The sequence below is a fragment of the Siniperca chuatsi genome, linkage group LG3 (assembly GCF_020085105.1).
Source record: "Siniperca chuatsi isolate FFG_IHB_CAS linkage group LG3, ASM2008510v1, whole genome shotgun sequence".
In the NCBI taxonomy this organism is placed as follows: domain Eukaryota; kingdom Metazoa; phylum Chordata; class Actinopteri; order Centrarchiformes; family Sinipercidae; genus Siniperca; species Siniperca chuatsi.
Genome location: NC_058044.1, coordinates 505432 through 576597, shown reverse-complemented (window position 1 = coordinate 576597; position 71166 = coordinate 505432). Strand labels below are relative to the sequence as shown.

The window sequence follows — 71166 nt, the reverse complement described above, 5'->3', positions numbered from 1 at the left end:
CATGTCAGCCTGCTCTGGTACAACCCCACAATAAAATGATCAACCTGAAAATGAGCATCATGTGAGCACTTGGATCAAAAATCTAGTTTTTGAAATTGCACAACTTGAAAGATGAAAATTCAAACCACATAAAGTCCGAGATGGTTGACAAATATAAACAATTTAAGCGTGATCCCAGTCAGTTTCACACTGTGACGTTTACGGAGTTTAATTAAAGGTATCAGATCATTCGGTCACACGTGGTTTTGACCTTTGACCTTTGTGTGGCAGGTGAGGCAGCTGCAGGACGACGCGTGCGCCTCCAGTCGGCGTACGCCGGAGATAAAGCCGACGACATCCAGCGGAGGGAGAGCGAGGTGCTGGAGGCCTGGAGGAGTCTGCTGGAGGCCTGCGACGGGCGCAGGGTCCGCCTCCTGGACACCGGAGACAAGTTCAGGTTCTTCAGCATGGTCCGAGACCTGATGCTGTGGATGGACGACGTGATCCGGCTCATCGAGGCCCAGGAGAACCCCAGGTACGCAGAGTCTGCTGCCGTCTGCTGGACTACAGCATTTCACCTGATCATAGCTGTGATAAATGTGCGTTTCCGTGTGCGTTCAGAGACGTGTCATCAGTGGAGCTGCTGATGAACAACCATCAGGGCATCAAGGCGGAGATCGACGCCCGTAACGACAGCTTCACAGCCTGCATCGAGCTGGGGAAGGCCCTGCTGGCCAGAAAACACTACGCTTCAGAGGAGGTGAGGAGGACAAAGACTCTGTAACGGTGGTTCGTACACGACGAACTGCGACACGTGTTGGAGACGTTACCACAGAGGAAGAAACACCTGAGATTGAAGAGTGAAGTCAGAATATTTTGAGAGAAAGTCACAAAATAACGAGAATGTTTTTTAAATTTGAGAAAAAGTTGGACGTGACTGATGTGACACAGGTAGAACAGGTGTGTCTGCAGGACGACAGACATCATGTGACACAGGTAGAACAGGTGTGTCTGCAGGACGACAGACATCATGTGACACACAGGTAGAACAGGTGTGTCTGCAGGACGACAGACATCATGTGACACACAGGTAGAACAGGTGTGTCTGCAGGACGACAGACATCATGTGACACACAGGTAGAACAGGTGTGTCTGCAGGACGACAGACATCATGTGACACAGGTAGAACAGGTGTGTCTGCAGGACGACAGACATGTGACACACAGGTAGAATAGGTGTGTCTGCAGGACGACAGACATCATGTGACACACAGGTAGAACAGGTGTGTCTGCAGGACGACAGACATCATGTGACACACAGGTAGAACAGGTGTGTCTGCAGGACGACAGACATCATGTGACACACAGGTAGAACAGGTGTGTCTGCAGGACGACAGACATCATGTGACACACAGGTAGAACAGGTGTGTCTGCAGGACGACAGACATCATGTGACACACAGGTAGAACAGGTGTGTCTGCAGGACGACAGACATCATGAGACACACAGGTAGAACAGGTGTGTCTGCAGGACGACAGACATCATGACACACAGGTAGAACAGGTGTGTCTGCAGGACGACAGACATGTGACACAGGTAGAACAGGTGTGTCTGCAGGACGACAGACATCATGACACACAGGTAGAACAGGTGTGTCTGCAGGACGACAGACAGCATGAGACACACAGGTAGAACAGGTGTGTCTGCAGGACGACAGACATCATGTGACACAGGTAGAACAGGTGTGTCTGCAGGACGACAGACAGCATGAGACACACAGGTAGAACAGGTGTGTCTGCAGGACGACAGACAGCATGAGACACACAGGTAGAACAGGTGTGTCTGCAGGACGACAGACATCATGTGACACACAGGTAGAACAGGTGTGTCTGCAGGACGACAGACATCATGAGACACAGGTAGAACAGGTGTGTCTGCAGGACGACAGACATGTGACACACAGGTAGAACAGGTGTGTCTGCAGGACGACAGACATCATGTGACACACAGGTAGAACAGGTGTGTCTGCAGGACGACAGACATCATGAGACACAGGTAGAACAGGTGTGTCTGCAGGACGACAGACATCATGAGACACAGGTAGAACAGGTGTGTCTGCAGGACGACAGACATGTGACACACAGGTAGAACAGGTGTGTCTGCAGGACGACAGACATCATGACACACAGGTAGAACAGGTGTGTCTGCAGGACGACAGACATCATGAGACACACAGGTAGAACAGGTGTGTCTGCAGGACGACAGACATCATGTGACACAGGTAGAACAGGTGTGTCTGCAGGACAACAGACATCATGACACACAGGTAGAACAGGTGTGTCTGCAGGACGACAGACATCATGTGACACAGGTAGAACAGGTGTGTCTGCAGGACGACAGACATCATGTGACACAGGTAGAACAGGTGTGTCTGCAGGACGACAGACAGCATGAGACACACAGGTAGAACAGGTGTGTCTGCAGGACGACAGACAGCATGAGACACACAGGTAGAACAGGTGTGTCTGCAGGACGACAGACATCATGTGACACACAGGTAGAACAGGTGTGTCTGCAGGACGACAGACATCATGAGACACAGGTAGAACAGGTGTGTCTGCAGGACGACAGACATGTGACACACAGGTAGAACAGGTGTGTCTGCAGGGACGACAGACATCATGTGACACACAGGTAGAACAGGTGTGTCTGCAGGACGACAGACATCATGAGACACAGGTAGAACAGGTGTGTCTGCAGGACGACAGACATCATGAGACACAGGTAGAACAGGTGTGTCTGCAGGACGACAGACATGTGACACACAGGTAGAACAGGTGTGTCTGCAGGACGACAGACATCATGACACACAGGTAGAACAGGTGTGTCTGCAGGACGACAGACATCATGAGACACACAGGTAGAACAGGTGTGTCTGCAGGACGACAGACATCATGTGACACAGGTAGAACAGGTGTGTCTGCAGGACAACAGACATCATGACACACAGGTAGAACAGGTGTGTCTGCAGGACGACAGACATCATGTGACACACAGGTAGAACAGGTGTGTCTGCAGGACGACAGACATCATGTGACACAGGTAGAACAGGTGTGTCTGCAGGACGACAGACATCATGTGACACAGGTAGAACAGGTGTGTCTGCAGGACGACAGACATCATGACACACAGGTAGAACAGGTGTGTCTGCAGGACGACAGACATCATGTGACACAGGTAGAACAGGTGTGTCTGCAGGACGACAGACATCATGACACACAGGTAGAACAGGTGTGTCTGCAGGGACGACAGACATCATGTGACACACAGGTAGAACAGGTGTGTCTGCAGGGCGACAGACATCATGTGACACAGGTAGAACAGGTGTGTCTGCAGGACGACAGACATCATGTGACACAGGTAGAACAGGTGTGTCTGCAGGACAACAGACATGTGACACAGGTAGAACAGGTGTGTCTGCAGGACGACAGACATCATGTGACACACAGGTAGAACAGGTGTGTCTGCAGGACGACAGACATCATGTGACACAGGTAGAACAGGTGTGTCTGCAGGACGACAGACATCATGAGACACAGGTAGAACAGGTGTGTCTGCAGGACGACAGACATCATGTGACACACAGGTAGAACAGGTGTGTCTGCAGGACGACAGACATCATGTGACACACAGGTAGAACAGGTGTGTCTGCAGGACGACAGACATCATGTGACACAGGTAGAACAGGTGTGTCTGCAGGACGACAGACATCATGAGACACACAGGTAGAACAGGTGTGTCTGCAGGACGACAGACATCATGACACACAGGTAGAACAGGTGTGTCTGCAGGACGACAGACATCATGTGACACACAGGTAGAACAGGTGTGTCTGCAGGACGACAGACATCATGTGACACACAGGTAGAACAGGTGTGTCTGCAGGACGACAGACATCATGAGACACACAGGTAGAACAGGTGTGTCTGCAGGACGACAGACATCATGTGACACAGGTAGAACAGGTGTGTCTGCAGGACGACAGACATCATGTGACACACAGGTAGAACAGGTGTGTCTGCAGGACGACAGACATCATGTGACACAGGTAGAACAGGTGTGTCTGCAGGACGACAGACATCATGTGACACACAGGTAGAACAGGTGTGTCTGCAGGACGACAGACATCATGAGACACACAGGTAGAACAGGTGTGTCTGCAGGACGACAGACATGTGACACACAGGTAAGAACAGGTGTGTCTGCAGGACGACAGACATGTGACACAGGTAGAACAGGTGTGTCTGCAGGACGACAGACATCATGAGACACACAGGTAGAATAGGTGTGTCTGCAGGACGACGACATCATGTGACACAGGTAGAACAGGTGTGTCTGCAGGACGACAGACATGTGACACACAGGTAGAATAGGTGTGTCTGCAGGACGACAGACATGTGACACAGGTAGAACAGGTGTGTCTGCAGGACGACAGACATCATGAGACACACAGGTAGAATAGGTGTGTCTGCAGGACGACAGACATGTGACACAGGTAGAACAGGTGTGTCTGCAGGACGTTTCGACGCTGACTGTTGTGTTTGTGTTCAGATTAAAGAGAAGTTACTGCAGCTGACGGACAAGAGGAAAGAGATGATTGACAAGTGGGAGGATCGATGGGAGTGGCTACGACTCGGTAAGATTCACTTCCTGTTTTCATCGTTCTGTATGAAACATGAACCCAGGCCTCAGACGGGGCGGAGGTCAGAGGTCACAGCAGCCATCAGGCGGATAGATGACTGGAGGTCGCAGCTGATTGGACGCTGCAGTGACGACTCAGCGCTGATGAAGACTCCTCAGGCTCTCGCTGTCCTTTGACGAAGCTGAGCGAGCTTCTTCTCAGCCGCCCGTCAAACCGCCGGCCCCGACCAATCGGGAAACGCCGCCGGTGGTTCAGTCGAGTCATCGACGCCGCTGTGCTCTCTCTGCCCTCAGTTCAGTCTGCAGGCCGATGCTCCGTAATGAACCCGTTAAATCAGCTCCAGCAGCCTGAGCAACAAAACCAAGGAAGTGCAGGGCCGGCGTCGCTGCCCTCAGCTGTTTGTTCTTGGTCCTGTTTCATTTGGTTCAGTCAAAACAAAGTGACGTCTTCAAACAGCAAAGAGATTCAGTTTGATAGAAAATGATAAAGAAAAAAGATTTAAAGGGTTAATTGATTATATTATTATTTATATTAATAGTTGGTGATTAATATTCTGTCCATCGATTAATCACTTCATTGACTTTCAGCTCTAAGCTGAATGATGCCAAACACCACCAGCGCTCGGCGTCCGAGCGGGTCGGCGCTCCGTGACGTGGCGTTTGTACGGTTTCTCTCGTCAGCGCCGCTGGCTGCTCTCAGGCGGACGTTTAGCTTTCAGCTGCATTTGGTTCAAATAAAAAGCAGCGCTGTCGAACAACGAGACTCATTTATGGTAATATTGGATTTTTATGACTCAGCCAATGTGATGTCGAGCCTTTTGTTAAGAACCGTTTCCTGTCCTGCGAGCGTCCTGATAACCGAAGTCCACACATCCGCGGTTCGATTCCAGCCGGCGACCGTCGTCGTCTGATCTGCCTACTTGTCAGTTTTATTTGCTTATTTTTAATTCAAATTCTTCTAGAATTTGAGGGAAAGCACCTGAGATGCGCCATCTTGTTTCAAAAGGGTAAACGAATAAGAATCAAACAACAACAGAAATGCACTCGAGCAAACGGACGTCCAGTACACGCACCATCTGCACAAACCAACAGGACGTCAACTGTCCGTTTCAAAGTAAAAGTCTCTAATAATAATGGTGGGCACTCGAACAAAGAGAGGCCTGGAAGTATCACAATGTCTTTGCTGTTTGATGGTGAAACGTAACTGTCAATCAAACTCAACACTTCCTGCAGACCTTTCACATTAAAAGCCTTCAGGAAAAGGGGATAATTATTCCCTTTGAGATGGCGGGAAGCTTTTATTTTGACACATCGGTGCAGGAAGTGTTTAGTAGCTTGACAGCAAACATAAAAACGACAAAGTGGAATAAAACCAGTATTGTTGTTAGTAAGCAGAGTGGTGAGTAGGACGTGATTCTGCTGTTGAACTGATGGAGGTCTGACTCTGCCCCCCCAGTCCTGGAGGTGCACCAGTTCTCCCGGGACGCGGGCGTGGCCGAGGCCTGGCTGCTGGGTCAGGAGCCCTACCTGTCCAGCAGGGAGATGGGTCAGAGCGTGGACGAGGTGGAGAAGCTCATCAAACGCCACGAGGCCTTCGAGAAGTCCGCCGCCACCTGGGAGGAGCGCTTCTCTGCTCTGGAGCGGCTGACTACGGTGAGCGGGGGGGGACAAAACACCACACGTTTATTTCTCATTGACAGGCAACAAAACACATCTGGTCTCAGTCCAGCGAGGGCTTCTGCTCGTCATGTGACAGACTGAAATGTTTGATTGTTCGGTGATCGATCACTAGTCTTTCCTTTCAGGATGAAATCGGTTGCAGGACTCGTGTTGTGGACAGACGGCTGCTTTTTGTCTTGTTTGCTGTTCTGATGCTGCTGCTGAAATGTAGTGAAGCGAGGTGAAAGTCCAGGCTCACGTCAGGCGGTTTGGATGACGAGCGTCTGTCCTGCCAATCACAGCTGTCCGTGTGTCTGTCTGTTTCCAGCTGGAGCTGCTGGAGGTGAGGAGGCTGCAGGAGGAAGAGGAGAGGATGAGGAAGCCGCCGTCTCCGGAGCCGGTGATTCAGCAGGAGGAGCCTCAGCAGGAGAGGTGAAAGCTCCGGAAACAGCACGAACATCAGTTTGATCACAGCAGCATCTAGTGGACGTCAGAGGAGCTGCAGCTCCGACTGATGCAAACTATAAAACCTTTGTTTGTCTCTCTCTCTGCAGCGGAGTCATCAGTCAGAACGGACTCCCGTCCGACCAGGACTCTCCTCGGGTCAGTGCCCTCTTTAATGACTCTGCCACTGACCGACATTTAAGCCTGAATCTCAAACAGCTGACGCGTTTATTAATCGTACGCCGCGTTTTAACGATCGTACGCCGCGTTTTAACGATCGGCCGAGCGTGAACACCGAGCCGCAGATCCAGTAAAACGCTCCTGCAGTAATGTTCAAACCAGCTGACGGCAGTTTAGACCGGATCTGATCTCAGAGCAGCTCAAACTGCAGACGCTCGACCGAACTTTCCGAGCTGCCAGAAATCCAACCGATCGTCCGATCGATAATCTAATCGATCGACGGATCCGACGGATTCTAAAGTCCGGATCTGCGTTTCTTAAGAATTGACTCTTTATTCGTGAGGCCGTGAACTGCTCACGGAAACGTAACGTGTTGTCTTGGAAAAAAGAAACGACGGCGTTTTGATGATTAGAATAACTCCCCTGCACCTGGAGCTTCTGAGCGGCAGATGTTTTTACCCACGGGTCCGTCTGGTGTGTTGTCGCGCCGAGAGCGCCACACAGAAACCGTGGACGTAAACTACGCAGAAGATTTCAAACTCATCGACTTCGCAAACGTTTCATGAGGATTTCTGCTGTTTTCTGTTTCTTAGAGTTCAGACTGACCAAACACAATCGGCCACGTAGGAATCGTCTTTAAACTCTTAACTCGTTCAGATCAAAGCTTTAAGATTACGTGATAGTCTTGTTGTGTTGCGTCTCTTATCCTTTAACTTCCTCGTGCTCAGGACGGCGTGGACGGTGGAGACCTGGTGAACGGCGTGGCCGAGCGGAGCTCCAAGGAGCCGAGCCCCGGCCCCTCCCCGACCCCCGGCAGGAAGAGTAAAACCAGCCAGTCGTCCACGCTGCCCTCCAAGAACCAGGACTCGTCCTCGCTGCTGGAGGGACTCCTGCACCGCAAACATGAGTGGGAGGGACCCAACAAGAAGGCCTCCAACAGGTAACGACAAAGATCCTCTGCTGCAGCAGATGTCTCGCTCCTCAGGAAAGTCACTGTTCATCACGTGACCCTGCCGCTCTGTGATTGGCAGGTCGTGGCACAACGTGTACTGTGTCATCAACAACCAGGAGATGGCTTTCTATAAAGACAGCAAGGCGGTGGCTCAGGGAGTCCCGTACCACAACGAGTTACCCATCAGCCTGAAGGAGGCGGCGTGTGACGTGGCTTCAGACTACAAGAAGAAGAAACACGTCTTCAAGCTCAGGTAAGAAGGCCGTCATTTTCGAATTCAGTCGTTTGACTGTGGGGAAATATTAAATCTCAGCTCAGACTGAACTGTGAACTGTTTCCACAGCGTATGTTAGGAAACGCTACGAAGGTTTCTTTTGAATTAATGCCAACAAATGTGAACTAACACGTAATTTGTGATCCGCACACACCTGAGGGCCTTGGAGATCATATCGACTTTGTGGCTCCCCTCAGTTTGGAAACATTAGTTGTTGGATAGAAAGTAAATGAAAGTGATCGTCGAAGCCTTCGGCTGCTTTCGCACCTGAGCTGTTCAGGTCTGACTTTCAGCTCGTCTTCCTCTCTTTGTTTCAGAGTCACTGATGGAAACGAGTATCTGTTCCAAGCCAAAGATGAAGTGAGTTTCATTCTCTTCCTTTCAGTGACATTTCTTGCGTCTCCCTTGTTAATTTCATATTTTGCCCTTGGACAGTTGTGAGCTCCACACTGTTGTAATCCAAGCCGTCAGTTATCAGGAGGTGTGAGTTTTTCGGCTCTCTGACCTGTGTCGCCCCCTGCAGGAGGAGATGAGCACCTGGATCCAGGCCATCCTGAACGCCAGCGCCGACCACTCCGACGTGCAGGGCAGCAACCCCAGCACGCCGGTGTCTGGGCGCGCTCAGACGCTGCCGGCCACCGTCACGCTCACCACCGAGTCGAGTCCCGGCAAGAGAGAGAAGGACAAAGAAAAGGACAAGGAGAAACGCTTCAGTCTGTTCAGCAAGAAGAAACAGTAGAACATAAAACACGAGGCGCTTTGGTGAAACTGATTCAGTGGAATCCCGACGCACGCTCCGATGTAGGAAACGTCATATTTAGCTTCTTTAAAAATGTATAATTTCTCATTAGCTGCCTTCAGCTGGAAAGTGAAAGAACTGGAATCTGCTTCAGAGCGCGAGTCCAGATTTTAGCTGCTTTTAACTTCATGAAGGTCTTTTCCAGAGAAACGAAGCTGCTGAATCTGCACATTAAAGCAGCATCATTACCAAACCTCTCCGAACAGGTGAAGGCATCGCTCAGCTCGCTCTGAGAAGACCTTCGTAAAGTTTTCAGAATGCTAACTTTACCAGCCATTAACCTTCTGACATTTCTTGTTCCTACAAACCAGTCTTCAGTGCTAAAAGTGTTCAATTATTCCCAACTCCTTGAAGACTGTCAGAGGACGTCATTTACATCGGACTAAACTGTGAAAACGCCAAATCCATTTATCCACAAATTGTGACAATTTTTGCTCAGATGAATTGAATTTGTTGTGAAACATCGCAGCCATTAATGTCTGATTTCTAAATCTTGAATTTTTTCAGTGATTTTAAAAAGACTTCTGTGAGCGCCGTAAAGGGCGTTGTGCTTTTAGAGGATTTGCTTTTAAATTTAGTGATTCCTCTAAACAGGAAACAAACAAACCTGACATCACTACTGATGTCACTACTTCACAGCCAATGACGGAGGTTGAAGTCTGAGAAAGCTCAAGCGAGGAGCAGAAAACTGTAAAAGTTTCACCAAAGTGCGACGTTGTTGTTTTTGTGTTTATTCTCAGTGCAGTTTTGTTTTTCTCTTTCCTGTTTTTTATGTTTCTGGTTTGATTTTCTTCCTGTGGTCGGCTGCTCGGGTGGCGAAGCGACACTCGAGACAAACGCAAACACTGTGCCTGAGAGCGAGAGTGGCGATTTTGGTTCACACATTGTGATGTAACAGCGGTTCATCATCGACGAACCAACAGACAAAAGAGCGAGAGTGACTCTGTGATTCTCTGACGCTGGTAAATCACAACGTCTTAACCGGAACTGTCGTCACTCTCGCTCCGTGGTTTGTCGATTCGTTGGTTTGATGGTTCGTCGACGATGAACCGCTGTTTCGTCACAACGTCTGAACGTCTCTCGCTCTTTCTTGGTAACGTCAGCAGGGACCATACACTTGGTTTTCTTTGTTTTTTGTTGTTTAATTTTTATTTGTCTTAAATTTTTGTTATTTTTCTACTTCTGAGTTTTTTTTTAAACAGGTCTGAGTTATTTCCTCAATTTTGTGAGGGTGTCTTCAGAGACAGCCTACATTCTTCCTCTGCCGTTGAGAAATTGGACCAATAGTGCATTTTGTTTTATTATTATTTTGACTTATTTTTGTCATCTGCCGCTCCGAAACCAATTTCTGTTTGTCTTAAAAACAGCCAGTCGCCTTCGAGGAGGTTTATGATGTAGAAATGTCCACTTGCATGCTTCGTCAGGCTCAGAGCGTCGCCTGCAACACTCACCTGAAACTAAAAATCTCTTCATTTTTTATCTTTTTCTTTGGTTCTAATATGTTTCGGATCCTTCTAGTACAGGTAATGAAGATCAATATGTATAATAAACACTTTAAAGCGTCAGTGTTAAATGGTAAACGTACACCACGTACTGCAGACAGTAGGTGACGTACAGCTGTGGAGAAATAAAGGTTGCTTGCTTATCGTCGGCTCTTCGCGCTGCGTTCAGATTTTCTGCTCTTTGATACTCGTGTTGCTCTCCGTCGCTGTATATCTATTGTACTGAACATGTATGGAAGTTAACGCCATCTTACTGCACAATCAGAACTACATCTATAGGAATGAAGAAGCTGTTTGAGGCCGAATATTTAAACAGAAGTTAGAACATAAAGGCTTTTCTCATGTATGAAACTGCACCTGTAGACTTTAACGCTCTCTCTCTCTCTCTCTCTCTGTCAAATATGTGCGATGTCATTAAAGCTTTTAAACTTTACACACTTTGTCATGTTGTCTCTTTACAGATGTGACTCATTTTTCTTATTTACTAACCTCTAGAAACTAATGATCACTTTAATTATTAATTGATTTACTGATTATTTTCTCGAAAAATGTACTGGTCTTTAAAACGTCAGAAAATAGTGAAACGCGTCACATCGTTAAGGTGAAACATTCATACGGAGTCTGTTTTTGTTCGACCACCGAACAAAACCTAAAGATATTTAGTTTTAAAGCATTGAAGACGAAAGAAAACCAGCAAATATTCACATTTGAGAAACTGGAACCAGAGAAGAACAGTAATAACCGGAACAGGGCAGACGGTCGAGTGCAGATCTCCGCCAGGTGTGTCCGGGTCAGGTGGGTGGGGAGCAGGAAGTGCAGCTTGTGTCAGCGTCTCTGCGTGAGAGCGTGGAAGGAAGGGCAGGAAGTGTTTTGCTTTTAATAAAGTGTTTTTGTGTCTTTAAGATGCACGGAACAGTGTAACGGTATTATAACCGAGCGTCCGTCTGTAAATTTAAACATTGTTATTTATTTACAACATTTTGTTGTAACGCAGCACACAAAATCAACCAAACAGAAGCGCTGAATCTCACTCAGCTGTCCCTGCCGGCTCCCTTACGGTCAAGATGGCGGCGAAGATAACATAAACGGGGATTTATTGATCTCGTGTCGAACTTTAGCGGATCAGAACGTGTCGGTACGAAATTAATCTGCAGACGCTCCGGTTCGAGATGAAAACTTTTCTTTGGATGTCGGAGTTTGAGCCACGACAAAGGCCAAAATGTGCCTCGTTTTCAGCCCTTTGCTGTGTCGTAACGCAGATCGTAAAATGGCGAATACGGCTGAAAAGACGAAAGTCTGAGCTTTAGGAAAGACTCCTCGAGCGTTCAGCCAGCACGGGAAACATTAGGCCGATGGGTCCAGTAGCATCAGCTGGGCTGGCGGAGATAGCAACGCGAAACTCAGACGATGAATTCGTTCACAGAACTGTTGTTTTTCTTGACTGATCAATAAATTGTAGAGCTGAAACAAAAAGTCAGATGATTCCAACTTACGGAAGATGCTTGGTGCCATGTCTAAACAATAACAAACAAACAAAAAAGACAGATTAAATTATGTTTTATTCTTTAGATTTAAGCCCGTCGCCCGTTCCCCGGGACCCAGACGACTCGGCGGCTCTGGTCTGCCGGACTGTGGGGCGAGTACGGGTCAGTCTTTGGGTCGGTGTGGTCACATGGTGCTGCAGTACCAACTGTGACCACTACACCTGACGGCCCTGAGCTGCAGCCCGCCCTCCTCGGAGCCCCGGGCCTGTGAGCCAATGGGAAGAGAGCAGGGTCCCAGGAGGGAGGCGTGTCCTGGAGTTACTGCCACAACCGAATAAAGGAAGTCCGCAGAAGCGTTCGACCGGAGTGAAAAACAGCGTAAACATCTGAGAAAGCCACACAGGAAGTGGAACGTTAACACTCAGTAGCATTTTAACGTCAGCAAAGAGTGAAGTGAGCAGGATCCAACTTAATGCTAACATTAGCCCGGGTCACGTGCTGTAAAGATTAGCTTAGCGCTAGCTCGTATAAATAGCGCTGGTACTGATAGTATTATAGTAACAGATGTCCAGAAAGCAGCATGAGGTAATAAAGTGTTCGGAGAAATAAAACAACGTTTGTGTCGCGTGAAGTCAGAGAAGAATCTGCTTTTAGCAGAGTTTCAGGGTTTTGAATCAGAGTGTGGCCTCTGTGGCAGAGAGGATCTCTGCTGCGGCCTGTAACTCTGGGTCCGGGTTCAGAGCTGATCTGAAGTCAGCCGGTCGGTCAGCTAATCTGCAGCAGATGGGACTCCAGGTGAGGAATCCTCCTGCTAGCTGCGTGTTAAACTACTACACCTCCCACAATGCACCGCGGGCCCCTGGGCGCAGAGTGACGTGTGTGTGGCGATCCGGCGGACCGCCGCTAACGCCGCACCTGACGTGACGCGCTGCCGGAGGCGGGAAGCTCGCGGAGGTTAGCGCGGAGAGACCGGAACCCGGGGCATTGGGCTTCAAAATAAAACCGAGCAGATCGTCATTTTAGAAAAGAAATTAATCAAAGTCAGATGAATTGCATCACATATGAATAATTAAAAAACTACAATACTAATACTGTTAGATATCATTTTATTATCGATCCAAGCGATCAGACTGGACACTGAAAGAGTGAAACATTTCTCACGCTGTAAAATTTAAAATTTGATTTAATTTACTTAAAAAGGCAGATATATTTACAGATACTTCTATTAAATTCAAAAGTAAAATAAGTAAGTGTTATTTTGTTTGTGTCACTACTAAAAGCAGGTAAGGAAACACGCTGCCAGTAAGTGCTTTATTTTGAAAGTCCCAACAGGAAGCGGTGTTTATTCTTTCCGCTTTGACGCCGTCAGTGATCCCTGGGATCCCGAAGATCCCGACTTTCCTTCAGCATTTTGCGTTCTTCCGGGCTGTTTCTGAGCCGGGTGCTGCTGCGGGTCTGAGCCGGGTCTGAGCGCCTCTCCGCCGGCCTGCAGGAGCAGGTGCAGTCGGTGTCGGACGGCGTGGATGTTGGTTTCCTGCGGGCTTCGGATGCGGACCGACGGTGATAAATCGGCGCTGTAATCTCCGGATTTCAACTGGAAGCAGCGAACAGACGGCGGCGGGATTTTCTGTGATTTCAGCTCAGATTTAAACCAAGTGACGGTGATTTTGTGACCAACGGTCAGAATAACGGACATTATGGCGACAGGGTGATGCTGCTGCAGCAGCCTGCTGACACGGGACATGTGGTCACATTATATTGTTTGTTATAGTGACCTTCCCATCATGCCCCGTGTCTGGTCATCTGAACCTTCAGACTAAATCCTGGGAAAGTTCCGGGTTGGGTCGGTATTAGTTGGAAAAACGTTCCCAGAACGTTTCTGTTATTTAAAAGGTTCCTGTTGGTTCCTGTCGGTTCCTGTAGGTTCCTGTACGTTTGTCGGTTCTTGTTGGTTCCTGTAGGTTCTTGTTGGTTCCTGTTGGTTCCTGTAGGTTCTTGTTGGTTCCTGTAGGTTTGTTGGTTCCTGTACGTTTGTCGGTTCTTGTTGGTTCCTGTAGGTTCTTGTTGATTCCTGTTGGTTCCTGTAGGTTCTTGTTGGTTCCTGTTGGTTCCTGTAGGTTTGTTGGTTCCTGTTGGTTCCTGTACGTTTGTCGGTTCCTGTAGGTTCCTGTCGGTTCCTGTAGATTCCTGTACGTTTGTCGGTTCCTGTCGGTTCCTGTAGGTTCTTGTTGGTTCCTGTAGGTTCCTGTTGGTTCCTGTAGGTTTGTAGGTTCCTGTAGGTTCCTGTAGATTCTTGTACGTTTGTTGGTTCCTGTCGGTTCCTGTTGGTTCCTGTAGGTTTGTTGGTTCCTGTTGGTTCCTGTACGTTTGTCGGTTCCTGTAGGTTCCTGTCGGTTCTTGTTGGTTCCTGTAGGTTCCTGTCGGTTCCTGTAGATTCTTGTACGTTTGTCGGTTCCTGTCGGTTCCTGTAGGTTCTTGTTGGTTCCTGTAGGTTCCTGTTGGTTCCTGTTGGTTCTTGTTGGTTCCTGTTGGTTCCTGTAGGTTCTTGTACGTTTGTCGGTTCCTGTCGGTTCCTGTAGGTTCTTGTTGGTTCCTGTAGGTTCCTGTCGGTTCCTGTAGATTCTTGTACGTTTGTCGGTTCCTGTCGGTTCCTGTAGGTTCTTGTTGGTTCCTGTAGGTTCCTGTTGGTTCCTGTTGGTTCTTGTTGGTTCCTGTTGGTTCCTGTTTGTTCCTGTAGGTTCCTGTTGGTTCTTGTTGGTTCCTGTATGTTTGTTGGTTCCTGTTGGTTCCTGTCGGTTCCTGTAGATTCTTGTACGTTTGTCGGTTCCTGTCGGTTCCTGTAGATTCTTGTACGTTTGTCGGTTCCTGTCGGTTCCTGTAGGTTCTTGTTGGTTCCTGTAGGTTCCTGTCGGTTCCTGTAGATTCTTGTACGTTTGTCGGTTCCTGTCGGTTCCTGTAGGTTCTTGTTGGTTCCTGTAGGTTCCTGTTGGTTCCTGTTGGTTCTTGTTGGTTCCTGTTGGTTCCTGTTTGTTCCTGTAGGTTCCTGTTGGTTCTTGTTGGTTCCTGTATGTTTGTTGGTTCCTGTTGGTTCCTGTTGGTTCTTGTTGGTTCCTGTATGTTTGTTGGTTCCTGTTGGTTCCTGTAGGTTCCTGTTGGTTCTTGTACGTTTGTTAGTTCCTGTAGTTTCCTGTACGTTTGTCGGTTCCTGTAGGTTCCTGTTGGTTCTTGTTGGTTCCTGTATGTTTGTTGGTTCCTGTTGGTTCTTGTTGGTTCCTGTTGGTTCCTGTAGGTTCCTGTTGGTTCTTGTACGTTTGTTAGTTCCTGTAGTTTCCTGTACGTTTGTCGGTTCCTGTAGGTTCCTGTAAGTTCCTGTACGTTTGTTGGTTCCTGTAGGTTCCTGTTGGTTCCTGTTCCAGCTGGTGGTTCTGCTCACTGTTCAGTGGCCTCCAAGGAACCACGTGTTTGGGAACCCTGGAGAGAAATAAAATAACTTATTAAAACAGAGCAGAAACAATTTCACAACCTTTCAGAACATCGTTTTGTCTTTTTGACAATAAATAAATAAATAAAATAATAAATGAATACAATTTTGCGGTAGTTCATAAAATGTAGGTAATAAAAAATTCCCTGAAATTATACAGAAATGTTCGTGAACAGCAACAATCTCGTAACCTTCCAGAAGTATTCTGAGAACGTTTCTGCAACCAAACATTTTGTTTTTGGTCATTTATGAGTCGTTTTAAAGTGATGCGCTGGAACGAAGTCTTTGTTCAGCTCGTACTGTAGCCGGACAACATTTAGCAAAACCAGTCTTTTATTCAATAACAACTAAAACAGAAACGTGTTCCTGTAACTGGACCACGTCTTTCACTGGGAACGCTGGAGATTTTAAACGTGTTCGTGAACCTGCGCAGGAACATTAGCAACAACCTCGCTGAAGTTTCTGTCAACACATGATTTACTGGATCATTGCAGTAGTCTGAGGTTTCACATAAAGAGGTGAAAAAATAGCTTTTATTTTTGTAAAAGTACAAATATTCTGCAGTGTGATATTAGTGTACGAGCTCTCACGTGTTTGTTTAAAAAAATCGGACTGATTCCTGATCAGCTGACTCAACAGCTGCCATGTTATGTTTTAACATTTAGTTCGTTACAGCCCGACGACCTCAACGTATCCTCGCCGCCTTAACGCGTTTCCTCGAGAAATCTACAAGGAGCTCTTAGTTTTAGTGAAAGTAGCTACGGCAAAAGTACGTCTGGAAAGTTAACGGCTGAAATATTAACATTTAGTTAAAGAGCAGCCCCCCCCCCCGACTGAGTTTACGTTTCGTTTGTGCACTGAGAACTAAACTAGATGCATTTCCCCTGAAATGATCCCGCTGTCGTCTCTAAACAATCTCCATCCTCCTCAGAGGTAAAACGCAGAGTTAAAGGGACAGTCCGCACCTGAAACCTTAAAGACTGAAGCTGATTTTAGCGCTCGGCGGGGACATCCAGACATTTATACTTCAGCTTCAACATGTTCAGTTTATCATCTAACTGAAAAACAAACAACAAAGCGACTGAAAGTAAAAACTGAAACTTTTTCATCAGTTGTTTTGTCGATGACTCCCTGCTGCGTCATCAGTCTGAAACACAAACTTCTGCTGAGTTTGTGCGACTTGGCTAACATTAGTTAGCAGCAGCGAGGCTGCAGGTTGGAATTATGGGAAGTGTAGTTGGATGCACTGTTAAAGAGACTACAATGTTGGACTGCAGCTGCCGTCGGCGTTAGGACCAACAGCGGATTTGGATGGACACGACTGTTTTTGTGTTGGCACAGGAGAGATCTTTCGTAGCAGATGCTACATCACCGTCACACAGGACGAACCTGCTCAGAACTCATCAGACTTCCTGGTTTAAACCAAGAAGACGTTCATTTTTTCTAGTTTCCAGTTTTAAGCCGACATGTCGGATAAGACGGCGCCGCGCTGCCAGCTGAGGCTGGAGTGGATCCACGGGTACAGAGGTCACCAGTGTCGTAACAACCTGTACTACACCGCAGGAAAAGAGGTGGTGTACTTCGTGGCCGGGGTGGGTGTGGTCTACAACACCCGAGAACACACCCAGAAGTTCTACCTGGGACACAACGACGACATCATCAGGTGAGGAGGTGGAGCAGTTTTGTGTCAGAATCAGTTCTAATGAACAGCTGATCGCGCTGTCAGCTCATAAAAGGTAGAATGTACCAGCACGGTTTGTATGCTAGTCATGCTAACGTAGCATCAACCAAGAAGACACGAGTCTGCTGCACTAGACTGGTTTCAGAGATCCGAGTCACCGTCAACACCCGGGTGAATCATCAGAACAAAAGATGAACAGCTGTGTTAGAAAATATCTGCTTCTTTGATAAAAAGTCAAAGCTACAAGAAGCCTGAGGACATAAAAACTGAGGGACTACGACTCCCAGGGTGCATTTCACTAACAAACTGCCAATCACAGCTTCACCTTCTGCTGTTTACACTTTAGAAACCTGATCGAACGTTGACGTTCTGGATTCTTCTCCCCAGCAACAGCAGCTGAGGCTCATGGGTATTGTAGTATTTAGAGACAGCAACAGATACACAGTAAATAAATACAGTATGTATATGTTGAGATTCAGGTAGGACAGGTTTGGTTATTATCAGATATATTAAAAATATATTTATGAATATTAATAAAATTATTAATATTATCAAAATTATTAATATAGATTAATAATTACGGGGCACCACCCTGAGATCAGGGACCAATAACCAAACAGGAAAAACAGTCTCAAAGGTGGCCGTCCACCCAGAAACGTTGATAATTAAAATACTATCTTACGTTAATAATGGTGGACAGTTGTTATCAGAACAAGTTCACACAGTGACCACAGGCAGCTGCTCTGTAAAGATACAGCGTTCATGTAACCTCAGCACTGATCAACAATCAATAACTTCAGCCAACAACCACTAACGTCTAGTCTAAACACAATAAGCATACAACAATCAGCAGGCATGTAAGATGTGTGTGTGTGTGTGTGTGTGTGGGTGTGGGTGGGGGGTGCGAGGAAGGTGGCGGCCACATGGGTCTTCGTCACGCACAGAGCCACAATGGCGGGCAGACCTGCGAATCTCAAACAAAGGGGCGGAGCTAAAACGGGAGGACGAGCTCTATTTGTCCTCACGACAGCTTAGCTAGCTGAGCTGCACGTTACCTGGGCTGAGGTGTGTGGGCGTGTAAATGTTCGTGTAAAGGTGAGTTAGTGGAGAGAGAGGAGAGGAACTTTCATCCAGCGGCCGTGTTGCTGGACTTCAGTCTGATAAAGCACCGTTATTAGCTCCCTCGGTGGCTAAAGCTAACGCAGTTAAACGGCCCAACAGCGCGGTACCGATACACGAGGGAACGTGCTAACAAAGAAGAGCAGAAATGGCGAAACTGTTGCTTTCGGGGCAGCAAAGGAAAACAGCGGCCGATGGCTCAGCGGCGGTCTTCGGTCAGTCCGAGTCTCCTCCGGCTGCAGGTCCGGGAGCGTTATGGGGAGTTAACGATCCGGATCCAAAAGTGTTCAGCAAACACAAAGCAGTCTGTTCTCATGCAGCGAGTTCAGACTCTTCCTCGGGAAACTACAGCTCACGTGAAAAGCGTCTTCTCGTGGTAACGGCAGTTACCGTGGAGAGAGACGTGATGCGCCTCCCGTCCAATGGGAACCCAGTGTTTGGATTCAACTGAGATCTCGCTTCTCGTCTCAGTTTTACATCCAGGTGTGAATTAACGGCTGAGTCGGCGCGGCGCCTTCCTGCCGTCTGTGCTTTGTTTCTCAGTCTCTTAGTGAAGGCGCCGGTCTGTGTCCCTCACACCCGGCCCGACGTATATACGCAGTAAGTGTACGCAGTAAGAGTACGCAGTAAGTGTACGCAGTAAGAGTACGCAGTAAGTGTACGCACGCAGTAAGAGTACGCAGTAAGAGTACGCATAAAGTACGCAGTAAGAGCACGCAGTAAGTACGCGCTGTAAGAGTACGCAGTAAGTGTACGTAAGTAAGTACGCAGTAAGTGTACGCAGTAAGTGTACGCAGTAAGAGCACGCAGTAAGAGCACGCAGTAAGAGTACGCAGTAAGAGTACGCAGTAAGAGTACGCAGTAAGAGTACGCACGCAGTAGTGCACGCAGTAAGTGTACGCAGTAAGAGTACGCAGTAAGAGCACGCAGTAAGAGTACGCAGGTAAAGTGTGCGCACGTAAAGTGCACGCAGTAAGAGCACGCAGTAAGTAAGTGCACGCAGTAAGAGCACGCAGTAAAGCAGTACGCAGTAAGTGTACGCTGTAAGTGTACGCAGTAAGTGTACGCAGTAAGTGTACGCAGTAAGCACGCAGTAAGAGTACGCAGTAAGTGTACGCAGTAAGTGTACGCAGTAAAAGTACGCAGTAAAGTACGCAGTGTAAGTGCACGCGCAGTAAGAGCACGCAGTAAGAGTACGCAGTAAGAGTACGCTGTAAGAGTACGCTGTAAGAGTACGCAGTAAGAGTACGCAGTAAGAGTGCACGCAGTAAGAGTGCACGCAGTAAGAGTACGCTGTGTAAGTGTACGCAGTAAGAGTACGCAGTAAGAGTACGCAGTAAGAGCACGCAGTAAGAGTACGCAGTAAAAGTACGCTGTAAAGTACGCAGTAAGAGTACGCAGTAAGAGTACGCAGTAAGAGCACGCAGTAAGAGTACGCAGTAAGAGTACGCAGTAAGTGTAAGTGCACGCAGTAAGTGTACGCAGTAAGAGTACGCAGTAAGTGTACGCAGTAAGTGCACGCAGTAAGTGCACGCAGTAAGAGTGCACGCAGTAAGAGTACGCAGTAAGAGTACGCAGTAAGAGTCACGCAGTAAGAGCACGCAGTAAGAGTACGCAGTAAAGTGTACGCAGTAAGAGTACGCTAGTAAGAGTACGCAGTAAGAGTACGCAGTAAGAGTACGCAGTAAGTGCACGCAGTAAGAGCACGCAGTAAGAGTACGCAGTAAGTGTACGCAGTAAGAGTACGCAGTAAGAGTACGCAGTAAGTGTACGCAGTAAGAGTACGCAGTAAGAGTACGCAGTAAGAGTACGCAGTAAGAGTACGCAGTAAGTGTACGCAGTAAGAGTACGCAGTAAGAGTACGCAGTAAGAGTACGCAGTAAGAGTACGCAGTAAGAGTACGCAGTAAGTGTACGCAGTAAGTGTACGCTGTAAGTGTACGCAGTAAGTGTACGCAGTAAGAGTACGCAGTAAGAGTACGCAGTAAGTGTACGCAGTAAGAGTACGCTGTAAGAGTACGCAGTAAGTGTACGCAGTAAGAGTACGCAGTAAGTGTACGCAGTAAGAGTACGCAGTAAGAGTACGCAGTAAGAGTACGCAGTAAGTGTACGCAGTAAGTGTACGCAGTAAGAGTACGCAGTAAGTGTACGCAGTAAGAGTACGCAGTAAGAGTACGCTGTAAGTGTACGCTGTAAGTGTACGCTGTAAGTGTACGCTGTAAGTGTGCGCTGTAAGTGTGCGCGCAGTAAGAGCACGCAGTAAGAGTACGCAGTAAGAGCACGCAGTAAGTGTACGCAGTAAGTGTGCGCAGTAAGAGTACGCAGTAAGAGTGCGCAGTAAGAGCACGCTGTAAGAGTGCGCGCAGTAAGTGCACGCAGTAAGTGTACGCAGTAAAGTACGCAGGCAGTAAGTACGCAGTAAGAGCACGCTGTAAGTGCACGCAGTAAGTGTACGCAGTAAGTGTACGCAGTAAGTGTACGCAGTAAGTGCACGCAGTAAGTGTACGCTGTAAGAGCACGCAGTAAGAGTACGCAGTAAGTGTACGCAGTAAGTGTACGCAGTAAGAGCACGCAGTAAGTGTACGCTGTAAGAGTGCACGCAGTAAGTGTACGCAGTAAGAGTACGCAGTAAGAGTACGCAGTAAGAGTACGCAGTAAGAGTACGTAAGAGCACAAGTGTGCACGCAGTAAGAGTACGCAGTAAGTGTACGCAGTAAGTGTACGCAGTAAGTGTACGCTGTAAGAGTACGCAGTAAGAGTACGCAGTAAGTACGCAGTACGCGCAGTAAGAGCACGCAGTAAGAGTGCACGCAGTAAGTGTACGCAGTAAGTGTACGCAGTAAGTGTACGCAGTAAGTGTACGCTGTAAGTGTACGCAGTAAGTGCACGCAGTAAGTGCACGCAGTAAGTGTACGCAGTAAGTGCACGCAGTAAGTGTACGCAGTAAAGTACGCAGTAAGTGCACGCAGTAAGTGTGCACGCTGTAAGTGGTAACGCTGTAAGTGTACGCTGTAAAGTGCACGCTGTAAGTGTACGCAGTAAGTGTACGCTGTAAGTGTACGCAGTAAGAGTACGCAGTAAGAGCACGCAGTAAGTGTACGCAGTAAGTGTACGCTGTAAAGTGCACGCTGTAAGTGTACGCAGTAAGAGCACGCAGTAAGTGTACGCAGTAAGTGTGCGCTGTAAGAGTACGCTGTAAGAGTGCGCTGTAAGAGTACGCAGTAAGAGTACGCTGTAAGAGCACGCAGTAAGAGCACGCAGTAAGAGTACGCAGTAAGTGCACGCAGTAAGTGTACGCTGTAAGAGCACGCAGTAAGTGTACGCTGTAAGTGTACGCTGTAAGTGTACGCAGGTGTACGCTGTAAGAGCACGCAGTAAGTGTACGCAGTAAGTGTACGCTGTAAGAGTACGCAGTAAGAGTACGCAGTAAGTGCGCAGTAGTAAGTGCGCAGTAAGTGTACGCAGTAAGAGTACGCAGTAAGAGCACGCAGTAAGTGTACGCTGTAAGTGCACGCAGTAAGTGCACGCAGTAAGAGTACGCAGTAAGTGTACGCAGTAAGTGTACGCAGTAAGAGTACGCTGTAAGAGCACGCAGTAAGTGCACGCAGTAAGAGCACGCAGTAAGAGTACGCAGTAAGAGTACGCAGTAAGTGTACGCAGTAAGAGTACGCGCTGTACGCTGTAAGTGTACGCAGTAAGAGCACGCAGTAAGAGCACGCAGTAAGAGTACGCAGTAAGAGTACGCAGTAAGAGTACGCAGTAAGAGTACGCAGTAAGAGTACGCAGTAAGAGTACGCAGTAAGAGTACGCAGTAAGAGTACGCAGTAAGAGTACGCAGTAAGAGTACGCAGTAAGAGTACGCAGTAAGAGTACGCAGTAAGAGTACGCAGTAAGAGTACGCAGTAAGTGTACGCAGTAAGAGTACGCAGTAAGAGTACGCAGTAAGAGTACGCAGTAAGTGTACGCAGTAAGTGTACGCAGTAAGTGTACGCAGTAAGAGTACGCAGTAAGAGTACGCAGTAAGAGTACGCTGTAAGAGTACGCAGTAAGAGTACGCAGTAAGTGTACGCAGTAAGTGTACGCAGTAAGTGTACGCAGTAAGTGTACGCTGTAAGAGTACGCAGTAAGTGTACGCAGTAAGTGTACGCAGTAAGTGTACGCTGTAAGTGTACGCTGTAAGAGTACGCAGTAAGAGTACGCAGTAAGTGTACGCAGTAAGTGTACGCTGTAAGAGTACGCAGTAAGAGTACGCAGTAAGTGTACGCAGTAAGTGTACGCAGTAAGAGTACGCAGTAAGTGTACGCAGTAAGAGTACGCAGTAAGAGTACGCAGTAAGTGTACGCTGTAAGAGTACGCAGTAAGTGTACGCAGTAAGAGTACGCAGTAAGTGTACGCAGTAAGTGTACGCTGTAAGTGTACGCTGTAAGAGTACGCAGTAAGAGTACGCAGTAAGAGTACGCAGTAAGAGTACGCAGTAAGAGTACGCAGTAAGTGTACGCTGTAAGTGTACGCTGTAAGTGTACGCAGTAAGTGTACGCAGTAAGAGCACGCAGTAAAGCACGCAGTAAGTACGCAGTAAGTGTGCGCAGTAAGAGTACGCAGTAAGTGTACGCAGTAAGAGTACGCTGTAAGAGTACGCTGTAAGAGTACGCTGTAAGTGTACGCTGTAAGTGTACGCTGTAAGTGTACGCAGTAAGTGTACGCTGTAAGAGTACGCAGTAAGAGTACGCAGTAAGTGTACGCAGTAAGTGTACGCAGTAAGTGTACGCTGTAAGTGTACGCAGTAAGAGTACGCAGTAAGTGTACGCAGTAAGAGTACGCTGTAAGAGTACGCTGTAAGAGTACGCAGTAAGAGTACGCTGTAAGAGTACGCAGTAAGAGTACGCAGTAAGAGTACGCAGTAAGTGTACGCAGTAAGTGTACGCTGTAAGAGTACGCAGTAAGTGTACGCTGTAAGTGTACGCTGTAAGTGTACGCAGTAAGTGTACGCTGTAAGAGTACGCAGTAAGTGTACGCAGTAAGTGTACGCTGTAAGAGTACGCAGTAAGAGTACGCAGTAAGTGTACGCAGTAAGAGTACGCAGTAAGAGTACGCAGTAAGAGTACGCAGTAAGAGTACGCAGTAAGTGTACGCTGTAAGTGTACGCAGTAAGTGTACGCAGTAAGAGTACGCAGTAAGTGTACGCAGTAAGAGTACGCAGTAAGAGTACGCTGTAAGAGTACGCAGTAAGTGTACGCAGTAAGAGTACGCAGTAAGAGTACGCAGTAAGAGTACGCAGTAAGTGTACGCAGTAAGAGTACGCAGTAAGAGTACGCAGTAAGAGTACGCAGTAAGAGTACGCAGTAAGAGTACGCAGTAAGAGTACGCTGTAAGAGTACGCAGTAAGAGTACGCAGTAAGAGTACGCAGTAAGTGTACGCTGTAAGAGTACGCAGTAAGTGTACGCAGTAAGAGTACGCAGTAAGAGTACGCTGTAAGAGTACGCAGTAAGAGTACGCAGTAAGAGTACGCAGTAAGTGTATATACGCAGTAACAGAGATGTAAATGTGTCGTTGATATTTGAATCTGATTGTTGACATTCTCATCGCATGGCTGATTGATGAGCAGGAGAGTGCGTTTCCATGGAAACAACAGATGAAGCTGTGAGGATGGTCCTGGAGAGCTTCTCCACACACACACACACACACACACACACACACACACACACACACACACACACACACAGCTGATTCACTCGTTACCGTGGTGTCAGGCGCTCGACATAACTTTTCCTGCACTATCAGATGAATCCAGGTGACTGTTGTCTGTTTCCATGGTTACAGTGTGGACAGGAAGTGCTAGCAGCCGAAGCAGCAGGACCTTTAATGATGCAGATGTGACACAAACACGGAGTGTATTTAAGTTTAAGTTCGATACTGACACATTCAGTCATCGTTCACCGGTTAATAATTAATAAAGTGAGCTGATATTTTTACCTGGCGATCAGATGTTGAAGCCCAGGACAGGAAACTGTTTCCTCACATCTTAAACAGACATTTAATCTGAACCTCCTGCCTTTAAAGTAAATGATGCCGTACGGCCCCGCTGACCTCCACTGTACTCCAGTTCCATCACTGATGTTTTCTAAATCTCTAACAAATTTGCGATTAATCAGATTATGTAGACAGAAAGAGAGTAAACGTGGTCAAAGTCAAGTCCAAGTTAAACCAAGTCAGTCGAGTCATTAACAAAGTAACATAGACCACCTGGGGCCTTTGGGGCCTTTGGGGCCCCTGGGGGTCCAGGTGGTGATCCAGCCCCCCATGACCCTGAACAAGATTAATATGGTTTAATTACTGGATGGAGCGACGTGAACCGTCGCTGTTTCTTGCTTTGAGAGAGATGAGATGTCGCAGCGTCCCTGAACGCACCAACAGAGATTTTAAAGCAGCCTCTGCTCTCAGCGCCGTCTCCTCGTGATGATCTCGTAACTTCCTGAAGTCCACGAAGCTTCCTGAACCCGACCGTGATGGACTGCTATTGTCTGCAGGTTGATTTTCACAGAAATGAACTGAAACCAAGCAGTTTAAAACCCGAAACACACCTGATATAAAGCACTTTGTTGGTCCAGGCAGAGCGCTGAAGTCTCACTTGTATTTGTGCTACAGCTGACTAGTAACGTCCAATCATATTCATGCAGGTGTCAGAGCGGTGACCTGATCCTCCGGGAGCCGTAGACGTGGAATATTTCGATTTAATGTTGATGTGTGTTTTAATAGGAGCAGATCACCTCTCCCTTCGAGAGCGTCCTCTAACTGTCGAAGGCCGGCTCGCTGACGTTAGTCTCAGCCCGAACACAAGTTAATCGATTACAGATGAAACCGCTGGAAAGCTCCTTTAACCGGCGAACGCGCTGCTGGCTGTGATGGATGGAGGCAGGAAGTGGGGGGGTGGTGGTGTTTGAGTCCCACGACAGCCGGAGGAAAAGCACTGATGATGAAGACGAGCTGATGAAGCTGCTGAGTCCTTCCCATCATGCTCTGCTCTGACAAGCTTCTGACTTGAGTTCATTGGCTCAATTTGTTCCCTTTTTAAAAATGAGAGGTTTTCAAACTGGGGGTGGGAGAGTTGAAGGGAGAGAGGTGAAGCAAAGATACTCCGTCAGGTGAAAGGGACGGGTGCTTAAGATACTTCTGCTCGAGGTGTAGCCCACAGCTAACTCACTGACTCCATGGCAACATTGTACTTCCTGTTTACATCCAAAGACCCCAAATTAGAGAAACTGTAGTTCCTGCACTCTCACCCTTACCCCACCGCTCTCGCCCCATTCTGGCCAAACCATTTCCCCTCCGCCTCCATCTTCTCTTTCTGCCAGATGGCAGGCTTGTCCTGCATTTGCCTCCTTGGTAACTTTCTTCTGTCATTGTGTAAATGACCTCTGACTGGCTGTGATGGCTGTGAAGTGATAGCACGCCGTGCAAACAAACAAAGAGGACCACGTCATCAAAGAAGCCCTTCTTTCTTAATGTAGGTAGTGTGTGTTACGTGTAAATGATCACCGGGCCATATAGCGAATGTAGAACGTGTGTTAATTGGTCCAATCACAGCCAATCACAGCGCAGCACACGTCGCTGTCATCCCCGTCTCTGTGAGGTCACACTGATGTTTTGTGCTGAGGTCAGAGTTTGGACACAGGAAGTTAAGAACGTGATGAGCTAAGCAGTCAAACTGTCTGACAGTAATTAAAGTCAGTTCAAACCGTGTGAGTCAGGTGGTGCGGCAGCGTGCTCAGTGCTGCCTCTGGTGGACAGGAGATATATTACAGCGCTGAATAAAGCACGAAGCCTCAGTCTGGTTTAACTGCGTGCTTGTTTTGGAGTATCTAACAGCATCTGACAGTTTATGTAACTTTATGAAACGACAATCTATCAACCATGATCCCTTTCCACAGGTGTGGAGGTGTTTCACACCTGTACCGGTAGTACAGGTGTGAAACACCTGAAACACAACAGGTAGAAACACTGCAGACGAGGAGTTCTTATGCAGCAAACGCTTCGCTCTTCTCTCCAGTCAATGAGTGAAGAACAAATCCTGCCCCATCTTTGATTTTACACGGTTTGTACTGGCTTTAATGGAGGAGCGCTTTCTTGTTGGAGCAAATGTTATTTTCTTTACACCCAGTTTATATTGTAAACATCCGTCTGAGCAACTTTAATTCTGTGAGTGGGACATCTCAACATCCACAGCTCAGATCTGCAGTAAACGTCCTGATCTGCTTCCTGCTCCTCAGAGGATGAACCCTTTAGATTTTAATGACTCCGTGATCTTTCCTCCACCTCCAGGACACCTCCAGCTCCTCTGCTGTTCAGACTGCGTGAGATAAGTCATCAGGATGTTGTTTGTAATGAACGGTGCAGCCTGAAGGGGGCGCTAAAAGGATTCCACACTAAGAGTTTGTTTTTTAAATGTCTCTCAGTTCAAATAGCTTCACTGGAATTAACAAAAACATGTTGTTGCTAATGCAGTTTCCAGAAAATTCACGTACATTACATATACATATTAAATACTCAGGTGCCACATATGCAGGTTCTATATCATACTGATGCAGTCCATTCTTTGACAGTACACTACAGTTTTACAATTTAATACAATTACTTAAACAAATCCCTAATTTGTAGTGTGAATCCCTCAGGTTGTGACAGGCAGATACATATTTAGCTGCCAGAGGAGCTGCTGTCCCGGCAAACTGCCAGTTTCTCTTCTGGGGTTAACATTTGGACATTTAACGTAGAAAAGGTTTCAGTCGTAGTCATCTGGACAGTCATTTGTCCAGATGACCACGACTGAAACCTTTTCTACGTTAGAACACTCCTGGACGAATGAGGGACTACACCGTCTTATTTTGAAGAATTTTGGGCAGAAAACCGTGGATCTGGTTCGGGAACTCGAAAACACAGCCAGGAAATTAGCAGACCACAGGAACCATCTCCGTTTTAATCTAAGATGCAGGCAGAGCAAGATTATTCCCAAGAGCCTACAGATTAAACCACCAGTAAAAGGACACAGAGCAGAGAAGATTTGGAGAAGAAACCTGACCCAGATGCTTAGTGAAAGGATCAGGGAAAACAACTTAAGAATAGACAATTTGAAGAACAGAACAGAATTTTTGCAGAAGAAGTTATCAAGCATTGTCCCAGAAGAAATCCTCAAGAGAGTGATGGACTTTACACAGGTAGCACAGGGTGCACAACATAGGAAGAGCAAGGAGCGGCAGTCCAGATGACTACGACTGAAACCTTTTCTACGTTAGAACACTCCTGGACGAATGAGGGACGACACCGTCTTATTTGGACATTTGTCATTTTCTTGGCTGTTTCCCCGTAGTGGAAATCTCTTACTGAAGAGAACTTCTCACAGAGGAGGAGGAGGAGCATCTCTGTTTCCACCTGTCGAGCAGTGACCACATACACACTCCTCTCTGGGCGGCCATGTCTGTCTGTATCTTCCTGTTTCTGCTGCCAGTTGGTGGTCACTGAGCCTGTATTTGGTCGGGATCAGTCCCTGTTTTGTATCTCACTGAGCCTGTATTTGGTCGGGATCAGTCCCTGTTTTGTAGCTCACTGAGCCTGTATTTGGTCGGGATCAGTCCCTGTTTCGTAGCTCACTGAGATAAAATATATTGTTGAGAATTATTAAATTTTGACAGAGCGTTTCCATTTTAACCGGCGCAGCTTTTCCGGCCTTTACGGCGCTGGTTTAGTGGCCTGCGAGTCGAGTCAGTGAGTGAAGAACACACACACAGGGAGAGTAGAGACGAGACGAGTCGGAGAAATCATTTCACATGGCGAGCTCTAAAAAGAGAAAAGTAGACGGCGGAAACAGAGCTTTTAATCAAGAATGGACTCTAACATGTTCAGTTTTCCCACAGGCAGCTCGACACCAGTATGTCTCATATGTTGTGTGATAGGCTGTCGAGATAATTATTCATCATATTCACTGTTGTTGTGTTGGCTTGTGTTCCTCAGTTTGTGACATGCAGTCACATATTGTGCAGCTCAGTTAGCTGCACGTCCTCCTCCTAATAGAATCTGTTGCTTTTTAATGCCATCTAGTTCTGTGAAGTTTGGGATTAACACATTTCTTAAAGTATTCCACTCTGATATTTTTATATTTGTCATATTTTAAGAGGAAGTGCATCTCTGTCTCTACCTCAGCTGTCGCGCAGTGACCACAGACTCTTTCCTCTGTTGGTAGCCAGGACTTATTGTGTCGTCCTTTCTCTGTGGCGAGACTGTGGTCACTGAGTCTGTATTTGGTCAGGATCTGTCTGTGGTCACTGAGTCTGTATTTGGTCAGGATCTGTCTGTGGTCACTGAGTCTGTATTTGGTCAGGATCTGACTGTGGTCACTGAGTCTGTATTTGGTCAGGATCTGTCGCTGCTTTGGATCTCGGACAGTAAGGAGATTCTCTGCCAGTTTATATATATATATATATATATATATATATATATATATATATATATATATGTGTGTGTGTGTCTGTCTGTTTCTGTCTGAGAAATGAAGGATGTAGGTCATTTCAGCATACGGGCTCATGGTGAGCTTTTTCTGTGGAGGTGATGTGATTTATTGATTTGTTTGAGTATTTATTTGTCTGTGTTTTGAAGATGGTTGTATTTTTTTAAATGGCTTGTTGAAATATTGATAGAATAAAGTTACTATTAAAAATTAACAAATCTCCCTCTCCCTCCCTGTATGTCTCTGTCTCAGTCTGGCGATGCATCCAGATAAGATCCAGGTGGCGACGGGTCAGGTGGGTAAAGACCCGTTCATCTGTATCTGGGACACTTACGCCATGCAGACCGTCTCCATCCTGAGGGACGTCCACACACACGGAGTGGCCTGTCTGGCCTTCGACTCCGACGGACAGGTGAGACCACGCCCCCTCGTGATGATGTCACTGCGGCAGGGACCGTCTCAACAATGCATGCAAAATGGCCAAGAAAGCTTTTGTCAATAGTCATTTTAATTTTTTTAATAGACTTTATTTTCATCAGGGAACTTTCTGTTTTTGTTTTGAAAATGTTCAAGTTGTTACTATTTTACTATTATAGCTTGTTTTTTCAATAGCTTTCTATTTTGCACAACTTTTGTTTAGACTAAGATGGAGTTCAAATATAGGTATATCATTAATTATTTGATTAATTTAGGTACATGGTAAAAAAATATTTTGTATATTTTGTTGGAAGCTAACCTTATACATAAAGTATGATGAGTATAAATGGCAGATGAAAACAATTTAACACAAAAAATGAGGCAGTTGAGATGATTTCTGATGACTTCCAGTGTAGGATGCTAGGATTATTGTGGCCAAAAATACCACAGTGAATGGCATTACCACGATTTTCATCACACTCGTCTAAAACACTTCTATCAGAGCTGAAATATAGTGCAATTACTGTACAACATGTTTGCCTTGGATTTAATCAAACGTAACAAACAGTTAACTGCAGCTTTGTTGAACTCTAGCTTTGAATGAACCTCAAATACACAAAAACACCGAAAACAGCAGGTTGTTTAAAGTTTCAGACAGTCAACTGAAATAATTTTAAATGCAGCACAGTGTCATGTTTTCATACATGTTCATGTTACATTACAAATATATCAAACATCTGCACATATCAACTCTATATATTGGAAACACTTTAGGCCCCAGGATGCTGCCTTGAGGAACTCCAACATTTATAACTACACTATATACTCACATACTGACTGAATAATTCACTCATCTCACTTAATTATGACCTGTCAATCAGTTTACAAGTGTTAGCATAGTCCAATACTGTGGTTTGCGTGTTTGTGGTGGGTGGAGCTACATGTTGGTTTACTTATGGGTCAGTGTTTGGACCTCTGAACAAAGTAAAACTAAATGGATCTTACTTGACTCTTACATGATTGTTTCTGTTTTCGTAGCGGCTGGCGTCAGTCGGGCTGGACGCCAAGAACACATTGTGTGTTTGGGATTGGAGGAGAGGACGAGTCCTCGCCACAGCAACTGGACACTCAGACAGAGTACGACTCTTCATTCATTCACACTGACTCTGTTTGCAGGTGTTTGTAGCTGAAACACATTGCAAGTAACAGTGTTCAACCCTCACTGACGTTTACTCAGATATCCCTCTGTTTTCCACCTGTGTTTCCTCTCCACCTCCAACGCACCTTGTTTTGAAAAGCGTAAGAGAAATAAAGTTTACTCACTTACTTTTCCTGCAGATCTTTGATGTGGCCTGGGACCCGTTTCAGTCCAGCCGTCTGGTCAGTTGTGGAGTCAAACACATCAAGGTGAGACAGGAAGTCCATTTTTGTTCCAGAGACACAGTTTAACATGACGGATGATTTCACTGAGTTTCGTCATTTAGTACCTGATGAGTTACTGTTTGGTTTTAACAGGATTTTTGCATTTTGATTGTTGTAACTGATGCTTTGTTACTCAGTCAGCTGTGGACACATTTCTGTTGAAATTATTATATCACACATATGCTGTTTTCAAAATAATAATGATGTCTGATATGAGAGTAAAATCTATATCTTAATAATTCATTTTGTTGTGTGTCTGTAGTTCTGGACTCTGTGTGGGAACGCTCTGACTCCGAAGAGAGGGATTTTTGGGAAGACAGGCGACCTGCAGACCATCCTGTGTGTTTCTGCAGCCAAAGACGAGCTGACGTACTCTGGAGCTCTGAACGGAGATGTTTACGTGTGGAGAGGAATCACTCTGATCAGGACTGTACAGGCTGCACATGGGGTATAAACACACACACTTACTATATAAACCAATGAAGAAATTAAATGTTGGATTTAGTTTAGAGATGTTCTATCAGCAAAAAAGATATAACACTAACAAACAGAAGCAGAGTCAATGTGCAGTATGATCAGGGAAAAAATATGAGTAAAATATTGAGATTAATCTCTAACCGTAACCCTCTTCAGCCCTGTTGAAAGACATGATGCAACATCGCCTGAAAAATAAATTGTCACTGAAAGGGAATGTACACAAGTTATAAAGTCAGTTTTAAAATAGAGTTTGAATTAAACACAAATCTGAATGAATAAAAAAAGGTCAAAAGTCTCAGAATAAACATTTTGGCTTCACTGTCAGCAGATTCTGGTGGTTCATGTCACAGCGTCAACAATATGAGAGAAGCCAAAACAATATATTTGAGTATACAGATTAGAGATTATAGTCAGAACTCAAATCAGTTTCAGTTTTGAGGGAAAACTGCTGAGGTTTTACCGCAGGAAGCAGGCAGAGGGCGCTGGAGCTACTGCCAACATGTTGATCCTCTGCAGGGAGGGGCAAGGCGCAGCAGGACTGATGGGAAATGTGTTATTTTTATGTAACGTGTTGTTCAGGCGGGGATCTTCAGCATGCACGCCTGTGAGGAAGGATTCGCCACGGGAGGACGAGACGGCTGCATCCGACTGTGGGACGCCGACTTCAAACCGATCACCAAGATCGACCTGAGAGAGGCTGAGCAGGGATACAAAGGTCTGAACATCTGTTATCAGATCCACCAGCTGACAGACCTGCAGTTAGACTCCCTGTAGCGGGACCTCCGTTTTGGTTTTGAATTTCAAGAACAATTGGCTTCGTTCATGGTGGGAAACCAGTGAGGGATCATGTCTCCTGCTGCTCAATAGGGAGGCGTTACAGAGTAATTTAAAAAGAGATGTAACTAATGACTTCTGCTGATGAGTAATTAGTACAGTAATGTCATTTAAAAAAAAATAATAGTAACATGTTGATCACATTTTTTAAGTGTCTTGGCCAACACTGCTCAGGGATTACAGTGGGTTATGTTCTTAGTGATAAATTGTTAAGAAGATTCCCGACCGTCTGGTGAGTTTGTATTTTCGACATTCCTCCAGTAACAAATTTAATGGACATCTGAGAGACTGAAATGTCTGAATCGCTGTCCAGGACTGTGAAATGTAGTATAACGGTCCAGGATTATGGGCCAGGAACTGAGGTGTGCTGGAAAGTCTGTACCAGAGACCTGGGCTGTATTCATATTTTGATGGAGGTGGTGTTAATAAGGGTCCAATCAATTAAATTCAATTACATTTCATGTATATAGCGCCAATTCATAACAGAAATTATCTCACTGCACTTTTCCTATAGAGCAGGTCCAGACCGAACTCTTTATAATATTAATTACAGAGACCCAACAAATCCCAACGTACCGAAACAAACCAGTAACACCAGAGATGATGACAACTCTCCACTACTGTGACACTGAAATAATGAGGTTTGATGCTGATGAACTTAACAAATCTCAGCTGTCTGACAGAATCAGTCATCAAAACAAAGAAGCTCTTCAAACCCCAATTTGTTCGACGGTTCAATAAGAAGCAATAATTAATCGATTAGTCGACAGAAAATTAAGCTTCAACAATTTGATCAATTTATTATTCATTAAGTCATTTTGCAAAAATTTAAGTGAAAATGCCCAAACTTTTTTTTCTGGTCCCAGCTTCTCAATTATCTTTTTTATATTAACTGAATCTATTTGGGTTTCGGACTGTTGGTCGGACAAAACAAGACATTTGAAGTCACCTTGGACTCTGGGAAAATGGGATGGACATTTTATTAATATTTAACGACCTTTTCATAGACCTAACAATTTATCAGTTAATCAAGAAACATATTCAGCAGATTAATGGATAATAATCATTAGTTGCAGCTGTACTACACGTATATCTACCCCATCAAAAGATGAAGATGCGTTCAGTCAACTGGAAAAACAAATCATCATGCAGATCGTGTCACATACGATCTACTGGACAAGAAAATATTTTACCTTGTTTCATGTATGAAATGTGTGGAGCAGGCTGGACTGGACTTTCCTGGTGGGAAACACAACTGTCTGTTTTTGGCCCATAAAACACGTAGATCAGCCCTGTTGGGTTTTTTTCTTGACGCTGGGCTTTACCTGGGCCCTTACCTTACACTGGGCTTTACCTGGGCCCCGCCCCTTTCCCATCTCTGTTATGAGGTGACATCACATGGAGTGGAGCAAGATAGACAAATAAAAGAAAAAAACATAAAGGTGGTGCTGAAAATCTGAGAGAGAAGAGGTTGAAGTCCCTTGAGGCTGATGCAGCCAAACGTTTTTAAAAAAACTAATTATTAATTCGCCATTGCCTGTCAATCACCTCAGCCTACTGAGTCCGAAGGCCCTGGCAGCAGAGAGAGCAGCCCAGTGAGCCCAGCGATACCAGTTCAACTGTTAGTCAAGGTTTTGCAGCTGAAGCGGTAAGACAGAAGACAATAGGGATAAGATAAGCAAGGTTTGGGTTTGGCTAGCTGGCTATTTAGCAAAAATCACTTTTCGTTAGCCGACCAATTACAGCCTGCAAAAAGTTGACGTGCTACAGCAAACTTTTCGGTGGGCCGGTCTGAGTCAAAAAGTCCTGGGGCCATTTTTCATTCCCAGTCCAGCCCTGTTCCAGTGATGAGATAAGATCCTTTGTGAATACAGCCGCTGGTTCGGGTCCGTTGCAGTGTTTTCATGGGGTTGGGTTTCAAAGACCTCTACATGGAACCACTTCAGCAAGAGTTCAAGGTGAATCCATCTAAGGTTGCTGGAGTGTTTTGGATGTCACTACTCTGCTTGGTTTTCACCCCGACACACAACCAAACAGGACTGAACACAAAGGACTATAAAAACACTTGAACATATCTCTCAAAACGAAAATGTTACTTAATGTCAGTCAGGTGTGTTTTCTGTTTCAGGTCTGTCAATCCGCAGTGTTTGCTGGAAGGCAGACCGGATCCTGGCGGGGACGCAGGACAGTGAGATCTTTGAGGTCATGGTCAGAGACCGCGACAAACCGGTTCTGTTGATGCAGGGTCACAGTGAGGGCGAGCTGTGGGCGCTCGACCTGCACCCCAAACAGCCGGTTGCCGTCACCGGGAGCGACGACCGCTCCGTCAGGTTGGTCTGACCCACCAACATCACCACTACCACCACAACCAGGCTGCTGATCAGCTGAGTTTACCTCTCACCTGTCTGTCTCTCACCTGTCTGTCTGTCTGTCTGTCAGGCTGTGGAGTCTACCTGATCACACTCTGCTGGCTCGCTGTAACATGGAGGAATCTGTCCGCAGTGTTTCCTTCAACAATGACGGCTCTCAGCTGGCTTTAGGCATGAAGGACGGATCCTTCACTGTGTTGCGTGTCAGGTGACCCACCTATGCAGGGCCGAAGAATGGTGTTGCTAGTAAACTGGTTCATCCATCCATGTTATTACTGTGATGTAACACCATAAATGTTTGTTATTACTTCAAATGAAAAGGTAGTTTGCTACTTGGCTAACCAAACAGCTACTTCGGTTAGCCGGCAAGTTAGCCCATAGTAGATCCCTATGCAGTTAGCTACAGTAGCTAATACAGGTGGCAAATTTCTGTGTTTACTTTAGTTTGGACTCAGAACCAGCGTTTGAAATGATTAATGTAAAACAGCTTTAGGAGGCTGTGCTGTTTGCATCAATATATGCTGTTTGCATCACTCACTTGGGTTTTTGGTTTTTGCAACTTAATACTCATAAGATTTCTGACTTGGTTTTTGGTTTTCAAGGACAGAGAATCAAGATGAGTGCTGACTCTCAACCTTTCTTCTTATGCACCAAAGACAGTAATGTCAGTTCAGGCTCATCCAATCACTTATTTGTTCAATCATCTTGCAGAGAGAATCTAGAGTCATCTGCATAATTTTGATAGGTGATTTTTTTGTTTATTTATTTATTTAACCTTAATTTAATCAGGAAAGCCTTAATGAGACAATAAAACAACAAAACAATAAAAGCTGTTGTTTTGGATTGGTCCTAATGGAATCATGTAAATATTAAAATAAAAGAGGACACTCCACATATCATGTTGGTACACTCTTATGCATTATCGCCATAGTTTAGGACCTGTGTTTAGTTCCCCGCCAAAAACGCCTCTGGTTGAAGAAGAACATGACATTTGTTCAGAACGTCAGATTAAGGTTATTTAATTTGCTGAGGACCTTGACGTAACAAACCTTTTTCTTCAGGGACATGACGGAGGTCGTGCACATCAAGGACAGGAAGGAGGTGATTCATGAGCTGAAGTTTTCACCGGATGGTTCCTTCCTGGCGGTGGGATCAAACGACGGGCTGGTGGACGTCTATGCCGTCGCCCAGCGTTACAAGAAAGTGGGTGAATGCAGCCGCTCCACCTCCTTCATCACCCACCTGGACTGGTCGGTCGACAGCCGCTTCCTGCAGACCAACGACGGCGCCGGAGAGCGGCTCTTCTACAGGATGCCAGGTACTGTCTGAGTCTGAGGCTCCAACACAAACTGTTTACTTTGACATTATTGTCCCAGAGTGATCGCTGTAGTACTTTGGGACTTACCTGTCTAGACTTCAGACTTGACTTGGGACTTACCTGTCTGAATTGGGGACTTGACTTGGTACTTTTCTGTCTAGGCTTGGGATGGTACCTGATTTGGGATTTACCTGTCTAGACTTGGGACTTGACTTGGGACTTACCTGTCTAGATAAGATACTTGATGTGGGGCTTACCTTTCTAGACTGGGGACTTGACTTGGGACTTTGGGTTTACTTATCTCCCCAATACCTCTGACCCTCTGTCCTTTTGACCTCCTCCTGTGTCCTGCAGCAGGTAAGCTGGTTCCTAAAGAGGAAGCGAAGGGGATCCACTGGATGACATGGACAGGCGTCATCGGGACGGAGGTGAATGGCATCTGGCCCAAATACTCCAACGTCACCAACGTAAACTCTGTGGACGCCAACTACAGCAGCGCCGTGCTGGTGACAGGAGACGACCTCGGCCTCGTTAAACTCTTCAGGTTCCCCTGCCTCAAGAAAGGTCGGTCTGACTAACAGTCACATGTATAGAACTTTTCCACTGCAGGAACCTTTCCAGGAACCTAAAACCTTTTTAGCCACTTTTAGACTTTGTTTCAGTCGGTCTGAATTTAGTTCCTGAGCCACTGCTTTCCCCCTGTACTTTCTGATGCAGCAATAACTATAGGGGAAATCTTGATTCTTTGAGTTTTACTTATGTACAATATTACATGCTTTCAAATTCGAAAGCTGAAGCTAAACAGATTTGATAAGGGATTCTAAAGGACTCAGATTCAATAAAATGCTACTCACCCCCAACTCCACTCCCGTAGCAGTGCATCCTTCAGTCTCACCAGAGTCATTTCTAACAGCTGTTGGACCAAACTGCTTCATGGTCTCATGTCTTCTTCCTCAAACAGGAGCCAAATTCAAGAAGTACATTGGACACTCCGCTCATGTGACAAATGTTCGCTGGTCCAACGACCTGCAGTGGGTCGTCAGCACCGGTGGCGCCGACCATGCTGTCTTCCAGTGGAGGTTCCTGCCCGAGGGCGTCATGAACGGCGTCCTGGAGCCCCTCCTCCAAGGTAACACCAAGATTTACTACTTCAGCATTTATCCCAGATAACAACGGCCCAGTGCTAGCCAACATACTGCCCTGGAATGACGAGATGAACCGATCCAACTCAGTCTCATTGTGGGCCACAACTTAGCCCTCCTAAGACCAGACTGGAATCCCTAAAATCAGATGTGTTTGTTGCCTTTAGGCTCGAATCTAAATTCCAGGAAAAATGTCGCATGCCCTGTAAATTCTAAGTTGCCTTAAATTTGTACAATTTGTTATTGTCATTGGTATCTCTAAACTTGCTATTTGTAAATTATAAATCAACATCTGGACATGATTTATAATTTTTAATCAAATATTTGTTATTCCTAAATCACTGTAATCATCTGTAAATAGTATCCATTTGTTATTGCATCTTTAAAACCTCAATCAACATGTTTATATATATATATATGTGTGTGTGTGTGTATATATGTATGTATGTATATGTATAAGCACCATTTGTTATCCTTAAATGTTCATCTCTAAATTCCCTTATCCCTAAACCACTATCTGTAAACCCTAAATCACCATCTGCACACCATTGTAACCATTAAATCACAATTTGTTATCGCAAAACACACATTTTAGATAATCTTCAATTCAACATTTGTTGTCCCTAAATTACAATTTGTAAACAACTGTGTGTATCATCTGTAAACACAAACTCTGTATTCTCTTAAACACCATTTTTTATCCCAAAACTCTAATACCTAAACCACTATTACCAATTGCAATTGGCGCACCATTTGTCATCCCTAAATTAACATATAGCCCCTAAATCACCACCAACACATACTTTGTTATCCTTAATTCAAAATCTGTCAATTACTTCCTAAATCACCATTGTTATCCCCAGACAGCTATCTGCAGATTATAAATCAACCATTTCTTTCATTTATTTCTAAAGAACCATGAACAATATTTCAATGTTTAATAAGAAAATTGTTATCCCTAAATCACCACCTGTAAACAACTAAATGTCATCATCACGAACTCATCATTCGTTATCATTGTTGCAACTGTAAACAATCATTAACATATGTATACTCTCAAACACCAGCTGTTATCCTAAGCTCTCCATCTCTAAACTCTACATTGCTATTGGGTATCCCTTAAGAGCTATCTGTAAAAACTACATTACCATCTGCACACGGCTGTAATCACCATCAAGGACCCAGAGAGGCAACGTTTTTTGTGTAGATAAAGTTTTCTGATTTCAGTTAAAAAAATTTAAAATAGCATGTTGTTAATAAAGTTTTTTCCTGGTTGGTGCCTTCAGAGGGTTACGCTGACTCCAACAGCGGAGAGTCGGACTCGGACGTGTCGGATGTCCCGGAACTTGACTCGGACATCGAACAGGAAGCTCAGACCAGCTACGAACGTCAGGTGACCAGAAAACAAACCAGTCACATGCTGTACCTGTCTGTCTGTCTGTCTGTCTGTCTGAATTACCTGTCTCTGTCTGCAGGTGTATAAGGAGGACCTGCCTCAGCTGAGAAAGAAGCTGATTGGTTCCCTGAAGCGGCAGAAAGCTCCGGAGGAGGGGCTTCGTCTGCAGTTTGTTCACGGGTAAAAACAACAATGAGGTGTCTATTGCCCATGTGTATACAACAACAAGACGGATGAAGAGCTTTGATGCTCTGCTTGTGTTTTTCTGTATGAAGTGACCTGCAGTGACCTTTTGTTGTGGCGGTCTTGCTTCCTGTTTCCTGCAGGTATCGGGGCTTCGACTGTCGTAACAACCTGTTCTACAGTCAGGCGGGGGAGGTGGTGTACCACGTGGCTGCCGTCGCCGTCGTCTACAACCGGTTGCAGCACAGTCAGAGGTTTTACCTCGGCCACGACGACGACATCCTCAGCCTCACTGTTCACCCGCTCAAAGACTACGTGGCCTCTGCGCAGGTACGCCCGACCAATCAGAACACAGCATGTTACCGTCAGACTGATTGAGAGCGTTGCTGATTGGCTGTCTGTGTGTTCAGGTGGGCAGAGACCCAGCTGTTCACGTCTGGGACATCCAGACTCTGAAGTGTCTGTCGCTACTGAAGGGACACCACAGCAGAGGAGTGTGTGCCCTGGAGTTCACAGGTACAATCACTGCACAGTGCACCATTTGGTATCCCTGAATCACCATCTTTAATCTTTAAATCACCATTTGGTATCTCTGAATCACCACATGTAAAACATAACTCATCTGCAAAGCTTAAATCACCATTTGTTATCCCTACAAGACCATTTGTTGTCCCTAAATCACCACATGTATTCCTTAAATCACCAGATGTTATCCTTATGTTACTATTTGTTATCCCTGAATCACGCCCGGTAATAATTTACCCCCCACAAACACTAAATTACTATTTGTTATCCCTGAAGTACCACCAAGTTTTGTAAATGCAGCCCCTCTCTGTCTCCTGTCTCTCTGTCTCCTGCCTCTCTGTCTCCTGTCTCTCTGTCTCCTGTCTCTCTGTCTCTTGTGTCTCTGTCTCTTGTGTCTCTGTCTCCTCTCTCTCTGTCTCTCTCTCTGTCTCCTGCCTCTCTGTCTCCTGTCTCCTGTCTCCTGTCTCTCTGTCTCCTGCCTCTCTGTCTCTCTGTCTCTCTGTCTCTCTCTCTGTCTCTTGTGTCTCTGTCTCTTGTGTCTCTGTCTCCTGTCTCTCTGTCTCTCTCTCTGTCTCCTGCCTCTCTGTCTCCTGTCTCCTGTCTCTCTGTCTCCTGCCTCTCTGTCTCTCTGTCTCTCTGTCTCTCTCTCTGTCTCTTGTGTCTCTGTCTCCTGTCTCTCTGTCTCCTCTCTCTCTGTCTCCTGCCTCTCTGTCTCCTGTCTCCTGTCTCCTGTCTCTCTGTCTCCTGCCTCTCTGTCTCTCTGTCTCCTCTCTCTCTGTCTCCTGCCTCTCTGTCTCCTGCCTCTCTGTCTCTCTGTCTCTCTGTCTCTCTCTCTGTCTCTTGTGTCTCTGTCTCCTGTCTCTCTGTCTCCTGTCTCTCTGTCTCCTGCCTCTCTGTCTCTCTGTCTCTCTGTCTCTCTCTCTGTCTCAGCGGACGGGAAGAGTTTGGTCTCTGTGGGAATCGATGAATTTCACTCAATCGTCATCTGGGACTGGAAGAAAGGAGAGCGACTGGCCAAGGCCAGGTAAACACACCTGGCAACGTTACACACCACTGTTGCACACAGCTTTCACATCATAAATCTTAATATTAATATTAATATCTTAATATTAACGCACCTTTACACCCACACCTGTCTGACAGACCAACTCACACACCTCACTTCCCGTCCACTTTTGATATTTTACACATCTGGCTAATCGTCGAACTTAACAAACCCGATATTCATCTTTACTCACGTGAATACTGTCAGTGTGACGCACAGTTTCTGTCCAGTGTGAAGTTTACACACCTGACCAGCCACAAGCAGAGCCGGTCACCTTTCCTCTGTACACGGCTGTCCGCTGACTTTCTGTCCCCTTCAGATGTTTCTTAAGACTCCTGTCGTCTGTTTTCACAAAATAATTTTTCTAAAGACGAAAATGTTTCCATCTCAAAGCTGCAGTAATTAACTTGGAACTACTGGAGAAATTCTACCCAGATTCGCGTTTTCCTTCCAGTAATTTTAACTTGATGGATCGTAGTGTGTGTAGAAGTGAAAGGTCTGTGGCTGCAGGTTGAAGCGTGGTGTCTTGGTGGATGTAACGAGGCTCGGGACCAACAGAGACTCTTCAGACTCTTGCTCTTACTGCTGATATTCTCTATATTTTCCTTCTCGTCAACACGTTCAGACTCAAACAGCATGAACGTCTCTGCTAACAGGTGTGTGTGTGTGTGTGTGTGTGTGTGTGTGCGTGAGTCACAGCTGATGGATCTTCTTCCTCCGTCGTCATCAGAAACTGTTAAAACTCATCAGCGAGCCGCTCTGTTGCACCGGGTGACATGTTGCTTCATCACCACGAACACACACACTGTAGTTTATTCTGCCTCCGCCCCACACACACCGTCCTGCTGCCCCAAACACTCACTACAGCCCCACATGTGGATTCATCCGCCGCTGGAAATAGTCCCCAACAGATGCTCTGTTTCCTCCTGTTGGTCTGATAGAAACTACAGCGAGCAGCTGTTTGAGGAAACTGCTGAGCCTTTTCAAACAGGAAACTACAGATCTGATGAGTCTTCAGCAGGAGCCAATGGGCTCGCAGCTGAGCGCCGCAGACAGGAAGTGAGACGGTGCTGAGAGACGGACCGGCGTGTTGCTGGTTTGAAGAAACATGTAGAACAGCAGCAGACTGATGTGTTAACCTTTGACCTGTCCGTCCTGCAGGGGTCATAAAGACAAAATCTTTGTGTTGAAGAGTAACCCGTTCCGGATGGACAAACTGGTGACTGTCGGCATGAAACACATCAAGTTCTGGCAACACTCAGGTACGCTCAGACTCACCTGAGACACACCTCCGTGCTCAGGTCAGTGGTGTTTAACAGTTCAGACTACTGTGCGATTATTTCTCAAATTAATTATTATGATGACGATGATGAGTCGGCAAAATGAATATTGTGATTACAGGAAAAGGCCTTTTCACAGATAATAATTAAGTTTGATCATGTTGAGATCACAAAATAACTTTCTCTTGTTAGCAAAAACACATTTTAAAGTAGATTTTTAGCGACGATATCAGACTGAAACACCAGCAGCTGCTGGACTGTGATGAGACGTGCTTCATCGTTCACGCTCCCCTCAGGACGAACTGTAATAACTCTGCTGATCCTCTGACTTTCCATCTAGCGCCACCATCAGGTCGACACGTTAACGCGTCCGACACTTTGGTTTCTGACCAAACACCTGCAGAGCTGCTGACGCTCCCATCGGCCTCAGCTGCACTCTGTGTTCACTGCTAACTAGCTAATGTTAGCATGCTAACATGCTAAGCTAAGATGGTGAACATTGTACCAGCATGTTAGCATTACATCACAGTATATATATTGATTACTACCTGTTTATACATGTTCATTTACATTACAGTTAATACATTTAACTATTACTCACCAGGCTGCCACAATATTATATTTTACTTTATATTTTATTTCTATTATATATATTGCGTTCCTATATTTTAGCTGCTGGACTATTTTATGTCTTAGATTCTAATTAGACTTTGTTCCACGTGGTGATTGTCCTTTATTATATATATATATATATATATATATATATATATATATATATATATATATATATATATATATATATAATCTGTAAGAGCAGCGTTGGATCTAAGAATCTCATCGCCAGCGGCGGCTTCGCTGTAACGGTCCTGTACTTAAGTACAAGTATCTCAAAACTGTACATGACTTAAGGATTTCCATTTTTTGCAGCTTTCTACTTCTACGGCACCACGTCTCAGAGGGAAATATTCTTTTTACTGCACTACATTTATCTCACAGCTTTAGTTACTTTCTACCTTTTAGATTAAGATGAAACAAACAAAACATATGATGAGCTTATAAAATCTGATGCAGTACTTTACTGTGAAACTAACCAGTCAGGCATAAAGTTTGTAAAATGGGCTGCACATTGACAGATTACAACATTAAGTAATAATATCCACAAACACGATGCATTATTAATAATATAAAACTCTGAGAGGAGTAACGAGTACTTTTACTTGATACTTTCAGTACATTTTGCTGATAATACTTCTGTACTTTTACTTTAACATTTTCAGTGCAGGACAGGAGTATTTGTTGGAGCGCTGCAGACTCCCAGAATGGGACAAAATATTGAATTCAGTACACAAGAGATGAAAACAGAGAGCTTGAGGTTAAAACCAGGATTTACAACAAAAGAACAAACAGCTGAGCAAAGTACAGAAATCTAAACTGAGATAAGCAATAACTAAGAGACTGAAAAACATTATTTAGAGTTCACATGAGTTCATTCTGTGAGAGATTTCTGTGGTTTTTCAGATGTTTGGTTTCTCTTTTGATGGAGCTACGCTAACAGTTTCCCTGTGGTTCCATTCTTTGTGCTAAGCTAGGCTAAATGATCATCTGGAAAACCCCATCAGACCTCCCCTCTGTCCTCCTGCAGGTGGCGGTCTGACGTTTAAACGGGGGATTTTCGGGAACCTGGGGAAGCAGGAGACGATGATGTCGGCGTGTTACGGTCGATCGGAGGACCTGGTCTTCTCCGGAGCCACCAACGGAGACGTTTACATCTGGAGAGACACGACGCTCATCAAGACCATCAAAGCCCACGACGGCCCCGTGTTCGCGATGTGCTCCTTGGACAAGGTAACACCTGGAACACCTGGAAACCATCCAGCCACCTGTACCTGTTTATACTTTATCAGCATTTCAAAAAGAGGACGAGGAAGGAGATCCTCATATGATGTGGTGTTAGGAACCACTGCTGTGGAAAGAAAAGCTGTAATTTAATATAATATATATAATTAATAATAATTTAATAGTCACATATTACACTAAAGTCATTATTTTACAAGAAAAATGTCATGATTACAAGATTTAGTCATAATTTAACAAAATAAAACATCTTTAAGTTTAGGTTCTAATTTTACTAATTTTAAAAAGTCACAATTTAATTAGAAAAGGTTGTGATATTATAATATAGAGTCATAACTTTATAACTTTAAACTTTTAGGAAAAGAATTAGTTGTAATTTTGATAAAAACGTTTTTTCCTGTTCCAGTTGAACTGAACGAGAACTGGACTTTCCATTTTCAAACTGAAACGCAACTGAAGCTTAAAAATGAAATTACAAACTGGATCATTATTCTATAATTAATTACTTTGCTGACAGTTTTCATTTTGGCAGAAACATTAAGATCAAACAGTTTGATCAGTTTGATGATATGATATTATTGCTTATTACTGGCACCTCTGGACGTCCATATTTGTGAAACTGTGAACACGAAGAATAAAAGTGATCAGTGTGTCTTTGGTTGTCTGTTTCCCGTGTTGCGTTCACTGTCCAGGGCTTTGTGACGGGGGGGAAGGACGGCATCGTGGAGCTCTGGGACGACATGTTTGAGAGATGTCTGAAGACGTACGCCATCAAGAGAGCCGCTCTCTCTCCGTCATCTAAAGGTCTCACTTTTTCTTTCATTTATCAATCTGTCTCTTTGATTTCGGGGGAGGAAACCTTCACTGAGCTCGTCGGTGGTTTAACTCCTCGTTCAGGACGCCATGTTAACCCTGGTGACACGACAGGACCTGGTCTGTAACAGACAGGCAGCAGGACAGAGACTAAAGAGACTAAAGCCTCCTCAGGGGGGCGCCGGAGAGCTGAAGGGGAGGCAGCGATACTGCAGGAGGTGGATCAGAAACCTCCTCCTCCTCAGAGTCGTAACTCCGTCAGGTCTGAACTCTCAGACATGAAACATGTTGAGTCGTTCAGTGCGACTCACACGTCCAGAGGACGTCATCGTCTCTGACGTCCGTCCAGAATAAACCTCCAGAAACCAGCTGAGACGCCAGAGCAGAAAGCGGCTGCAGAACCTGCCTGAGAATCCTGCTGTTTCTAAGTTTCCTTCAGTCTCACAGTGATCCAGAGACAGCTGTCTGTCCGTCCACGGGTCCACTGCAGACAGGAGCTGCTGACTGCTGGTTCGGCTGCTCTGATGGAGAGGTTTCGCTCTCCTGATGGCTTCATATGGCCCATATGTTGGTGTTAGCATGTTAGCATCTGTCAGATTAGCAGCAACATTTCTGCCTCCCTCCATTTTCACGCAGAAGTCAAATTTCACACTGAGCTGAAAAAATGCAGCAGAAGGAAAAAACTCAGATTTTTCTTTTTGTCATAGTTACAGGATCAGTTTTTTCTGTGGTGAACGCAGTTTTTACAGCATCTGAAGTCACGTCTCTCCCTCTGCTGTGTTTTATCTTTGTGTTTTTGAATCAGGTCTGCTGCTGGAGGACAACCCGTCGATCAGAGCGATCACTCTGGGTCACGGTCACATCCTGCTGGGAACAAAGAACGGAGAAATCCTCGAGATCGACAAGAGCGGCCCCATGACGCTGCTGGTTCAGGTCGGACGCACGGAGACATGAAGAAACACTTTGTCATGTTATCGTCTCGTGGTTATGCAGTTCAGAGCAGCTAATGCAGACAACGTACAGTTGCACAAAGTAGCGCTGCCTTTCTCTCTTTTCGTCCACATTGTTGAGGATCACTTGTCTTATTTGAATAAACTTTATTGGAAGTTGTGACCGTACAGTGTGAGAGTAGATGTTCGTTTTGGCTGTGCAGAAAGACAGAAGACAAACATGGGAATTAGCGCAGGAAGGGGGTCTGTAGGGGCTGCAGTCCCCCCTGCTGGCCAGAGACAAACAGAAATATAATTTTACCTTTTTAAATAATCTCTAAAAAAAATACATTTCTGTTGAAGTGATGAATTATTCTGTTGTGTTCAAGTACAAAAGTCTGTTAAATCTGCAGGATAAACATATATCTGGTTCTCTACCTCAGTATCCTGTCGTGTCGCCTCAGCGAAAAGTTTAGAGCAGCTGCTCAACATGACTGAGCAGAGCAATTAATAACGACATCTACAGGACCTGAAACATGACGCGGCATTAATAACGACATCTACAGGACCTGAAACATGACGCGGCATTAATAACGACATCTACAGGACCTGAAACATGACGCGGCATTAATAACGACATCTACAGGACCTGAAACATGACGCGGCATTAATAACGACATCTACAGGACCTGAAACATGACGCAGCATTAATAATGTGGACTAAAACGCCACACAGGAAGTGGTCATCAAATATGTGTTCAGTCTTTATGTTTAAGCTGACCCTTTAAATCTCTGATGTCGGAGTGTCCTTGAACACACCAACAGGCATAAAAACAAACCGGCCTCTGCTCTGACCTGTTTGTCACGTGATGAAAATAAAAATGAAACTTTGACAAAACAAACAAATAAATAAATATCTGTGATGGATTTACTGTCTGCGGGAAGTTTCGAGTCTCTGCAGGTTGAATCTTCATGTTGAGCACCTTTCTTTTCCTGCTGCGTTCAATGTTAGTCGGTGTGTGTTGTGTTCAGGGTCACATGGAGGGGGAGGTGTGGGGTTTGGCGGCTCACCCTCTACTTCCTGTCTGCGCTACTGTCAGCGACGACAAAACTCTGAGGATCTGGGAGCTGTCGGCCAATCACCGCATGGTCGCCGTACGCAAACTCAAGAAGGGTGAGATGAAGGAAATTCTGTTTTGTTAGATTATTTTACACACTATAATATGTTTATCCTTGTGTGTGTGTGTGTCTTACCTGTGTATGTGTGTTACCTGTGTGTTACCTGTCAGGTGGGCGGTGCTGTGCCTTCTCTCCTGATGGTAAAGCTCTGGCAGTCGGTCTGAATGACGGCAGCTTCCTGGTGGTGAACGCCGACACGCTGGAGGACATGGTGACCTTCCACCACCGCAGGGAGCTCATCTCAGACATACGCTTCTCCCAAGGTACCTGAACTCACCACACAGGTGTGACGGAGGATGAAGATGATTGGTAAGTCGGTGATGAGTCACAGCTTTCTGTGTTTCAGATGCGGGGAAGTACCTGGCTGTGGCGTCCCATGATTCCTTTGTGGACATTTACAATGTCCTGACCAGTAAGAGAGTCGGCATATGTAAAGGATCCGGCAGCTACATCACACACATCGACTGGGACTCTAGAGGTGAACACACACTCACCTGTACTGCTGCTACGCTAGCATGCTAACTTTTAGCAGTACTGGCTAACCTTTAGCCAGGACATGTTTTAGACATGCTAGCAGTGTAGCTGCAGGGATTAGAAACTTGTTGAACACTTTGGTTCAGAGTGAAATATCTCAACAAATATTGGTTGAATTGTCATGAAGTTCAGTTCAGACATTCATCTTCCTCAGAGGATGAATCCTAATAACTTTGATGGGGTTTTATGTAGAATTTATACCTGTCCAACACTGCAGTTCCTCACAAGATACCTCCAAAACTAATGACTGAGTTAAATGCTAACATTGTAAACATTAGCATGGTACACCAACATGCCAAATGTTATATCGTAGAAAAGGTTTCAGTCGTAGTCGTCTGGACGCTGTTTTCAGAATCAAGACGTTTCGGCTCCCATCCCGAAGTCATTCTCAACTGTGAAGAAATGGGACGGAAACTGGAAATTTAAGCTACTCTGTGTTACATAAGCCCCGCCCTCAGGAAGGAGTCTACCTGAGTATCTGTTAATAGCTAGTTTCACCTGAAACTGACCTAATTGTTTCCATGATGGCCCAGTAATCAGTAATCAGGCCTGTTGTTTTCTGGCTGCACCTCCCTCATCACTGTTAAGTACCTGATTAGCATGTGATTGGCGTGACCAAGGTGATAATACACTCTGATAGACTTTGGGCAGATTAAATCTCAGACCACCATTTCTGCACCATTTCTACAATAGAACACTCCTGGACGAATGAGGGACTACACCGTCCCATGCCAAATGTTAGCATGTCACTATGCTAAGTGTCTGGGCTGTAGCCAGGATTTTAGAAGCACTGAGGTCATGTTAAATGTTAGCATGGTAACATTCCAACTCCATGCATGCTAACATGTTCTAACCGTGCTAGCAAGCTAAAAACCAAACATACTTAACATTACATAGTAGAAAAGGTTTCAGTCGTAGTCATCTGGACATCACTCATCAAGTGATGAGGGAGGTGCAGCCAGAAAACAATAGGCCTGATTACTGATTACTGGGCCATCATGGAAACTATTAGGTCAGTTTCAGGTGAAACTAGCTAATCAACAGATACTCAGGTAGACTCCTTCCTGAGGGCGGGGCTCATGTAACACAGAGTAGCTTAAATTTCTGAGTTCTCAGACCATTTTCACACTTGAGAATGACTTCCGGATGGGAGCCGAAACGTCTTGATTCTGAAAACAGCGTCCAGACGACTACGACTGAAACCTTTTCTACGATAGACCGCTCCTGGACGAATGAGGGACGACACGTCTTAACATTACATACTAAACGTACATGCTAACGTTAGAATGCTAAATGTCAGCATGTCACACAAACATAACATCAGCATATTAGAAAATTAGCTAGCCTGAAAAATAATTAAATTAAATTTTATTTATATAGCGCCAATTCATAACATAACTTTGGTGTGCACGGAGGACTCACCGATAATGCCTTGTCATGTCATATCGGAGATTATAATTACCATCCTGATGACGTGAATGCTTGCAAGTTGTAAACATATACATATATAGCATATACATGCTAACATGCTGAAATGCTAAATATCACATGTTAATTGTCAGCATGTCATGAGCATCTTAGCACCTTACAAGTTAGCATGTTACACACACATTAAATGTACATGGTAACATTAGTGAGCTAAAATGCAAAGTATTACATACTGAATGTACATACTAATGTTTTTGTCGACAGGTAAACTGCTGCAGGTGAACACTGGAGCTAAAGAGCAGCTGTTCTTTGAGGCTCCGCGAGGACGCAAACAGAACATCAGCGTGGCAGAGGTTTGTCTGTGTTGTTTTCTTTAAATTCTCGGGATCATCAGTGTGTTTCCATTTTTGCGCATTTGTTTCTGTGTTTCCAGTTTGAGAAGCTGGACTGGGTGAGCTGGACGTCTGTTCTGGGTCCGACCTGTGAGGGAATATGGCCAACTCTCAGCTTCGTTAACGCCGCCTCGCTCACCAAAGATTGTAAACTGCTCGCCACCGGAGACGACTTCGGCTTCCTCAAACTGTTCAGCTTCCCGTCCAGGGTGAGTCTCCGTCGATCTTACGGGGAAATGTGATGAAAAAACACACTTCGTTTAAAGTATATGAAGTCAGCTGCATTCTTATATCATGTGTTCTGGGTTTGTTTTGAAAATATTTTAGAAAGTAGTAGCGTTTTGTTCTTAACTATTTTTCAAGTTGCTCTATAAACATAAAACCGAAGAAAGTTTGATCTGATTTTTAAGAAAGTTAAAGTATCCCTCCACTCAAAAATGTGTTCTTCTTATGTTTACGTCCCCTAAAATATCAGACCTTGACTTTACTGACTTGTGTGCAAATTTTAACACTAGAGAGGTGTTTTTTTACATTCCTCTACTGAAGGGGGAGATCTGAAAATCTGAGGTTCAAACGGACTCCGCTAGATTTCGGTAGATTTCTGTCAGTACAGAGAAAGTTAGCGTAGTGAAAGTTTTGACAGCAAACATGATAGAATGCAGTTTTGGATGTAAACCGGACCCTGGAGCTTCCTTCAACTATCTACTTACATTACGTAATAACAACGTGAACACACTGTAACATCGTAGCAGATATTATTGTATGTTTCACAACCACTAACGCTGCGTCTGCCACTGCCAGTTTCAAGCTAACAAACAACATAAACAAATAAAAGATGCTAACTACACTTACCTTTCTGATACGTCTGCTAGTCGCCGATTTTGGTGCACAACAGACTCCTCATCTGGGTCTGACTGAGGCTCAGACTAAACAGCTGAATCTCTCCGACGTTTCCTCTAACTCTCTCACCATGCATGTATGTCTCTCACTCACATCCGTGCTCTCACCGGCACTGGTCAACATACAACACATTTTTCAGTGTCACACTTCGACATGTGGGCTGGGGGAAGCCGGGATCGAACCGCTGACCTTGGTGGACGGCCCGCTCTACCACTAAGCCACAGCCGCCCCTTTAACAGTTAAAAGTTAATTCAAGGGAACATATTCATATCATGGACTCCTGCGTGACGACTGACTGCAGACCTGCTGCACTCATTCTGACTTTTCTCTGTTCAACTTAACAAACTGATTTCAGGGCCAGTTTGCCAAGTTTAAGAAGTACGTGGGTCATAGCACCAACGTGACGAACGTCCGCTGGTCTAATGATGACTCCATGCTGCTGTCGGTGGGCGGGGCTGACACAGCGCTGATGATCTGGACCAGAGAGCCGCCGGGTCACAAAGAGAACAAAGCTGTGGACAGCGAGGAGTCGGACGACGACACGGAGGAGGACGGAGGTAACACAGTCCAAACAACAGGAAAACAGGACTTAGCTTTTATTCTGAAAGTCTCCCCTCAGTGATCTGGTGGACTTTAGAGGAACTGCAGCTGCAGAGGCTGCTGATTGGTCCAAACACAGGCCTGGAAAAGTCATTAAACCATCCAGGCCTTTACAAAATGTTTGATTTGTATAAAGTCTGTTCAGTCTGTCTGTACTCAGAGGACTTGTTGTGTTTTCAGGGTACGACAGCGACGTGGCCCGGGAGAAGGTGGTGGACTACGTCACCAAGATCTACTCTGCCAGCATCAGGAACATGTCAGGAACCAGACCTCACCTGCAGCACAAAGAGCTTCCTGTGGAGGAGAGGTACCACGATCAGATAATGACACACACATATAGACGCACTGTATCTTACTAATGTCTGAACTGATTTCTGAACTTGTTTCCTGTTCAGGCCTCCTGTGAGTCGAGCTGCACCGCTGCCTGACAAACTGCTGAGGAACAACGTGACCAAGAAGAAGAAAGTGGTGGAGGTCAGTACGCACCTCCACCATCAGTCCACTGACACGTGGCTTCCCTTTAAACAGCTGTTATGTTTGGTTTTCAGGAGCTGCTGTTGGAGCACGTCTTTGGCTACAGAGGCTTCGACTGTCGCAACAACCTGCATTACCTCAACGACGGTGCTGACATCATCTTCCACACCGCTGCCGCCGTGATCATCCAGAACCTGTCCGCCGGTCAGTTACACTCTCTGACTGAGCTTCTGATTTTAAATGTTGTTGTTGTTGATGATGAGGACATCACACTTCCTGCTTCCTGTCCTGACAGGAACCCAGAGTTTCTACCTGGAGCACACCGACGACATCCTCTGTCTGACTGTCAATCAACACCCAAAATACCAAAACATCATCGCTACAGGACAAATCGGTGAGTCACCGAGCAGAAAGTCTGTAACAGATTAGCTCCAAGCAAACATCCACTGCTAACAGCTAATCAGTCAACTATGGATTTTGAACTTTTTGATGCTTCCTTTATGACAGTTTGCTGCCCACATGCACGAATGGATTGAAAAGGTGTATTAAATGAATTTTTAGTCTTTTGAAGATGATAAGAACACAATAAGGACACACTGTAAATCCTCTTTATTGACCTCTCCTGCAGAGAGGGTCCAGGTCTTTATTTGAAACAGGCCTTTATTTCTAATGTCTCTGTCTGTTTTATATTTGATGATATTTTAGGAGGATACCTCCCTGCTGTCTGATCTTCTCCTGTCCCATTATTTGAAAAACAGCTTTTATTTGAGAATTAAAAATTATATTAAAAATCCTGTTTCCTTTAGCAGTGTTTCAGTCACAATAGGCAAGGCAAGTTTACTTGTATAGCACATTTCAACAACAAGGCAATTCAAATAATGAATTCCGTTTATATAACGTTAGCGTTTTATCTTGATACCCAAAGTGCTTCACAGTTAGGGGGGAACCTCAGCTCAACCACCACCAATGTGGTTAGGTTAGCTAACGTTACCTTAGCAACAAGTACAGCTATCTGTCCATCAGGAAACTCCATAAATCACCTCGGTACTGTACTCTGTCGTCAAACTGGCCTTATAACATTTAATGACATCTTTATGACAAGTCCAAATGGTTCCACTTTACTTGAGGTCAAGGGAATTATTCATGACACAATTATAATGGTTGAGGACTTAAAGCCCATGGGGGAAGTGGGCGCCGAGGGGGGTTTAGGGGGGAGAAAATGGGAGTAGGGCGAGGGAAGGGGCGGGGGGTAAGTTTGGTTCCAGCAGTGACGAGCTCTTTCATCTGGTCAGTGAACTCCAAGAGGAGGGAGGAGGGAGAAAGGGTGACTGGAGATGAGGGTGACCTCCGTGGGGTTTGGGGGGGTGAAGAAGGTGAATCCTCACCGGTTGCTTGTTGGTGAGGGTGGTGGAGACTCTTCAGGAAGTAAAATAGGTTAGAGATGATCAATTTTACTTCTTACTTGTTAAGGCAGAGTCCATCAAGGTGTCTGCGGTCCCAGAAAAAGTTGAAATTGTCAATAAAGTGCACTGAAGGACGGGGCATGCAGTCGGTGCAACAATCTGCTGAATCTCTCAGTTCCTCTGACTGGTGGTAGAGGGCCACTGATAAACACCTCAGCATTCAGAGAATGACTGTGTTCAACAGATCAATGAAGTCCCATTTAAGCACTTCAGTCTGTTGTTTGACAACACCATTGGTCCCTATGTGCAGTATGATGTTTTCCACATTTGCATGTGCAGCTAAGATATGCAGGATTCTTTCTGCCAAGTCAGAGACCATATCCTTGGGAAAGCAGAGTATTTTGGTGTTCTTACTGGACATGCTTCTTGCATCTTTTACAGCAAAGTCACCCACAATCAGAGTTTGAGGCCCAGTCGTTAGCTTTCCCTGTAGCCCTTTAGTTTCTGATTTACTCTCAGTCCTTACCCTGCTGTGTGAAGATGACAGGTTATCCAGGTCATCAGGTGGAGATCCAGGGTCCTGCAACAGTGGAGTAAATCTGTTCTCCAGTTGCACACTTGGTTGTTGGAGAGGTTTGTTGCTAACGCTCCCTTTCACAGCTGTCCACGGCTGTGTTCCTCTAAGAATAGGGGTTGAAGAGGCGGCGCTCTGCCTGGATAATAATGCAGGCCAGCCAGTCGCATCACAAATCTCAGGGCGCTGGGCTCTCGTCCTCCCGTTTCCCAGGGAAATGATTCACTCTTCGGCTTCGCACCAAGAGAGTTCCAGGGAGGATGACCACTTTTAGATTTACTAACACAGCCCTCTTGTTTCTTGGTAGTCTTGTTGCTGCTAATTAGCTGTGTGTTGAGTCCATGGTGGAAGTGGTGTCACATAGTCCATTCACTACCACGTTCACTTCTAACCGTTGGATTTTGGTTTCCAGCACTGCAATTTTCTGTAGAAGTTTGTGGAAGTGGACGAAACATCCTTGATATCATAGAGATTTCAGCTACTAAAACACTAAAGGTACAATGTAAACATGCTCTCATGAACGCACACAGCTATTTACGCTGCCATCTAAGTTGATGATGGTTCAACAGAGATACAACAGGACGTCAGACTGTGCAGTGAAACTCTACATATAAACATTTAGCTTTGATAAACAGATGGCAGAGTTGTAATATTGATCATATTGTTGTTCTCATGCATGACTGGCTGCTTTTTGTCCATTGCACTTCTTTTCTTTTCCACTGCTTCCTCATTATCACCGCCTCACCTCATCACCAGGTGACATCACTGACCTGCCAGGTAAGACTCACCTTTCTGCCGTCACTCATCACTGATCCATTCACGCACATGATTCTGTTTACATTCACGTGGAGAACGCTGTGTTTAACCTGTTTGGTGTCGTTGGCTCTCGGTGTGTAGAGGCTGAAGTGTCCGGTGAGTATCAGCATTCAGGATCCTGTTCAGGTCTGGTCTAGTTGTTCTGTTTGTAGCTCGACCCCCCCAACCACTCTGTCTGTCAGAGACCATGTCTACACTAACGTGGATTCAGATGAAAACACAGCTTCTTTGTGCAATCCATTCACACTAAACCACCGTTTTCAACCACTGAAAACTGGACTTTTCAAAACCAGTGTCACCAACTTCAAAACACAACTTCCTGTCTCTTCAACTCCCTGTGAGCTCTTATTCAGGAGATTTCTGTAGCCCTCTACTAAAATCTTCATCTGGCCAAATAAATGTAGTCTTTTATTGAGTGAGAAAAGTCCTATGTTCTTAAATCAAATGAAAAGCCTGCCAGTGCATTGAGCTGCTTTGTGTTTCCGATACAAATACATTTTTGAGTGTTATTATATTTCTTGATTGAAGTGCAGTGATCTGCCTCATTCTGGGCTGTTTCAAGATACTGACACCAATTTTTAGAAAATTCTTGAAACAAGTTGATTTGTTTTGGAAACGGGTGGAAATAATTTCACTGTACTGGCAATTTTTTTATTAATAGTTTGAAGAAAACAAGACTTAAAGGATTCAGTAACAGACGAAACATCCTTGATATCATGGAGATTTCAGCTACTAAAACACTAAAGGTACCAGGTACAATGTAAACTGATGAACGCACACAGCTATTTACGCTGCTATCTAAGCTGATGACGGTTCAACATTTTTCAACTTCCTGCCGCTGCAGAAACCACAGTGAGGAAAGTTCATTCTAGAAAATTCCTTTGGAGCCTACCATAGACCACTGTTCGTTTGGTTTTTTGCTAATTTTGAAGTGAGATTTTATGGTATCAAGTGTTTGATATCCCCAAAATCAGCACAACCGCTGCTATCCAGTGATGCCACTAAATAATGTGTACTATACTGTAAAATTCAAGAAATAAGGTAATAATTGTAGAAAAAACACAAAACTTGCTTATAGAAATTCATCATTTTGAATCAGAAAACAGACAAAGGTTACATAAAGAAGAACTGTTTTGACCTGCCTCATTTAGTCCCTTTTTCCATTATGACCTTCAAAAGAGTTTTTTTGCCCTACAACTCTGAAACCAACCAAACTCCCTTGACGTCTCCTACAGCATGCGTAAGCTACAGACAAGCTGCAGGCTTCATCATGGATGTATAAAGAGATTAATTAATCACTTTGTTTCACAAAAAGAAAATCTTAACTGGATGTCCACTTACTAGCTTTTTGTCGCAGCTATAAAAATTTGTCTCACAGTTTTCATTGGAAAGATTTTGCTTAGTTGTCACGGAAATGACTGAGATTTGGTTGAAAGCTCTGGAACAAGCTAGTAATTGGACCGTGAGTTAACATTATTTTGTCAAACTACAGTCCTCAGGGTCAAGAATAAACCCTTACTCTCTGATATTTTAGTTGTTTGCCAGCCACCATTAAGATGGAAGATGAAGAAGAGATTCAATGTTTTTCTGTTGATTTCGTGCTGAAGTGTGGACGCAGGATGTAGAAAAAAATCTGAAAACATTACTGTGGATGGAAAGCCTTTTGTAAACAGTGTTTTCAAATTTCTCCATATTAGTGTGAGCATGGCAGTAGAGAAACTAAAGCAAGTCGGACTAAGAACAAAGCCTTGCTTAGCACCTCTTATCAGCATGTTAAACTAGCCAAGCTAGCCTGGGTCGTTATTGTTTGTGGTGTCTGTACTGTTCGTGGTAAGACTGTGATTCAGAGGCTGCTTTTGCACACGAGTTCTTATAGAAGCTAGACCCGGGTTTATTGTATTGATGCAGAGGATGTCAGGGCATGAATATCAGGCATGACTGTTCTTTATCTGCTCGACAGAATGTACTGATCCTGTTTTATTAACCCTCTACAGCCATGATCACATAGGACTTCTTGTCCAACACTTGGTCCAGAGCAGGACATCTACTCAACAGATTTCAATACAAATTTGTAGATAGTCATAGTCCCCAGAGGGGAAGAATGTGGAACGGCAAGGAATAACTGATCAGATTAATCAGATGGATGTCGAATAGAGATTAAGGGGATCGAAAATATAAGTTGGTGCCAGTCCATGCAGTGCTTTAAAAAAAACATAAAATAATAAAATAATGAATTCTTAAAAGCTTCTACTAATAATTGAGATTTTTTGTAAAATGCCAAATTGGTTTAACCAAAATGTTTTGGCTAGCCAACATTTGATATCCTCGAGACAACGTAAAAGAGATTTAAGAAGAAATACAGCTGCATGTCACCAGTGTAGAAATGTTGTGGGATGTTGTATTTTCTAAAAACAGACCCCAGTGGAAACATATATAGTGCAAATACAGTAGGGTCTAAAATGGAGGCTTGGGGTACGCCACAAGAGATAGGAGCAGAAGATGATGAAAAGTTTTCAGTTACAACTGATACTGATCCATCTGTCTTGGATGTTAGTGTTGATCCTTTCTGTGTTCCTGTTACATTTTATTCAGTCATTTTCAGAACTTTGGTTTCAGCAGTTTTATTACTCTTCGAGACTTTGCAACCTGTCAGGTGGATTTGATTTGTTTTGCGACGACTCAACTCATCGTCCCAAAACATGACTCGTCTTGATTTGCGCTGACTTTAGACTTCAGACGAAAGGAGTCCTATGTGATCATGGCCAATGGTGTAAGTGTTTGCTGTAAATGTGTGGATGCAGAATTGAGTTAAAAAGAAGGAGTTTTGATTTTCCCAACTCTGAATCCAAAATACTCCTCAACAGTATGGAAGTAGTGAATGATCCTTAAATAGAGGATGTCTAATTACTGGTCCCCTACTTGCCTATCTCCCCCCTCAACTCCTGAATCTTAGCCCGTTCTCCCTGATACTCAGCATCACCACCCATCTCCTTTGGTTCCATTTCTCCTTTAGTCCAATGGTTCCTTTGTTCCTTGGTGTTTTGCTTCCTTGATTCTAAGTCTGTGTTTCCATTTTCTGATGTTCCTCTGTTCTTTGGTTCCTTGGTTCCCTTACTATTTTAGGTCTTTGATGCCTTAGGTTCCCCAGGTCCTTGTCTGCTCATTACCTTTGAATCTTGGCCCTTTGGTTCCTTAAAGTCTTGCGTGGTGGTTCCACGGTTCCTGGCAGTTGCTCCGTGTTACTGTGGATCTTAGTTTCCTTGGTCTTACTGTTCCTTGAATCCTTGGTTCCACAGTTGCAAGGATGCTAAGGCCCTTAGATTTTCAACACCTTAGTTCCTTGGTCCTTTTGTTCCATGGTTCTGGGGCTCCCTTAAGGCCATAGGTCACAAGATCCACAGTTCTCAGGATCCTAAGGTCCTGGGCTACTTGATGCCTTGGTTCTGTGGTTCATTGGTCCTATGGTTCTTCAGTTTCTTTGTTATCTTAATGTTTTAAGCCCTTGGTTCCACAGTTTCTAGGATAATAGGGTCCTTGGCTGCTCAATACCTTAGTTCCTTGGTCTTTTGGTTTCTTGATTCCTGGGCTACCTTTGCACTTTAGGTCCCTAGTTCTACAGTTCTAGGGAACCTCAGTTCCTTAGCCCCTTGATACTATGGTTCTTAGGTTCCTAAGTCCTATGGTTCCAGGGCTACCTTACTACCTTAGGTCCTTGGGTCCACAGTTCCTTGGCTCCATAGGTCTTGGGTTACTTTATGCCTTGGTTCTGTGGTCCCTCAGTTCTTTGGTTCCTATGTTTCTGGTCTCTTCTCACAGGCCTTGCTCCATCCATCCATGTGTGGGATGCCATGACCAAGCAGACACTGTCCATCCTCCGCTGTTCCCATGCTAAAGGTGTTGGCTATGTCAACTTTAGCGCTACAGGAAAGCTGTTGTTGTCTGTGGGAGTGGAGCCTGAACACACCATCACAGTGTGGAGGTGGCAGGAAGGTACAAAGGTTTATCTCATATTCTCAAATCACTTAAAACTGTGCGATTATTTAAAAATGGTAAATTATGTAATGACTCTCGCACAACTAAAGAACAAGAGGCAGTAGAGTTCTCTCAGGATAGTGTCTTGAACAAGATACCCTGGTGCAGTAGTATCATTTTAGCTTTTTAGGGATTTAGTTGATGACAACAGGCGAGGAGTATGATTAAAGTACCTGAGCAAGTTAAGAATAATAACATTCAGGGCAAGAAGGGTCATAAAACAGATACACATTTATACGCCACACACATATTCACAGAGGTGGTGTGTGTTGGTAGCTAGCTGATGTGTACTGTCACAGCCATTGGCTGTTTGTGACTAATAAACACAAAGAGATAAAAGGTTGCTTCGTGTTCATACATGAAGGTGCATTAAGACATTTTCAACCACTAAGGGGCAGAAAGACTCCTGAACAGCACCAAAAAAACATAACTTGCGGCATATACCATACATAGGTATCCCGTGGGAAAGTGACCTTTGACCTTTCTGCCAGGCACCAAGGTGACCAGTAAAGGCGGCCACGCTGAGCGGATCTTCGTAGTCGAGTTCAGACCAGACTCTGACACCCAGTTTGTGTCGGTGGGAATCAAACACATCAAGTTCTGGACTCTGGTCGGAGGTTCACTCGTGTACAAGAAAGGAGTGATCGGCTCGGTGGAGGACGGCCGCATGCAGACCATGCTGTCTGTCGCCTTTGGTGCTGTAAGATAAAAACTGTTTAAAACTTAATTCTGACTAACCTTTTAAAATATTTTTTTTATTAATTTGTATTAAGTCAGTGTTTGTCCCCTCCAGAACAACTTGACGTTCACCGGTGCTATAAACGGAGACGTGTACGTATGGAGAGAGCACATCCTGGTACGAGTGGTGGCGAAGGCGCACAGTGGTCCGGTCTTCACCATGTACACCACCCTGAGGGACGGACTCATCGTCACTGGAGGGAAGGAACGGCCGTGAGTACCCAAAAATCAACATGCTTTATCCCAGCTAAAGTTTGAAAAGTGATGAAAATTCACAAACCAGTGGTTCCTTCATATTCACACATGTGCTCAGGTCACTCAGCCTTTCAACACATCTGTCTTGGTAACTTCTTATTAACAAGTTGAAGGCCAATCATACACTGAAGACAGCCAGTGAACAGGGATGACAGACACCACAACAGGAGGCACTAGCAAATGAAAGTTAAAGACAGTGGATAGACAGAGGGTGCTAGGACAGTATTAGACTTTTGCAACCTGGTTCTCATTGTTCTAGTACCTGTATAACCTTACCTTAGCATAACATTGCATTACATAAGATCTTCCATCTTTGAATCACAATCTTGTTCTGGAGATGTTTGTGTGCCTTAGTGATGCCCTCAGCCTCTGGTAGGGTCAGCTTTGATCAAGTTGATCAGAGAGAATTGCGGCTGGACTATGGACACAAGGGCCAACTCCTGGACCCAGGCCTGGGGATGGATCTGGTAGGCAAGCACCTGGTTTAGCTTATGTGGATCTTCACAGGCTTATCACAGTTTTTTTTTTTTTGTCTGGGAGGTGTTTGTGTGCCTCAGTGGCTGTGGGAGCCTCAGCTCCTGGTAGGGTCCCCAAAGAATAACTGGTCTCAGATGAAGGACTAGACAATGGTTGTTTCATGACTTTGGTTCAAGATGATCAGAAAGAATCTTGACAGGAATAGGGACACACCGGGACCAACTCCTGGAGCCAGGACTTGGGGTGGAGTTGGATTTCAAATGGCGGTAGCAGTTGCTAATCTTCCTGGGGTCCCACCTGGGACCATGTGAGCCCCCCAACTCAGCCACAGCCCAACAATGTTATGGGCTCACCATTTGTCAAGTGAAGGGTAGGATCAGGTGTGTCTGTTTGGCAAAGGGCATAGTGAAGGCAGATCCATGATGGGACTCCACCACTCATGGAATGTCTTGATGGGAAAATCATACATAGGACAGAAGTGCATTAAGTCTATAAAAATAAAACCATGATGTTTGTTGGTGTATTTGACAGGACTAAAGAGGGCGGTGCTGTGAAGCTTTGGGATCAAGAGATGAAGCGCTGCAGAGCATTTCAGCTAGAGACCGGCCAGCTGGTGGAGAATGTCCGATCTGTCTGCAGAGGGAAGGTACGAGACAGATCTGATAATAAAACCAAACTCTTATGCAACATTAAGACAAAACTGGCGCAGTCAGTGGTTATTCGCAACAAACACTTCAATTTTCTTGGTCATGTACACAAGAGCCATGAAATCATAGAAAAGGTTTCAGTCGTAGTCATCTGGACACTGTTTTCAGAATCAAGACGTTTCAGCTCCCAACTTCCGGATGGGAGCCGAAACGTCTTGATTCTGAAAACAGCGTCCAGGTGACTACGACTGAAACCTTTTCTACGATAGAACACTCCTGGACGAATGAGGGACGACACCGACTTATTTTGAAGAGCCATGAAAGTACATCCATGTGCATTTGCTAGTTTTGAATTATTTTTCAGTGCATTGCACAAAAGGGTTGGATGAAATGGAGTTTAAATAGCGCATTATGGCAATTTACCTCCAGTTATAGAGCAGTTACTAGTGTTACTTTGACGATGGCCCCCAGTCGCACCTTTGTCAGAATATTTGCAGAACAGTAGCTGTTAGAACGCACTTGGATAAACATTTTATTTGTCCAATTATTTAAAATTTGCTTAAAACATTTGTGCAGCATGCAGATGGACAGATACTGTACTTAATGAGACATCTGTGTTAACTAGTTTCAACATTTTAGGTACACTGAATAATAAAATTCAGAGATTTTTTTAAAATATAGTGGTTTGAAAAACAATATAAAGATAATATAAAATAAATTCTTCAATTCAAGGTAAGATGGTCTTATTGAGTCACATCGCTAGAACAACAACCCCAAACTTTCTGACACATCTCTTTCGTCCCTGATGATCCAGGGTAAAATCCTGGTGGGAACCAAAGATGGAGAAATCATTGAGGTTGGAGAAAAGAATGCTGCCTCCAACACCATGATCAACGGACACACTCAGGGAGGGATCTGGGGTTTGGCAACTCACCCTTTCAAAGATGTCTTCATCTCCGCCAGTGATGACGGCACCATCCGAATATGGGACCTGGCTGATAAGGTACAAGTTTGAAGACTGACGGTGGAGACTGGGATTGAGGATGTGGGGGGGCTTGGTTAGCTCCACTACAAGTCTGAAGCTTTCTTGTGGTACAACATTTTAATTGTCTACTCACATGTTCTGTTATCCTTTTTTCTGTTAGAAACTTCTGAACAAGGTGAGTTTGGGTCATCCTGCCAAGTGCACCTCCTACAGTCCCAATGGAGAGATGGTTTCCATCGGTATGGAGAACGGAGAGTTCATTGTCCTGCTTGTCAACTCCCTCACCGTCTGGGGCAAGAAGAGAGACCGCAGCGTCGCCATCCAGGACATACGGTAAAACATCATTCTTTAACAGATATCAGGACATATTGTAGGACATCATCCTTTAACACGTCTATGTCGGATATCAATCGACTACACATATTTTTGTGGTTTTCTTGTGGTTCAGGTTCAGTCCAGACAACCGTTTCTTGGCAGTGGGTTCAGTTGAAAGTGCTGTGGATTTCTACGACCTCTCTCTGGGGCCGTCCCTTAACAGGATTGGCTACTGTAAGGACATCCCTGGCTTCGTCATCCAGATCGACTTCTCTGCTGACAGCAAACATATCCAGGTTAAAAAGACTAAAAACCTAGACTCCTGTAGAATTAAGACACAGGTATAGGCTACCGGGTCAGTTTAGTCAGGGGCAAATGTAGGTTTGATTACTGTCAGTGGTCTTGTTGCTGTGACCTCTGACCTTTTACTAATGGCTGCTTGTAATGTGGTAGAGGTAGCAACTGATGCTTTTGCTACTTTTGAGCTCAGTGACAATCTTTCATGGGAGCATCATATATCAGTGAATTGACTAAAATGTAAAATCTCCTTCATTTCCATCTCAGGTATCCACCAGCACCTACACTCGGCAGGTGCATGAAGTTCCCTCGGGCAAGATTGTCACAGAGCAGTCTGTCTTTGAGAGGATCACCTGGGCTACCTGGACCAGGTGAGGCTGGCTATGAAATGGAAAATGGGTCATAGTCTCTAATATACTGAATGATGGGTTAAGCATGGTGAATGGTGTAGGAAACATACTGTCGGGTCAAAGGAACATACTGTAGAGCTCAGGGGTAACTGTTGATTTTATTCAGGGCACTGTGCAAGTTGTAATCAAGGGACTCTTCCCATACTCAAGGGCTTAGGGAACCTTCCATAGAGATGTGTTAATATACTGTAGGACTTGTTGTATAGCCAAGGGAACTATCAGTTGAGCCCAGGGAACACATTGGAGTTAGGGAACATTCTGTAGATCAAGGGGAACATACTGTAGAGTCTAGGAAACTGACTTTCGACCCTAGGGAACTAACTGTGGAGTCTATGGAACATATCGTAGAGCCTACAGAACTAACTGTAGCGCTAAGGGAACTAACATTAGAGCTTAAAGAACCTGGGACCCAGGGAACACACTGTATATCCAAGAGAACATACCATATAGCCTAGGGAACTAACATTATAGGCTACTAGGAAACGAACTATAGAGCCCATGCAACATTCTGTAGAGCTTAGGGAACTAAATATGGAGCCTAAGGAAAATACAAAAGGGTTTAAGGAATCAAGTTTAGATTCTGGGGAATATACCATGAAATATATTATAGAGGCAAGAAACATACTGTAGATCCTAGGGAACATAATCTAGAGCCTGGGGAACATACTGTAGACTGGTAGGAATATACAGTAGAACCTGGCAAACTAAATGTAGAGCTTTGGAAACATACTGTTGAGCCTTTGGAACATACTGCAGAGCCTAGTGAACTAACTTTAGAACCTAGTGAATGAACTGTAAACCCTAGGGAACTAACTTTAGAGCCCCAACTAACTTGAGAACTTAGGGAACTAAATATAGAGCCTACTGAGGAGGAAACATACTGAGGAGCCTTGGGAACCAAGCGTAGATCCTGGGGAATATACTGTGGAACATACTCTACGGGCAAGAAACATACTGTAGAGTCTAGGGAACATTATGTAGAGTCTAAGTAACTATCTATAAAGCCTAGAGAAACATCTTGTAGAGCTGTAGGAATAGCTTAGGGAACTGACTGTACAGCCTTGGGGACGTACTCTAGGGCCTAGGGAACATAATGTAGAACCAATGGAACTAACTGTAGATCCTAGGAAACATAATGTTAAGCAACTTAATGTACCATAGAGGCTAGGGAACATATTTTAACCAGGAGAAGTGTCTCACTGAGATTAAAAATCTCTTATAGAGGAGTGTCTTGAACTTACTGTAAACCCTAGGGAGTATACTATAGAGCCTAAAGAAGTAAATGTAGAGCTTAGGGAACTAATTATAGAGCCTGAGGAATATACTGTAGAGCTTAGGGAACATGCTATACAGCCTACGAAAGATTCTGTGTAGGCAAAAGAACATAACACAAAGCTTAGGGAACCAACTGTTGAACCTGGGGAAAGTGTAGATCCTGCGGAATATATTGTGGAACATATTGTAGGGCTAAGAATCATACTGAAGAGCCTAGAGAACATACTGTAGATCCAGGGTATGATAATATAGAGTCTAGTCTAGGGAACATATTGTAGATATTTTATAGAATATACTGTGGGGTTCTGGGAACACACTTTAAGGCTTAGGGAACATATTAGAGGGCCTTAAAAACATAAGGCTGTTGGATCACTCATATTGATTGCGGTGGTGTTGTTTTCCTAGCATCCTGGGTGACGAGGTTCTCGGCGTTTGGCCTCGTAACACTGAGAAGGCAGACGTTAACTGTGCTTGTGTTTCCCACACCGGACTCAACCTGGTGACCGGAGACGACTTCGGGCTCATCAAGCTCTTTGATTTTCCATGCTCAGAAAAATTTGTAAGTGAACTTTGTATAACAATAAATTCTCGAAGTCTTCAGAAAGTCTTAAACAAAAAATTGTGGATTTCTGTCCACCAGATCACTTCATCACCTCTTTGCACCTCCTTCTGATCTTTTACAGGCAAAACACAAGCGTTACTTTGGTCACTCTGCTCATGTGACCAACATTCGCTTCTCCTGTGACGATAAGTACGTCATCAGCGCCGGTGGCAGCGACTGCAGGTGAGATTAAGTTAGACCAGATCTCTCAGGCTCATTCGAGGCCTGAAGCTTCTGGTTCAGTCAGTGAAGGTGATCCATCAGTGTGGAGGAGAAACAGTCAAAACACTGAGATCAGAAGAAATAAGAAATATGTTCTCCTTTTCTTATTAATTCAGAACAATCATAAGCAATATATTTATGATTAATTTCCTCATGCACACACATACAGAAACAAAACAAAGCTGAGTTAATGAACGCACACATTAAGGGATTTAAAATCAAACAACAAAAAACAAAAGAGTGCCAAGAATAAATGTTTCTGGTCATTTGACAGCAGTGAGAGGGGTTCAGGCTAACACAGTCGAGCCCAGAGACAACGACTATATTTCTCTGGTTCCAAACAGATTCAGACTCTCAGTTTATCTCCACATTAATTCTTCTGTTTCTTCCTTTCAGTTTATTTGTGTGGAAATGTCAGTGAGATCTCCAAAAACCTCTGGAGTCCACCTAAATCCTCCATCAGAGTCTCTTCTTCTTCCTCTCCTGTGATGCTGCACTCACCTCTGCTGACGCTTCAGTCCCTTTACCTGAAATCACACGGGACAGATTTCTGAAAACAAACTGCGTGCGAGCGTTTAAATCTGCAGACTTTCACTGAACTGTTAACTGCTGCTGACGGACTCAAACTTGTGATATTTCTGCTGCGGGACGCTCTGTTCCTCCGCCGGGAGTCAAATCAGAGCTGACGGTTCTGTCTTTTATTGTGACGTAGTTCTTGTACATTCACGTGTATTTAATGTTAAACCGTTTATATTTCAGGTCTCTGTGTTCAAACGTTTGTCGGTGAATTTGTCGAAAAAGATCCAAAAACATGAGAAAAGTGCAGTTTTTCAGTTTTACAGTAACCTCTTTAAAAGAACTCGTAGCTGTTTCATGTAGCAGTGTTTTTGTTTGTCAGTATGTGCCTTTTTCACAAACTCTGACCAAACATTTGATACAACTTTATTTATAATCGTGGTGCTATGAAACGTGATCATTTAGGGCTTTTTACAGGTATGGATGATGAATACTGTCGTTGTATTGTTTTTGTATCTCATATTATCTGATAATGATGATGATGATGATGCAGTTACTGTATATTTCGCCGCACTGAGTACTAAAATGAAGTAGAAAAGAATTGAGGAGAGATGGATCTTTGATGCCTGCTATTAAAATTGAAGGTGTGAAAATAGAAAATAGTTTAAAACTTGTTAAAAAAAAAAATCTAAAGAATTCTACCTCAAAATATAATAAAGTGAAATTAAATAATAGTAAATAATATTTAAGGTAGAAAATAGATATTTAATATAATTACATTTTCATTGATTTTTAAACCTTTTCTGTCCACAAGATGGCGCTGTGTTTTCTCTCTGTTACTTGTCTCCTGTAGAAATAAAACTTGAAGAAACTGAATGCTGCTTCTGGACGTTTGAACAGGATTTAAAGGGAAATACCAACCAAAAGGCTTTGAGTTATTTATCTGGTGAGACCTGTTCTATAAGGAACCTGTGCAGCAACACAAACATATTACTTGTGTTTCTGTGTCCAAACCTGTACTGTGACGCTAACATCTGATGCAACGTGTTTTCAGTGTAGTTAGAGGGTGCTAAATGTAAAATCCAGCATTTTTGCTTTTACAGTTTGTCAAATTCAGTTTGATCAAGCTGTTGGGACCGCCACAAAGGATCACAAGATAAACATGATGAATCATAACATTAATACAAGGGGAAAAACATTTTAATTCTTTTTCAGACTTTCCCTTTATCGTTGCTTCTTTCTTGCAAATTCCTCAATTATTTTACTTCACCTCAAATTATTTAAAGAAAACAAGAGGAAAAATATTCTTTGTTCCGTCAAAATCTAAAAAGAAAATAATGTTGGTACAAAAATATGTGTTCTTGTAGCAAAATGTAACACAAAGATAACATCTGTTATTAAGTTTTATGTAGGTAGGATGCTAAATGAATAATTCAGCATTTTGGATTTGTCAAATTCAGTTTCCTCTGGAACAGCGGTTCCCAACCTGTGAGGCTAAGAAACACGAGCGGTCACGACATTATTACGAGGATAGGAAAGCAGGAAAAAAAATATTTCTGCTACACAACATTGTTAGTTTTTCAAACTTTCCTCTAATCTCTTTCTTGGGAATAACTAATAATTTCATAAATAATTTAAAATGATTCAAATAAAGCAAATATAAAACCACTCTGGTTGAACCAGAAGACACAAAACAATCGAGGTGACGAGGGACCACAAGAAAGCATCCCTTCATTTTAAGGTGTCACCACCCAAAAAGGTTGGAAGCATGTCTACAGATAACTACCAGCCTCAGTCAGAGATAAAAAGTGTACAGTTAAAAGAGTTTGATTGAATTGTTAAAGGTCCTTTTAATAAACGATAGCACAAAACTAATCCACAGGTGACAGTACTTTACTAAAGACCACTGGAAACTCATCTACATAAAGACTGTAAAACTGAAAATGTAGTGCAAGGAAATTGAAGTAAATGCCCACGTAAAACTCTCATCTCTGATTGGCTGAGGCCTGCTCCTCCAACAGCAGATAAGGAGGAAATGTACCTTTCAGTTCATTTAAAGTGAAGCTTCAGTACTTTTCATGGAGTTAGAGCTTGTGGCTGATTACCGGAGTCCCACAGGGTTCAATGTTGGGTCCCATATTATTTTACTTATTCATTATTTTACTTGAATATACATTCCCCATTTGGACTCCATGTAGAGACAATAATGGACTTAACTTTGTGTCGTGGTGTTCTGCTCACCTCCTATCAGTCTGTTATTTTTGTACATCAAGATATTTTGTGTAATTATAGATTTTAACATCAATAATTTTATACCCTTAAAAGATTATATTGTCGTCAAAATTAAGCTTTCTAACTTATATTTCCCCCCAGAAATGCAGTTGAAATGATGCTAATATTATGGTGGTTCTGGTTTTGTTTGCAACAGCAGATTTATTTTGTAAAATGAAAGATGTTAGCTGTTATTGTGAGTGTTCTTTAGATAATCTTTAGCTCAATCTGTAACAGACTCATCTAGCCATGTCATCACTTTGTAGGACAAAATGTATTTTATTTTATTATTGCAAGATGGCTGCTGAGGCCTCCTCCACCTGTTTACAGCCTAAAGAAACATTTAGTGAAATCCTGTTGTCGTCTGTCTTCTCCAGAGTCAGATGTTTCAGATGGATATCAGGTTCATCTCTGTGTCCAGTGCAGAGATAGGTCCATGACGTGGTTAGCTTAGCTTAGCACAAAGAAAGCAGATAGAAACTACTAGCCTAGCTCCATCAGAGAGAGAGAGAAAAAAACTGACAAAAATAACGCAATGATCACAAAAACATGCTATGCTTAATAGTGTGATATTATAAACGAAAAGCTAGTTACGCTAACATTAGCTAGGTAATGTTAACTTTAAAGCCCATTATGTATAAATTATATTCTAACTGTTCAAAATGATTTTAAGTAATTTCCCATCCTCCAAGACTTTGGTTGCTAATGAGCTAAGAGCTCATTAAGCTAGACAGAAATATTCTATCTGAAACTTTAGCTTGCTAGCTAACAAGCAACTGAGAGGACTATTAAAGGAACAGTCCAGTGTTTTGTTAAATCTTCTCCAGAGTCAGATGCTTCAGTTTGATCTCTCTTCATCTCGTCAACATAAAACATGTAAATCAGACGCTCAGAATCTCTTGATGGAGTCTTTGTGCTAAGCTAGGCTAAACACGTCCTTGTACAACACTGGTTAGCTAAAAACAGCAACCATAACATTGGATATGCTGGCTATTTGTAGCTAGCTATAATCATTTTGGGTCCAGTTTGGCCAAAATCTGTTTGTATTTTTTATTTTTTCCATTTGTCAAAAGTTGTCATCAAAATAAAAAGTTTACAGTGTTGAACGGATATATATTTGTGTTGAAAGTGTACATTTACAACTTTTACAATAAAACTACAAAAATGAAACAGAAAAGTGTCGTTAGTGAGACTTGTAGATTTTATTGAACACATTTTGTTGCACAATCCCAACAGTAATTATCACACGTTACACGTTTAGACTTATGATTTGACGTGAATAATAAGGTTGTGATAAAGATTTCGGATCCTTTGTTCCAGTAAAAGACCTGAAGAGACTCCACTACAGGTAAAAGTTTTAAAATCTTACTTGCAGTCTAAGTTCACAAATATTATCAGCAAAGAGCTGCAAATTAAAATAACTCATTATGCAGATTGGCTCCTTTCAGTGTTAAAAGTGTTTATTATTTAACTTAATGTAGTTGGGTGGGGCTTATTTTAGCTACTTCATATAGACTTATCATTAGGTGGTTCCATTTATCACTTTGTAAAGCAGCCGTCACAGAAACGTAGTGAAGTAAAAGACAGAGACCAGCACACTCACTCCTGGTCCAACGCTGCTCCAGGTGGCAGTAATGCGACACCAAGGCAGAGTAGAAGACGCAGTTCCACTCCGGGCCGCAGGAGGCGCTGGCGGCCCCTCCGGCCTGTCAGCCAACTGTCATGGCGGCGCCCTGTCGGAGGTTTACTTCACGGTGAAACTCAACCAGCAGATTATTTCAGGATGAGCTGAAAGAGGAAAGTGGACTCTGTCAGGTGAGAAGTGGAACAGAAGCACAGCTTCTTTCTGAGCCTGGTGACGTAGCTCGGACTGCTGTCAGGTAAACCTCACCTGTACCCGCTGAACCTGCGCCTGGTCCTCTGAAATGTGATGAAACTATCAGTAAATTCAGTTAATGAAACCCAACAAACACCATTTCTCCGTGCAGTTTCTCTTCTGCGTGGCTACATTTCATTAATAATTTGCTTTTAATATTTCTTTTCATATTTTTTCTGAATTGTTAAGTCACAGAAATAAATTGTGCATCTTTATAATCAACAAGCAGCTTTCTTTGGTGTTGTGTTCATGTGTTCACCTGGCTCTCCAGGTGTTAGTCAGTATTAGCTGTAAGCCGAACTTCATGAAGGATTTAGTTATTTTGGTTTCTGATAACGACACCTGTTCGTCACTGATGTAATCCACCAATCAGCTCTCACTTCAGCGGCGGCCATTGTTGTTTTGTCTCTGCTGGTGCGTTTAGGTGCTCGTGGGAAACTGTGGGACCATTATTGAACCTTGACTGTTGTCAGATGTTGCTCCGTCCCTGAATGCACCAACCAGGGGAGCCGCTCCACCTGTGTCACCACCTGACGATAAACAAAGATAATAATAATACCTGAGCAGAGACGAACCTAACAGGACGTCTGTGTGTAGAAGGTGTGTGCGCTTCCTGTCTCTGTGCCGGACTCTGGTTGGAGGAAGCAGCTGCTTCAAACCTCACCGAGCTACAAAAACACCTTTCAGGACTTCATTTCAGTAGTTCAGGTACAGAATCTCGAGTTTATCTTGAAGCAAGTTTCACTTTCATGTCAAGATTCAGATCTTTCTCCACCTGTCTCTGTCTGCAGGTATGAATGTGATGTCATCAGTGATGCGGGGCGCCCGGCGGCTCGTCCACGCCGACCCGGCTCTGCTCAGCAACTTCCTGCCGCTGCCCCTCCTCTGTCCTGCTCGAAGCTCCGCCCCCCTGCTCACCTGTCAACAGAACAGGAAGTTCGCCTCCAAACAGGTGAGTCTGACTGCGTGTTGGACGAAAATAAGATGTTTCACTATGCAGATGTGTGTGTGTGTGTGTGTGTGTGTGTGTGTGTGTGTGTGCGAACAGACTGTTTATAAAGATGGACGACATGTCCGCTCCCTAAAACTGAAGCCAGAGCATCTGGACGCCCCCTGGTGGCGGCCTGCAGTACAGGTCTGAAGCCCCGCCCCCTCCATGTTAGCCGATGGGACAAACTAAAAACTCGAAGCGCGTCAGATCCGTTTCCTGTCAGTTCAGGTCGCTCTCGTCACGCCGCTGCGTTCAGGTGATTTTCTGTTAAGTTTGGTTTTAATTAGTTAAAAGGCTCCAAATGACGACACCAGCCAAGATGGCAGCTGCCGTATCCGGATGCTTTGGCTTCATTACAGTCTACAGAGGAGGAGGAGCCGCGGCGTTCATCTTTATTTACGGTCTGCGGCGGGTACGTACAGTTCACCGCTGTCCGCTGCTGTTGTGTCAAACTTCTGCACCTGTTGGACGTTTAACAGCTAAAGTTTGCTGAATAACGTGAATTTACAGACTTTAATTCTTATAAGTCTTTGTTCGGAGCGTTATTTCCTGTTCAGTAAAGAACTTGTGTCTGCAGGTCAAAGGTCAGAAGAAAGAGCCGAAGGTCAAAGCTAAAGTGGACAAACAGGAAGTGGAGATCAAACAGAGGATGACGGTGGCGGCTCTCGCTGAGGCCATGAACAAAGACTTTGGTAAGAAACAACAAAGATCCACAGAGAGTTCCTGTGTGAACCCGCCTGTGTGAATAAAGTTTTTTTTGTATCTCAGATCACGTGTTGGAGGCTCTGTTGAACACCTCGGTGGATCTGGACTCTCTGGAGCCGGACTCAGTTCTGGAGGAGAGGTGGATTAAGGAGGTGGTGACTCGATCAGGGATGAAGTTCAGGTGGGCCAAGCTGAGCGAGAGCAGAGAGAGACCCAACAGAGACGTCCACCGGAGGTACGAGACAGGAAGTCTCATTTCACCCGATTCATTCGCTAACTAATGACACGCTGTGATGTCACGCTGTGATGTCACTGATGAACACGCAGTGGTATTAAGCTGCTAGTTGATCACGTGGACATCACCGTCCAACCTGAGGCCCGGATTTGGTTTGTCCCAGAGGAAGTCGTGGTGCAGCCCGGCGATCGGCCCTTCGCCTCGGTGACAGTACGGCGTTACGTGTCATTGCTATGCTGATGACGCGCCGCTGTACGTCGCTGTAAAGCCACATGACTCCTCGGTGGCAGTACGGCGTTACGTGTCATTGCTATGCTGATGACGCGCCGCTGTAAAGCCACATGACTCCTCGGTGGCAGTACGGTGTTACGTGTCATTGCTATGCTGATGACGCGCCGCTGTACGTCGCTGTAAAGCCACATGACTCCTCGGTGGCAGTACGGCGTTACGTGTCATTGCTATGCTGATGACGCGCCGCTGTAAAGCCACATGACTCCTCGGTGGCAGTACGGTGTTACGTGTCATTGCTATGCTGATGACGCGCCGCTGTACGTCGCTGTAAAGCCACATGACTCCTCGGTGGCAGTACGGTGTTACGTGTCATTGCTATGCTGATGACGCGCCGCTGTACGTCGCTGTAAAGCCACATGACGCCTCGGTGGCAGTACGGCGTTACGTGTCATTGCTATGCTGATGACGCGCCGCTGTACGTCGCTGTAAAGCCACATGATGCCTCCCGCATTTAGAGGCTCGTCTCTCAGAGATAAAGAAGTGGACGAACCTTCTGCTGTTAAATGCTGATTAAACAGTTCTAGTTGTCAGATTTTCGAGAATCGGAGTGACCATCGACCGTCAAAAGCCTTGGGGTGATTTTTGATTCTCGTCTGACTTTCCAGTCTCGTATCGACGCTGCTACCACGGCGTCTCCGTACGGTCGATACCGATTCTCTGCCATCAATGCATTTGGATCTGTAATGTCCTTTTTTCTGGTCTAGCTGTGCTACTGCTGCACACGTGACCACGTGACGCCGTTCTGGCCGCTCTTCATCAGCGCGTACACGCCGGCACGCCGTCTGCGCTCTCGCTCTCCTGGTCATTCCTTCTGTTAGCAAAAAGTCCGTTGGTTCAGAGCGTTTGCCTTCCACTACGCGTCAAACAAGCTCGCCGTGGTGATTTTCCGCTTGAAATAAAACTGATTGATTGATCAGAACGCAGCAGGAAGTGATGCAGAACGCTGCAGCTAAAGCTAAAGCTCGGTTTGTTAA

At 44.7% G+C, this 71166-nt stretch overlaps 3 protein-coding genes across 7 annotated transcripts in view; all 3 read left to right on the top strand.

The window, feature by feature from the left end:
- LOC122872934 (spectrin beta chain, non-erythrocytic 1-like) overlaps positions 1-10922 on the top strand; it is a 53125-nt gene extending 42203 nt beyond the window's left edge. Inside the window, 11 exon segments of the mRNA XM_044189064.1 lie at positions 271-292; positions 295-514; positions 601-739; positions 4590-4674; positions 6136-6332; positions 6667-6770; positions 6893-6941; positions 7691-7902; positions 7994-8167; positions 8506-8548; positions 8712-10922. Of these exon segments, the coding sequence (XP_044044999.1) occupies positions 271-292; positions 295-514; positions 601-739; positions 4590-4674; positions 6136-6332; positions 6667-6770; positions 6893-6941; positions 7691-7902; positions 7994-8167; positions 8506-8548; positions 8712-8927 (1461 nt within the window). The 3' untranslated portion in view covers positions 8928-10922.
- A 4174-nt stretch (positions 10923-15096) lies between these two features.
- On the top strand, positions 15097-64699 carry LOC122873350 (echinoderm microtubule-associated protein-like 6). 4 transcript variants are annotated; one of them, XM_044189972.1, is made up of 43 exons: positions 15097-17117; positions 29002-29161; positions 30205-30303; positions 30505-30573; positions 30851-31036; positions 31645-31780; positions 34028-34229; positions 34339-34476; positions 35330-35586; positions 35941-36150; positions 36548-36715; positions 38015-38121; positions 38204-38304; positions 38451-38637; positions 38718-38823; positions 39763-39856; positions 41039-41139; positions 42800-43002; positions 43704-43815; positions 44630-44757; positions 45786-45927; positions 46043-46195; positions 46279-46410; positions 48159-48247; positions 48328-48495; positions 49542-49743; positions 49967-50093; positions 50182-50260; positions 50335-50464; positions 50556-50654; positions 52994-53014; positions 53135-53149; positions 56870-57043; positions 57577-57785; positions 57879-58036; positions 59087-59201; positions 60017-60205; positions 60348-60520; positions 60636-60798; positions 61067-61170; positions 62890-63043; positions 63168-63268; positions 63704-64699. In XM_044189972.1, exons 1-43 carry the CDS (start codon positions 16921-16923, stop codon positions 63726-63728), a joined length of 5883 nt encoding a protein of 1960 aa, XP_044045907.1. In that variant the 5' UTR covers positions 15097-16920; the 3' UTR covers positions 63729-64699. The 4 variants fall into 4 exon arrangements, with proteins under 4 accessions (XP_044045907.1, XP_044045908.1, XP_044045909.1 ...); XM_044189975.1 differs by lacking the exon at positions 15097-17117 and adding an exon at positions 18208-18230; XM_044189973.1 differs by lacking the exon at positions 53135-53149.
- Positions 64700-67756: 3057 nt separating this feature from the next.
- mtif2 (mitochondrial translational initiation factor 2) overlaps positions 67757-71166 on the top strand; it is an 8615-nt gene continuing 5205 nt past the window's right edge. Inside the window, exons 1-5 of one of the 2 annotated variants that reach the window (XM_044189789.1) lie at positions 67757-67909; positions 68395-68678; positions 68762-68922; positions 69539-69653; positions 69730-69901. In XM_044189789.1, coding sequence (XP_044045724.1) covers positions 68764-68922; positions 69539-69653; positions 69730-69901 — 446 coding nt within the window. In that variant the 5' untranslated portion in view covers positions 67757-67909; positions 68395-68678; positions 68762-68763. Of the gene's footprint in view, positions 67975-68394; positions 68679-68761; positions 68923-69538; positions 69654-69729; positions 69902-71166 lie in introns of both variants that reach the window. The other variant, XM_044189790.1, reaches the window with a different exon arrangement.

Excerpts from the sequence above, each read along its gene's own strand:
- LOC122873350 (XM_044189972.1), top strand. The coding sequence starts at position 16,921 with ATGTCGGATAAGACGGCGCCGCGCTGCCAGCTGAGGCTGGAGTGGATC. Across the intron at positions 30,304-30,504 it reads CAACTGGACACTCAGACAGA|ATCTTTGATGTGGCCTGGGA; the intron begins GTACGACTCTTC and ends CTTTTCCTGCAG. Across the intron at positions 60,799-61,066 it reads CTGACAGCAAACATATCCAG|GTATCCACCAGCACCTACAC; the intron begins GTTAAAAAGACT and ends TTTCCATCTCAG.